This window comes from Rhinolophus ferrumequinum, chromosome 8 (genome assembly GCF_004115265.2).
Source record: "Rhinolophus ferrumequinum isolate MPI-CBG mRhiFer1 chromosome 8, mRhiFer1_v1.p, whole genome shotgun sequence".
Taxonomy (NCBI): domain Eukaryota; kingdom Metazoa; phylum Chordata; class Mammalia; order Chiroptera; family Rhinolophidae; genus Rhinolophus; species Rhinolophus ferrumequinum.
The window spans coordinates 39,166,167-39,218,318 of record NC_046291.1 but is presented as its reverse complement, the minus strand read 5'-3'; the positions used below and the strand labels follow the sequence as shown (position 1 = coordinate 39,218,318).

General features: G+C 37.7%; 1 protein-coding gene across 1 annotated transcript; it reads right to left on the bottom strand.

Moving 5' to 3' along the window:
- Nucleotides 1–29,324: 29,324 nt before the first annotated feature.
- On the bottom strand, nucleotides 29,325–51,588 carry SLC40A1 (solute carrier family 40 member 1). The gene is made up of 9 exons (XM_033112000.1): nucleotides 51,475–51,588; nucleotides 49,992–50,131; nucleotides 49,459–49,526; nucleotides 44,314–44,473; nucleotides 42,000–42,115; nucleotides 40,922–41,048; nucleotides 34,115–34,360; nucleotides 32,658–33,320; nucleotides 29,325–30,911 (listed from the first exon to the last, which is right to left on the bottom strand). The coding sequence occupies exons 2-9, from the start codon at nucleotides 50,032–50,034 to the stop codon at nucleotides 30,598–30,600; spliced, it is 1,737 nt and encodes a 578-aa protein (XP_032967891.1). The 5' UTR covers nucleotides 50,035–50,131; nucleotides 51,475–51,588; the 3' UTR covers nucleotides 29,325–30,597.
- Nucleotides 51,589–52,152: the final 564 nt, after the last annotated feature.

The window sequence follows — 52,152 nt, the reverse complement described above, 5'->3', positions numbered from 1 at the left end:
GCATTGTGTTTAGAAACACAGAGTTTGCCAAGAAAAAAAGAAGGGATTTGAACTTTGCCTTAGATTTCAGTCGAAGAATTTACAGTACTTTAACACTACATATTTGTTTAACCTACAAAAACCCACAATATTTATGGAACTCCAAGAGAGTCAACTTCTTCAACAATAAATATGCTTAGTACAATAGAACATTAACACTCTGCTAAAATGACAAGTTTTCATATATTCAGGGGCAAATCATGCTGATTTCCTGGGTATAAAAGATTTAGTAATTACCTTAAATAAAATTATGGGTAAACATGTGGCCCTACATGTTTGTTTCACACCTCCCCTTGTACTGTCATTCACTAGCTCCCCTTGTACTAATTTGGGTGCCAGTGTATTGGGATTTCTCTCTGGGGAGAAATAATCAAATCCTATGAATTTCTGACAGTTCTAACATTTAGGACATATAAACATTTTTTGTTAAATATGTGCGTCTTGATTTTCTCTTACCTATGATATCACCCTGGCCATTCACTAACTTTCAGTAGTGCAATGGTGCACACTTACTGAAAATGCTGAATCACAATGATAAGAGGTATTCATTCAGTCTCCTGTTTAGGATTACCTAATGAAGAAAGCTCAATAATGTTTAGCTAAATAATGACCAATGTGGAATTTAGTTCACTATAACACTGGCTACCTTTCACTCCATTCTTGACCTGAGTTCTATAAGACTACATTGCCTCAGGCGTGAGGGAAAAATTGGCCTCACGAAAAATACAAGCTCAGATTTCTTACAATATTAAAGGAGGCCTCACAGCAGTAAAAAAGCTTGTAGGAAACAGCCAAGATACCCAAACTGAAGACAATAACCAACATGATAACACTTTCCTAAGAGTGTTGGACTAGCTTCTTAGAGTTATCACAATAAAAATGGACTAACATTCAGCAGTCATCAATGCCACTTAGGGCATAAGCAGACCAAAAAAGCATCGTAGCCCAACCATTTTGGAACATACAGCAGAAAAAGTTGGGCAGACTCAGCTCCTTCATAGCAGTAGCCACAGTAATTATCTTTCAAATCTCAGAGACATATCCCAGCACACTCATACTCAAATTAGTAAATATTTGTTCTAAGCATTAAAAAAACTTTACATATCCTTATAGATCTTTGTTGCTCACTGTACCTTGCTGTTCTTTTACTTTTGTTATCTGTGTTTAATACATAGTTGAATTTTATGCATGAATAAAGGATAGAAAGAAAGGTGAACAATTTTGTATGCAATATGCCTGGATTTAATTCTTAAAAATAAAATTCTTAAGGTACTTGAATTGGGAGAACTTCCCAGAGGGAGAGACCTACAGGATGACCTATTTTTATGCGCTAAAAAGAACTTCTCATTAATTAATTGATTCATTCATTTATTCAACAAATATTTATTGACTGTCTCTTGCACACCAGGCATTGTGCTGGGGTTTCTGTGATTCAGTGATCAACAAAATGGACTTGGATGTTGACATCATAGACTTTTCATTCAGGTGGGGGGAAGACATTTTAAAAAGCAACTTGAAAAAGAGCACATAAATAATGATATAGTTATGATTGTGATTAGAGTCAAAAGGGGAAGAGTTTGGAGAAATGGAAAGGTGAGAGCTGATCGTGCAGAGCCTTGTAAGCCACGTTAGGATTCTCTGTTTTATCCTGAGACATGGGAAACATGTTAAGGTTTAAAGCAGGCATATAACAAGACTAAAATTTATTTTGAAAAGAACACTCTAGTGATCTATAAGTAGAAAGGTTTGGAAGAGATGACCAAAACAAGATGATGGCAGGATAGGTGAAAGTAAAGGTCCATCCAATGGGAGGCTACTGCTGTAGTTCAGCCAAGAGACGGGGACAGTTGAGCCAGAAGAGTGGCAGTAGATATATGGAGAGGAGGACAGATCAAGACTCATTTACAAGGTATCATTCACAGATGCTTTAAAAAACAGACAAGAGTCGAGGGTATCAGCAACATTTCTGTCATGAATAATTGGCAGGATGTGGAGGGCATGGGGAGACTGAAAACACTAGAGGAAAAGTACTAGGCTTGAGGGATAAGAAAATGAGTTCAGATTCAGATATGTTTAATTGAGATGCATGAGAAGCAACCAAATAAATGTTATATGTATGAGTTTGTAACTCAGAAGGGAGATCTCTGTTAGAGAAACCAATCTCTACGTCATGAATGTACACATAGTGTTTTTATATAAGATGTGGGAGTGGATGAGACATCATAGGAAAAGAATGTATGGTATAAAAAAGAAATAAAGGCTCAAGACTGATCTTTGAAGAACTCCAATTACTAAGTAGAGCAGGAGGTACTACCGAAGGAGAATGGAAGGTTTGGCCAGGTGGGTTAGAAAGAACATTAGGTGGTATGTTACAGTGTAACATACTTCTGTAAGGTGTGTATTACAGAAGCCAAGGAAAGAGAGAATTTCAAATGGAGAGAGTAATTACTCAGGGAAATAAAGTAAGAGAAGGAATGAAGATGTATGTTGGATTTTGCACTGTGGCCACCACTGAGATCTTAGCCAGAACAGATTCAGTGGAATGATGGATTGGAGAACCCAGCTGTGAAAGGGAAGTGAAGGCACGAGGAAAATGGTCATAGATTACTCTTTCCAGAAGCCTGCTCATGACAGAATTTTGAGGTTCTATCTTTGGTTATTTAGCCTGTATTTCTCCATATATGAAATAGGGATGTGACTATAATAATATTCAGAAAATAACTTGAGAAATGCAAGTGTAAAGTCCTGTGTTTGGCATCATTCCATTCAGTTAAGTTTAAATAATACTTAGTGAGCACATGCTACATCCTGGTACACAAAGATGATTAGGGCATGATGCATTCCTGCCAAGAGCTTATGATTTAATGGAGGAGGCAGAATAAAAGACATAAATTTTTTAAAAAATGCAGTACATATGAAGATGAAAATAAGCATGATGTGCTGGGAGAGCAAGAAGGAGGAATATTTACCCCAACTGGGGAATCTGAGAAACTTTCTGGAAATGAAGACATATGAACTACACTGTGAAGGAACAAACAGAAATTAGCCAGGTGGTGAGAGGAAGTAAAAATATACCACAGAGGGAACTTATGAACATAAAGATGCAGAGACATAGACCACAACTAAAATCCTGGGTATATCTGCCCATGATTTGCTCGGAGAATCTACAAACACATCAGCTACTAGAACATAAAGTTGGGGTGTGAGAGTTAAGTCTGGAGACACAGACAGGCCCAGCTCATGGAGACTTTGTGCCATGTTAGGAAGATTTAACTTTATACTCTACTAACTGTCTGGGTTTAAATCTAAGATCAACCATCTGTTAGTTCTGTGACTTTGAGCAAGTTACTTAAACTCCCAGAGACTTAGTTTTCTCAAGGAGAGTTTTTATTTTCAGTTTCCTTGAATGAGAGCTTAAATAATACTATATCCTAATATGAAAATATCATGAGCTCTCAAAGTTAAAAATGATTATCAGAGCAGAAAGCAACCTTAGACAATCTTATCCACTCTGCTCATTGTACATGTAAGGAAACGGAGTCCCAAGAAAATCGATAACTTATCCAAGTTCATGCCTTGAAGAAGCAGCAGAACCTAGAGTAAATCTAAGTTCTAGTATCTGCTACTATGACGCCACTGAATATTCCTTTCTTCCAGGAGTTAAAGAAAAGGCTGATGCAGCCAAAGACGGGAAGGGCAGGCAGAGAACAGGTTGTGAAATGCCAAAGTGTCAGTAGAAATGCCATTTTTTGACCGTGGGCCACGAACTGAAGGTTGAAAATGAAGACAGAGACAAGTGATGGGATGTGGCAGCTCCAGCTCCCGACAGGTTTTCCCTCCTGGTGCAAACTACCATGAACTCCTAGCTTGGCACAAACTATATTGCAAGAGGCATGGGTTTTGACAAAAGCCAGGCCCGGTTGCCACCCCTGTTCTGCCATTTACTAGTTGTATGATTTGAGTCAACTCTTTTCTGTGTCTGTAAAATCTAAATAGAATGCTTTACTGACTTGGAAAGTGCTACTCAATTAACATATATGGACATGCTTAACATATTGCCAGCCACACCAGAGGCACCTAAATATTTGTTTTCTTTATTCCTTCTAACAAGAATACAGGCTAAGCCACCACAGACACAAGTTGAGTGTATTTAATAACATATACCCACACCATTTATTTTCAAGACACCCTAGAGAATCTGGAAGTGGACAATAGACTATTCTCTATTTTACCGTATTTCATACTGACCTGCTAATTTCTGGACAGCTCATGACAGACTAGTCAACAGCTCAGAGACCAAAGATCAGAATCTGATTTGACTTGGTGGAACATTTAGCTAACAAGAAAGGGAGATGTGATGGGTTAGTGCCGCAGGTGTGGCATTAGTCATAGAAATAAATGCATGAAGAAAATTAAAACAGGTGAAGTAGAGAAAGAAGCTATCAACCAAAGCATTATTGTCTCAACTACAAAAAATGCTCTGACTAGGAAGCCATAAAGTGCTTTCTCTGTAATTATTAACAGCTGTTGTCTGAAAATAATTTTTGAGCTCATTCCAATAGAAATAGTAACACAGGAAGAGTAAGCACTTTTCTTTAATTGCACGGCATTTAAGGAAGAAAGCATAAAGATTTTCTTGAAGTAGTCACAGAACTCAGTTCTGTAAACCTTCACATGACTTCATGCACTCCAGCTCCCTGATGAAGAAAGCAGACATTCTGACAGAACAAGCCATAGGCAGGGTGTACATGAGGAATCTGAACTGTTTCATTACTGCTTCTCTCCTTCCCTGAAATTTGCTAACTTCTCTATTTGGGACATTTGGTAACATATGTGTTTCCTGTTGAAACAGTCAGTCAAAACAAAGGCAGACCAAGCTCTCCACATACATTTAATGTTAAATATTACAAATATTTGCATTGGCCAAAGTCACACCACATACTACCTCTTTTCACATTTCCCATTCTACAGTCTTCTAAACCCTGACATCACAAGCAAAGTGAGGGCAAAAATGAATCCCCCTGTAACCGCTTCTCCCATTTCTCTGTTTAAGAAAATCTGATATGAAGAAATTAGGAAATACAGATGAGTTTTATTCACTTTCCAATCGTTTGTTGAGTACCTGTAATGCATCAGGTGTTCCGCTACATTATATAGGAGTGAGGAGCTGGTCCAGAGCAACTCATGCTCCCCGTGAGACTGCCTTCACTTGTCCTCCACTCTTCCATTGGCAGGAAAAAAGAGGGAGCTCCAGAGCTCCCTCCCAGGAGAGGTTCATAGTCTTTCTACCACCACCAACACCTCATCCCTATTTACTTCAGGCAGCACAAAAGGCCCAGATCCCTCAGGAGATCCCACAAACCTAAACCCTAATCTCCTTACATGGGGGACTTCAGCCTCCACTGGCACCTCCAACTCCTCAGACCCTTCAGTTGTCCCCTCAAGAGTGCCAAGATCCTCAAAATTTCTACAAACGTTTCTGTCAGCTTTGTGTTCCATCTGAAAGCTGCCTCTCTTGAGGATTCCACTTTCCCTCCAGCCCTCTCAGGTGGTGGCTCTTCTATTTCTCTGGGCCTGGAGATGGAAAATATGCCCTCCTTGCTCAGACTATCCTATACATTAGCTTATGGGATCATCTGCTCACCTTCCCGCCCCCACCCCTTAATCTTCTTCTAACACCTTCACCCCATACCACCTCTGCCACCTGGCTAATGACTTAACTGCCCTTTCCAATGAAAAGATGGGAGCAATCAGAAGAGAACTTAAACAAGCTCTTGGCGCTTACCTGCCTAATTACATCTGAACCATCTATTCTGTCTTTTATCACTATTAATGAACTTATCTTATCTAAAGCTACTAAGTAGCTCCAGCAATTCTCCCATTTCTTTCCTAAAGCATTTATTTTGAGGGTATTTCCAGGCAGCCTATACCATGCTATGGTTTTTCTCATCTTAATACCTCCCTCTTGACCTTACTTCCCCATGTAGCTATTTCCCCACCTCTCCATCCTCCTTTGCACTGCATGCTTCTATACTGTGTTTCTCATTGCTGTCTTCCTTGAACCCATTCCAATCAAGTTTTTGCCCCCTACTCTTCCATGGTAACAGTCCTATTCAGATCACCAGTGATGGCCACAAATACAAATCCATTGGTCAGTTCTTAGTCTTCATTTTATTTTACTGATTACCAATATTTGGCACAGGTAACCACTACTTCCTACCTGAAACATTTTTTTTTTCTCTTGACTTTCAGAACATCACACTGCTCTGGTTTTTCTTCTATTTCAATGGACTGTCCTTATTATCTTCTGATAATTCTTTCTCAACTTCCTCACTCTAAATGCTTGAGTCACCTTGGACCAATTATCTTCTCTAATTCGCTTCTCTCTGGAGGATCTCATTTAATTTTTTGAATTTAAATTGCATTTATATGTCAAAGATTTATTCACGTTTATATATCCCAGACTTAGGATAACCAATTCATCCCTGTTTGCCTGGGACTTTCTTGGTTTTATCTCCAAAAGTCCCATGTCCCAGGAACTTCTTGAGTCCCTTGCAAACCAGGATGGTTATCACCCTACCCAGACTTCTCCTCCCCCAATTCTAGAGTCAGAAATCCAACTACGTACTTTCTAACTCCACTTGGATATTCACTAGGCATCTTGAAGTTATCATGTCCAGACTGACCCTGATCTTTCCCCTTAAATCTGTTTCTTTCATGGACTTGCCCAGCTCAGTAAAGGGTGATTCCATTCTTCTAGTTACTTATGCCATAAACCTTAATGTAATCTTTGATATTCTTCTTTATCCTGTAATACATATCCAATCTGTCAACATATTCTTCTGGCTTTTCTTCAAAAATGTCCAGAATTTGAGCACTTCCTCCACTTCTACTATTACCACCTTGATTAAGCATCATCATGTCTTGCCTGGATTAGTGAAGACAAGTCCCTTACTGACATACCCGCTTTCAACCTCCCCACCCCTCCATCCACACACACAGTTCATTTCCCACACAGTAGCCAGTGCAATCATTTGAAAACATGTCAGATCACATTCTTTGCTTAAATTGCATAATTATTTCCCACCCACTCAGACTGAAAGCCAAAGCTCTTTCGTTGACCATCTAGGTCCTACCCCAGCTGACTCCTCTCTCTGTCCTCATCTCCTGCTATTCTCATTCCCATTTACTGTGTTCCAAACAGGCTGGCCATGCTGTTGCTTTTTAAAAATGGGGAATATACTTCTATCTCAGGGCTTTTGCTCTCACTCTTCCCTCTATCTGGAGCAGTCTTAATTTCAGGTATATACAAGGTTCACCCTCTCATCTAGTTCAGATATTACCTCATCACTTCTTTCCTGACTATTTAAAATAGCATGTATCTGTGTACACACAGGCACTTCCTATCCTCTTTCTATGATATTTTTTCTTCATAGTACTTATCACCAGTGGACGTACTTTATATTTTATTTGTTGATTTTAGTATTATCTGTCTCCCCCATCACTAAATGAAGGTCCTTAGGAGGGAACTGTGTTATTTACTAGTATATCCTTAGCACTTAGCACAGAGCCTGGCACATAAGAAATAATCAACAAGTATGTGTTATGTAAACCAATGAATCAATTATAAATTGAAATAAGAGCTACAAAGGCAGGAATACGTAACTATATGGAATGGGACATGTAACTATAAGACCATGAAACACAAGAAATCATGTGTGTACAAAATTGGTCATGATGAACCAAAAGAGTTGTGCAGTGATAAACTACAGTTGAGGAATATTTTTAAATACAGCAAAGGGAATAGGAAGGACATTATAAGTTGAGAGTGAAATAAAACCTTACAAGGTTTCTTTTTGTTCAAGTGTTAGGGAACTAATAGACCTGTACCTTTATTATCAATTTGATGCTGAAATATTTACTACACTAGGTAAATGTCTTACGTACCTAGAAAAACAGGACACATACAGAAATTTACATCATAGAAAATACTGACTTAAAACGGAGCATATAACTTATAATGGAATTTTACTGAAATCTGACCTTTTTCTCAGAAAGTATGCACTGGGAAAACCAAAGGTCAAGGAAGAAAGAGCACAGCTCTTGAGTCAGAGAGACCTAGTTTGGAAATCTAGTTCTCCACCTTCATGCTAGACTGCCATTAGCAAGTTTCCTCGTGTTTCTCATCTTCACTTTCCTCATCTACCAAATGTGAAAATTAATGCCAATATAATAAGGTTGTTGAATATGTTAAGTGATTAACCATATGCAAAATGCTTTGTACAAAATAAGCACTCAAAAATGTTAGTTTCACTTTCCTAAATACTGCTGGCTAAGCACAAGTAAACAATGGGGAAATAGAAGCATCATTTTGTTCAAATGAACTGCACCCAAGCTGTTCTAATAATACACTCTACAAACGTCTTGCTATCCTTTATTTCTAGCACTTACCTTCCCAAACCTATTCTTGGAAGGCAGCTATGCTCACCACTCTACCACCAACGCCACAAACCTATTCTTTAGACTCCACCATTCTTTACAACCAAGAGAAGACAATGAAATGATATCTATTTTTAAATACTTACCTTACAATGTGAAAATGTAAGGTACAGAAGTAATAAAGGTACAGGTCTGTTTGAACAAAGATGCAGAAAGGAAAATCCATTTCTAATGATTCTGTGCGTAATCCCATGACACTTAGTAGATGAAAAATGAGTCTCATTCTTTGATTGTAACAGTTCTTAGAAGTCACTTAATTAAAAATATATACATTAATCAATGTAATACATGCACATGATAACAAAGCAAACAGGACTTATGATGAAAACAAAAATAATATTCTTATCCTTCTCTTCTCACCCTCAATGTCACACCCCAGAGGCAAACTCTTTCAGTTGTTTCGTTTTTAGTTTTGGTGGTTGTCTTCTTAATTCTAGATACGATTTTATCTCTGTTTTGATTTATCCACTTTAGACAATATCTAATACATCCCATATATGAGAGCTTAAGATTCAGGTCGCTTATCTCGACTCTTCTCAACGTATGTTATTATTTATAGTTTTTCAATTAGTTACCTTTATATCTTTGAATAATACTATATTTAAACCTCTATTTCTTATTCCTTCGGCTTCTGTAGTATCACCTGCAACTTTGCTTAGCAGTGGCATAATGTCATGTAAGAGCCATGAAGATAAGTAAGGAGTTCTGTCTGATTTTTTCCTTTCTCTGTATCCTGTGTCTAGAAGAGCCGTGAACGAATGAATGACTACACTAATGGTATCAGTATGTTAGCATCCTTAACCTTTCCTTCTGCATGTCCATTTCTCCCTCCTATCAGCTACACTTTTACTTTTTCACATTGTAAGGTTATTAATGTTTATATATTGTCCTGAAAGCACAGCATAGCCTTCTATATATTGTCCATAGGTGACCTAATGTTAAACCTCTTTGCTTTCCCCAAACATTGTTATTTTAAGAGAGGAGCCCCCTGGTGTTTTGCCTGGATGTTAATGCCATCTGCTTACATGTTGGATTGGGGAAGAGGGACTGAGGTACCCACTGATGGCAGCAACTTTGTCAGACCTCAGGCGAATCTCCTAAGCTCAACTCCAGTTCTTACTTGCTTGCTGCTGACTTTGAGGCCAGAGACTTTCTGGAATTCTGCATAGCAGATTGGCTCTTGTCTCCTTGTAGCGTCTTATCATCTATAAAACTATGGTTTTTCCAGTCTGTTTCATTCCTCAAGCCATTCCCGTTCATTTTCAATCTCCCAGAAATTTGTTAAAATTGTTTGTTTGTTGGTTCATCCCCAATTTCATTTTCTTTAATGTTATTAATTTCTCTTTTGCTTCTCTACTTTCATTTCAGATGGTAAAATGAAAAGTTGTACCTTATTTGCCATCTTAAATTAAAAATGTTAGAAGCGATTTTTAAAATGTTATGTTTAATTTGTGTTATGTGAAAGGAATTATGGGATACGCGTGATTTGTTATAGACAACTTCTTTTTGCCTTTCCTGCTCTGTGCCTGACTTCCCACATGAACCAGAACATAGTCAATATGTGATTATTGATTCTCATAACTTTTCTTTCTTCAACTTAATACTGAGACTTATGTTAACTCTTTAATGTATCTTTTAAGACACATTAAAATATTTTGTACCAAAATAAACTTAAAAATAAGAAAATACATTTTAAAAATAACACCCCCTCCCTCCTGCCTCACACATACTGTGGATGAGCACAATTCTACCTCAAAGAAAATGGTGACGGAGAGGAGGAAGGAGGGGTGAACAAGTAACTGTGACCTGACTTCTTTCCTTTATGGCCACAGAGAGGATACATTGACCCAGCCAATCTTTTCCAAAATGGGATGAGTGTAAATTTTTGAAAAATTTATTATAATCATGAGATAAAGTCATGTGATAATATTTGCCCAGGAAAAAATGGCAAACAGGGATTCAAGAGCATTTTTCTGAACTTGAAAATTCTAGGAAAAAAAAAGTCCAATCTTATCACACTTCCATCAAAGAGAAACAATTCTCTTAACAAATGCATTTACTCATCTAACAAACACTATTTTGGAAGGAAGGCGTCTCACATTTATGCCATGTTCTAAGTCTTTCCCCCATGTTACATTTTTTTCATGGTTACAACAAACCTAAGAAGTCGATCTCACAGTAAGCTCTTGTCGTTTGAAGGTTTAACAAAGAAGGTTTTGACTATTTGCCAGTAACCCCAGAAGTACAGGATTTGTAATTTTTCTAAAGCATTTCCTTGAAGCTGATGCTCACTGGGAGGCTGAAGAAGCGGAAAAGTGAGTAACCAATGAGAAACGTCTCGATCTCAACTGGAAACATCTCTATTTCAACTGGAGTTGGCTTTCTTCACCCCTCTCTCCCATCTATTGTAGCTCTCCAGAAGTGCTCCAGTAGGATTCTTGCATTTAAGGATCCCATGTCTCAAGATGATCCCCTTGAGAATTTCAAGGGTCTATGATAATCAGGAGATAAAGTAATGGGACAATATTCCCCCAGAAAAAAATGGCAAACAGGGATTCAAGAGCATTTTTCTGAACTCAAAAATTCATGCTCTTCCTTAACTCTCCCGCTGAGCTTCCTCTAATGTTGGGGACAGAACTCCAGCATTAACTGTTGGCCCACCAAGCCTGAGGCCCCATAAGGAAGGGTGCACCTCTCCCAGCAGTCCACTGTGCTTCAGGGAGTTTAAGGTCAGCCAGTCAATAGAAGGCTTATCTCGTCTTTGTTCCCAGGAGGGTACAAAGTTAACTCCCTCCTGACAATCAACAGAATAAGATGAGTAAAACCAAATCACTCAATTGAATCAGTCAAATGACCAATTTAATAATAGGTAGAGATGCACGACCTAAAGAGAATATGAATTGTGAAAAAATTGACAACAACCCAAAACTGAGTGAACAAACAAATGGTCTATATTCTGCTGAACTCAGAGAGTCCATGACACAGGCAACACATGTGGTTCACCAGCTTTGTAACCAGTTAGAGGAGTTTCTACAACTCCACTGTTCTAGTTCATAATAAGGTAAAATTGGAGTGTTTCAGTTGTTTTCAGCAACCAGTAAAGCAGTGCCTTTGTGCATGGGAAATATTTTGTCAACGATTGAACCTGCTTCTCCCTCCAAAATATCTCATCAGCCTGTTTCCTTCAAACCAATTATTAACTCTGTTTAGCAAGGGAATGTTTGCCCAAATTTTTTTTAATGAGATTAATAAGATCAACGCTTCCATGTACAAAAGGACCCCAAAACCCCTTGCTTTGACCGAGACTCCAGCTGATATTTATGAGCTGGTCCTACAATGTGTCTATACTCTATTTGATATGGATGCAGACTTAGTTCTGGCTTTTTTTTACCCAAAGAAAAAAAATTCAAAAACAATTTGCTTAAACTAACAGCATCTGAGCCCCAAGAACTTATTATAGTTAGCTGAGATGCCCTTAAATAAGGACAATACTCGATTAGAAGGTACCTAGACCAGATAATCAGTGAGGTTGCTAGTGTTTTTTTCCCTAAAGGACACTGTACACAGAAAAGTTAAAATCTAATTCAAATTGCACAAATAGTAACTCAATGCATTTATGTGACACTTTGGAATTACAGAGTACCTTCATTACTCCATTTAGTCCATATAAGATTCTTGAGAGATAGATGTTATTCTCTTATTTAACAAGATGAGTACCTTACCAGACGTGACACAGGTGCTACGTGACCAAAGCCAAGTCCATTTGTATACCAGGTCAGACTATTGAGTTTGCAAATTTGTTGCAACATGTTGCTAAACTTTTTTGATACCAGAGCGATTATTCATTATGAATTTGTACCAACTGGACAAACAGTTAACCAAGTTTACTGTTTGGAAAAGGCTACATGAAAAAGTTAGATGACCTGAACTTTTCACCAACAATTCATGGCTCTTGCATCACGACAATGCATCAGCTCACACAGTGTTGTCTGTGAGGGAGATTTTAGCCAGTAAACAAATAACTGTATTGGAACAACCTCCCTTCTCATCTGATCTGGCCCCCAATGACTTCTTTCTTTACCCAAAGATAAAGGAAATATTGAAAGGAAAACATTTTGATGACATTCAGGACATCAAGGGTAATACGACAACAGCTCTGAAGGCCATTCCAGAAAAAGAATTCCAAAATTGCTTTGAAGGTGGACTAGGCTCTGGTGTTGGTACATAGCTTCCCAAGGAGACTACTTCGAAGGAGACTGTAGTGATATTCAGCAATGAGGTATGTAACACTTTGTCTAGGATGAGTTCGCAAATTTAATTGTCAGACCTCATATTATTCCTTCACTGAGAAGAAACCTGGTTCCCATACTGAGAGGTGTTTGGGTTACAACAAGTAAGATAGTCTTTCTTCAGATGTGCTTGCAGTGTGTGTACACATGTTCTCAGTAAATTGTCTAATACTTGCTGGAATGAGATAGTGAGCAGTGTTTTTGCCAGCAGACAAGAAAACTTCAGCCAGATATAATTCCAGTTCAGCCTCCCTGCCCTGCTTCAGCTTTGACCTGGACAGATCACAATCATGGTGAAAAGATTGCTGAGTCATTGTCTCTGCCAGATCCATACAAGTTGCCAACAAAGCTGAAAAACAACCCGACTAATCACATGTAGTTATGAGGGTGGTTAACATTATAGTCATTGTGCCAGGGTGTATCTGTGCCCAAGCTCCTCCCTAGGAAAAGGTAGGGACAACTCTGGAAGCTGGGGGAACTCAGAGGACACCAGGCCCTGAAAGAGGTCATATAAGACCATAGCTCAGGTGTAAATGAAAAATTATTCTGGTCAAATGGAATACAGTGACATGAACTAGTATTCATTCTGCTATTCCCTAAATTCCACTGAAATACTATCAGGAAACCAATATGTAAAACTTTCTAATTGTTGGCCAAAGGGAAAGCTTAATGGTCTGATCAGTGAAGAGTATCCCCATAGGCATGTAAAATGTGACAAATGACTGTAACTTGTGTCAGCGTCACTCCTCCACCTGCCTAATTCTCTCACTGAGACGCTCTCTTTGGTGGATTCTGGAATGGGCTGAAAAGCCTATAGCCTTCCTGAAGTACATACTTTTTCCTGTATAGCTTTCTTCCCCACTCCTTTGAGTTCTGGCATCCAGTATGGCTCATTTTGCATCTGAGAATCATGGAGACCTTGCAATCATACACCTTTCAAAAAGGCTGCTATTCACATGGGACTGGCAGACAAGACATTTGTTTCCACAGTATCACCCCACAAAGCTGCATGATGTACCAGTCTTCACTAAATCACCCAGGTAACCAAAATAACTGGCCCAAGAAAGAGTCATATAGTTCAAGAGAAATAGTCTAGGGGCAAAGCACTTAGTAAGCTTAAGCTTGAGTTTGAGAGAAGAGGAGCCTAAAGTAGATTTCAGCAATATTTGGCCAGTGACGGATTTGTATCATGTTTTAAAAAATATGTTTTAAATCCAGTGGATATTAGCTAGAATCTGGGTTGTTTTATCTGGGAAGAAAAGCTTTGGCCACAGAACAACTTCTAAAGGTTTTGTAAATAGAAATGCATAATGCTGAATGTACATAAAAACGCACCCAAAGTAAGTACAGTATCTCCACCATGGAAGCTACCCAGTCAGCAACTTCACTACCAAAAAAGTTTCCACTGTATAGGGAAAATCTTTTGCCAAACCAGGTGCAACCATGATGAGCTGTAAATGTCTAAAGTTATATAAAAGGTTACTTTATAAAATGGTGGTTGGTATGTTTTTCCCCTATAACACTGAATATCAAAAGACAGCACCAGTGGTACATTTCCAGAAATCAAAATCATTTCCTCCGTTAAAAACACCTATTCAGAGCCTTCCCTTGTTAACAGGCAACTCCATCTGGCTTTATTTTTATAAAACCTCTGATGGCTCAACTGTGCAATGGCCAATCCCTGTGAGCAGGCCAGTTCTATTATTAGATTGGTTTAGAAGAGTCCACAGTCCCCAATCGTGGAAGAGATTTATGCTCCAAAACTGGCTGTTCCCTCTCAGTGTAAACTCTTGTAAAAGAATTGCTGTCTCTGGGGAATGAAGTGGATTTAGAAAATGAAGTAACTTTAAATGGCTATGTGAATATATTTTTTTCAGAGTGAACTAAGTCATTCTACTCTGTTTTCTCTGTTGGTACATGAGATTTCCATGTGTACCACCTAGGGAAATGCATTGTTAACTTAGTTGTTTTATTTTTAACACTTTTAAAACATTTTTCAATTACAGTTGACATGCAATATTATATTAAGTTCAGGTGTACAACATAGTGATTAGTTTTTACTTCTTCTTCCCTTCCAGTTGTTTGCACTTGAAACTCAATAAAGCTAAAATGGAAAGCATCCTATCATTCTCCTTCCTGAGCCATTTTCTATTGCATTATTTCTGTTAATTTATTGCTGCTGCACTTAACCAGGCTTGGAGCCTTGCTATCATCATACTTGTCTTTTCCCTTGTTCTCTATATCTAGCTTTTTCTAGAAAGCCTCTTGTCTCTACCTCTGATATGTAAATGGTCTTTCTCTGATTTGTATTAGTCCAAAGTCCTCATTATTTTTCACCTGAGGGGTTTAAGGTGCTTCCTGTTATCGCGGCCTTTTTTTGCTCCATTCTAAATTATACCCTGCTTCTTCCACTTCCAAAAGTTCAGATGAAAAATTTATTTGATTCTCCCATTCTCTACAAATTTTAAACTGAGACATAAGTATTAAACTGGCATTTGTGACCTCTATACTATGGCTATACTCTTCTGGTGTCCCTTATCTCCTGCCAGTGTTGTAAAGGTGGCTGCTACTTTGGCCAAATTAGACTACTTGCTTTTTTTTAAAAAAATGGATTTGACAGAAATGGATTCTCCCAAACAGTGCATTCTATACGGCCAAAGACATTTCTTCCATGTTCTCCATGAAGCCATTTTCTGATAAGTCAATGGGATCTCTGATGCTTAGCATTTTATTTGAAACCTTTTTTATTCCACGTAACACAAGACTTAATGGAATGAGGGGTTCCTGGTACACACTCAACATATGTTTTAATTGACGGCCCTTGCAAATATGCCTTGCTTTAGCTATTGGCATGCTTGTCTTATCCTATCTACTGGGTTCAAAGTTCCTAAAAAGAGAGGATTCTATTTTATACCTCTCCATGTGTCTTATATGCCTTTACAAAGGTTTGCTCTGGGCCGTGAATTAAAGCCTATTACTTTAAACTAAAAATTATACTAGAAAATCAACTTGCCACACCAAGAAATTGTGCTATATACTTCCCAGCCAATAGATGAGCAGAAGATTGAAATTATTATTTGATCTACATATCTACTTTGTTAAATTTGCAATAAGAACTAGATTATGCAGCCTTCTCTTTGAAACATCACAGCAACTCTCTTATGAACGTTCCACGGGCTGCTAAGGGCTGGGGACTTGGAGGAGAGGGATCAAGAACAGCAGAAAGACATTCCATGCACCCATGAGCACTGTTGAAAGTAAAGGGGAAGAAATAATCCCAAATCTTAATCTTAAGAATGTCCCCATGTCAAAATTTTCATGTGTTGTTGTTCCTATTGCTCTTTAGTGTAAGATTTCCTGCAAGAGACAAAGGTTTGGTTTTGCCTAGTAAAATACTGAAATTGAACATTCAATAATAATAAAGTTATTCTTCCTTGTACTTCCTCACAAGCTAACAGTAAATCACCAACGTCTATATTTTACTTGTCTTGGAGGCTGAACGCAACTACCGAGAAACGAGACACTGAGTTCTCCTCCGACATGATAACCTCGGTTTCCCCTGAGCCAGTGGGATGCATGGGTATTGACAATCATATTGGAGTTCCTAAAAATGCAGACAAATTTGACACCATGGCAGCTTTCAGAGTACCTTGCTTGAAACAAATATGAGTTTACAGATATAGAAAACTTTTGCTATTTTTGTTTATTTATATAGGAGACATAGGGATCCCTTTCCTCAGCAAGCTACTCTAGCCCTGGGTACTTCAAAATATAATGCAAATTGTGAAATCTGATAGACTTTTTTTCCCCTCAGAAAATGTCTATTAAATTAGATAAAGATTATTGAGAATTCATTATATGTAAATAACTGTTTTATATATCCTATTGCAAAAAAAAAAGAAAGAAAGAACAAACGAACGAACGAAAGAAAGAAGGAAGGAAAAAAAGAAAGGAAGGAAGAAAGAAAAAGAAAAAATCAAGCTACAACTAAATCCAGTTAGATGAAAGAACTTGTTTAGGTTTTCTGGAGATGACATTAACATTCACGATGATTGCTGTTTACAGCAAAGGACAGTCAAAAGCAAGCCAGTCCTGGGTGCTTGGATTAGCTCAATGTGTCAGAGTTGAGCTCTGGAGACATATGCCTGTGCTCGGATCCCAACTTCATCCCTACCACTACATAGCTTTAGCCAAGGTATTTAACCTCTTTAAACATTAAATTCTCATGTGTGAAATAAGAATGATAACAGTGTTGTCTTCCTCATAAGTTTATTGTGAACATTAAATGAGACTTAAACTGCCCACTCCAAGGAAACCACTCCAGCAACTTTAGCTATTAATATTTATAGCAGTCGGTTACTGTCAAATTAGGATAACTGATAACTATATTTCTTTTTTCTTTTCTTTTTGGCTCTAAGGTATCTGGATTTCTATAGCTTTTTAAAAATGGCTTTATTGAGACATAATTCACATACCATACATTTCATGTATTTAAAGTGTCTAATAAACTGGTTTTTAGTATATCCATAGAATTATGTAACCATCACTACGATCTAATTTGGGAACATTTTGATCTCTGTTTTTTGCACAATAAATTAGCTAATCTTTTTTCCAGTTATCGTACTCTAATTGGCTTTATGCAATTCTTCCTACAGTCCCTGTAAGGCTATGTTGAATAACAGAGGAAACCACTTTATTAATGTAACTGCCAATATTTTTTAATTTGGAGAGGTGTACAAATTTTAATTAATGTGAGGACAATACTGGATGAACTCTATCTTCTTAGACATAGGAGGTCTAAGATCAATTAAGCTGGTAAGACAAAGAAAAGCAATGGCCTAATTATGACTTTTCTCAGCAGTTGGGTTACAGGTTGGCATGTGGGTTGGACTCATGCCCTGAGACTCCTGACCTGGACTCATGCCCTGGACTCACGCCCTTACGCAAATACACATGGTACTTTTGAAGGGCTTGGGGAAGGGGAGAATCCAACCCTATAGTCCTAAGTGGTGTAGAGACCAGTAATAAAATGTCACAGAATGGGTAACCATAAATCTGGTTAAAATTCTGAGATCTGAAGGACAACTCTGGGTAAAAAGTTCTTTGAGGTATATTCTGTAGGAGGAAATAAGCACATCGTTGTTTATTTCATGACTTGGTGAAGCACAGATTGACGACACCAGGTATTCATGACTAGGAATTTGAGGGAGAGGTTTCTGCTTAGCATTATCTTGAAGAGGGCACAGAATGAGAGTACCTGGACAGGAAATTAAAACCTAGTGATGGTGTTCCAAAGCCATGGTTCTGAAGTTGAGGTGGAATTGGCTGAAAGTGAGATCAGACGACAAATGAAGGGAAACTGGAACCACTTCAAAAACTACCTAGGTCCTGCTCTGCTCAAAACAACCACAAACACACATCAATCCATACTCAAAATCTTTGGTTTACACTCATAGTTGAAAGCATATTAGACTTTGGACTTTTTAAAATAAGTCAGTAAGTTCAGAAGAAGCTGAAAATGTATATTGTTGCCAGTCCCAGAAGTTTCTTGGACTAGTTTAGGCAACAGCTGCATAAATATTTCTTACATTGGCTGCTTGCCTCACTCCACTTCTTTGCAGGAAAGAACATATTTTTTTTCCAGTTCAGTTTACTGCTTGTATCTCCTGTGGATTGACTAAAGAACATTATTTGTCGAACTAGGAGTGTTCCAAGCATAGCTATGACTTCTGGTACCTAACAAGACACTACCAAACAATTTTTCCCCTTCTCTGTCTTGCTTACTCCTGTTCATTCTTCAAGACTTAGCTCAGAATATTTAGTATCAAGAAATGAGAAGGACCTGTGTTAATAAAACTATAAACCTTTGTTAAGTAACACAAAGAAACACTCAAATAAGTAGGGAAAATGTACCTATTTACTGAAAAGGATAATTCAAAATTAATAAGAAATCAATTTTTCCTAATAGGATCTATTCTCTATAATGCCAGTCAGAATCTCAATAAGCTTATTAGGAGTTGACAAAATGACCCTAAACCTCACCTGCAAAAATAAAAATGCTAGAAGAATCAGGAAAAGTCTGAAAAAGAATGAGAGTACTTGTCCACACACGTTATAAAACTAGAATTGGTACTGACCCATGAATTTCTAGACTCCAGTGAGTGTTAACAGAATAGAGTTTAGAGATAATCCCACATAACATGTGAATTTGGTACCCAATAATGTCTACTATTTAGAGAGCATTTATTATGTGCCATGTATTCTTCTAAGCCTTTTATAAACACTGATCTAAGCAGTCCTGATAACTCCAAGAGAAAGGTACTATTATTACCCCATTTTGGATATGAGAAATCAGGTTCACCCAGTAAGTAAGCAATGGAGCCAGAATGTGGCCTCACTATGAGACCTAGTCTCTTAATCTCTATATTACTATGCGGTATTTTAAATCAACAAAGGAAAAAGATCATTCAACATAAGTGACTAACAGAAATTCTACCTCACTTTTCATATCATAGCTGATTCTAGATGGCTTATAAATATTTAAATATAAAAACAAAACTATAAAAGTAATAGAGGAAAATATGGCTTTTAATAATCTTGATGTGCCTTTTCACAGCCCCCACAAAAGTCAAAATCAAAATAGAAAAGACTAATAGAACTGACTCAAATATTTTTAAATTATAGTTAAAGCCAAACAAAGAAGTGAAATAATTATAGTATATATGACAGACAAACATGAACAATCCCAGCATACTAAGTAAGATCTTTTATAAATCAACCTGATGGTGATAAACATGCCAATAAAAAAACAGCTAATGCACAAAAACAAGGAAAGTAGGCCAAAAACATGGGAAAATAGGTTTAAACTTACTAATGATTAATGAAATGCACATTAGAATAAATAGACAATTTTTCATTTATCAGATTGGCAAAGACATAATAGATAAAATTCAGTGTTGACAAAGGCATAGGAAACATGGCATTTGAATTGGTAAACTTTTCTGGAGAGCTGCCTGGCATTTGTGAAATCAAAGTTTTAAGTGTGTATAACATGATCTAACAGCTCTTTCAGAGAATTATCTGTGGAAATCATTGCCCAAGGAGACAAAGCTATATATACAATGATATTAAGTACAACATTATTTAAAACAAAAACAAAACAAAACAAAAAAATGGAAAAAGCTTAATTGTACTTTGATAAAGGGCTAGCTAAACAAATCGAGGCACAAAATATACTGTAATACTAAATAGCCATGAAAAAGGTGATTTAATTTTTAAATTGATCTGGAAAGTTGTCTGGGATATATTATTGAATGAAAAACAAATCAAGATATTGAATAACACATGGAATATGGCCATATTTATATAAAATTATGTCTACACACACACACACACACGGAAGGATAGTCACCAAAATGTCAATGTCAATTGTGGTTATCTTAAAAGATTTGGGGTGAGTTTTACTCTGTTTATATTTTTATATATTATTTGGAATTTTGTAATGAGCAAATAAATACCACTAAACAAACAAACAAAAGAGACAATGAAGCATTGCCTTTTTCAGGAAGTTCCCTCCTCTAGGTTGGTCTAAGTGCTGACCTCCGACCTCCCATAGCACCCAATGCACACCTCAACCACAGCAAATCCTTATGACAATGTGAAGATATTTATTAGCATGTGTCACCTCATCCCACTAAATCACCAGCTCTTGAGAATCCTTGATAGCTTTTTTTTTCCCCTGCACCAAGCTCAGATACTTGCACCTAGTAAGCACCCAAAGACTCAGACTATGTATTTGTGAACTCAAACAAACATCTTGTAGAGTGATATATAGTACAGGACAATAGGTAGAAGTTTTACAAGATAAAGATATGATTATTTTCAATGGTTTTAATGAGATAAATTGTAGAGAAATGAAAAACCATGGCCTCCTTTTTTGTTGATCTATCTACCGTCAAGCAAGATACAAAGTCTCAATAAATTAACATCCTTCAGAATCCTTCTTGTGAGGACTGCTGTGGAAGTCTTGACAATGACACTGATTTGTTACTGAAAACATGACTTCTTTTCTGGAACTCTCAATTTCTGCCTCTGCAAACTGGAAATGAGAATTCACCCAGCAACAGGCACCTACCTGCAGTGACTATGGTGATGAAAAATAGCTAACAGTGTTTGGTCAGGGTACTCTGCCTTAGGCATGCTTTATTTCAGCTCCACAATTTTCAGGGAACGCTGTCTCTATTTTGACATTGAAAAACAACGTTTTGGCACTGAGCGTCACTCAAAAATGTTTCACAATAAGCTCCTGTTATCAGTTTGTTCACTTCATCATGTGAGTTTTTCCTTTAGCCAGATTACAAATTATATTCCGGGGTTATTACTTTTGATCTCTAGTAACAGATGTGAATTTCAGGTAGAAAGTGGTCTCTTATTAGTAACTGTTATTAGATATTAACATGAACTATAAAATATGTGAAAAGGGGAGTAGGTAACATATCAGATACCCCCAAAGTAAAAAGGAACCCTCTAATTGAAATGAGTTAAAAACTAAAAGCCCTAAATTCCACATCCAAACTGCTAATGTATTCATAAAAATATGCTAGAGAACAGTGATGATTTTGTAGTATTGATGGCATTATTGCTGCTTATAAAAATTCAAACAGGACAGAATTGTAGCAAACGAAAAGTTACAGTTACACTACTTGTTACACCAACTAGAGATAAGCACTTCACATTATTCTGCGAGCTTTAGGTAGTAACCTCTTCATTAGGCTGTTTCCCTCTGTTTAGGCGGATGTGATCTTTACACTCTTCCTCCAGCCACTGAAAACACCAGCTCTATTTCACTCATGTGAAAGCTGTGACTCTTTTTTTATAAATATTGACACTGAAAGGTCAATGTCTTTCTGAGTGTTTATTTACTTAACGTTTGGAAATAACACTTAGAATTTCTACAACGTGTTACGTTAAACACGTGTCATCCTTTTGAACTTAACATAAAACTGTTAATTAGACCTGTATGCATTGCTAAGCATTTATTTACTTAAAATCAATGATCCATAAGTTTTAAGAAATGTAAAACATGGAGAATATAAACAAAATACTTCAGAAAAAGAGTGAAAATTAAAGGAAGTATGATTAGAAATGAGAAGAGTAAAAAAGAAGTACCAGACGAAAATAATCTAAAAGCTATAATCAACACAATTGCATATGAAAATAATATTAATAATTTAAAACACATTAGGACATATATTTACATTATAAATACTGCAAGTAACTTAGCTACACGTCCAAAATCAGTCTTTTCCTTCCAGTTCACACAAATCTACTTTTCACTTTCAAAAGAAGGCAATTAACTCCATATTTAGTCAAGTCAATGACTATTAACATCATAATAATAGACTTTTGAAAAAGTCTGCTCCCACCTTCCCAAACTTGTATTTCCAAATGAACAGTATAAGTTGTTCTCTCAATAATTGAATCATTGGGTTTATTAAGAATTTTATTTGAGAATAATGAGCTTGTTAATAAATGTATAGATAAAAGACTTAGGTAACTATTAGGGTCTGCTAGAGTGGCTGATGTTAAGCCAGCTACCTCTAATTCTCAGTACTACTGATCTCTGTTTCTTGATTTAACAACCTAAGACAATAACTCTCAATGACCCACTGTGACAGGTAATTCATTTTACATCCTGCTTTTTTCCTAATCCTTCTCCCAGGTTTTGTTGATTACTCTATACTTTTTAGCTTTTTTATTGGTTACATAATTAATATCATATGAACTATTTCATAATTTCATATATTTTCAAATATAATTCATATAATTTCGAAAAGTATGTTTACTATCCCTTAATTATTTCATTACTTTTAGACAGTGTCTCAATTTGTTCTATAAAATGAGGAAATAAGAATCATACACTATCCTTCGTCTCTTCACTACCCCCAACTCCCAGCTGTCGTCAACTACACCAGAACTTTCCAGTTATCAGCATTTATAGCATTTACATTTACAGCTCCCCTTGTCTTTATTGTATAACTTTATTAAAAAGATTCTGAGCTTTGTTTAGAGATTAATTCTAAAAAATAAACAACAAACAGCACATAGAACATTATTATTATGTTCATATTATTCATCGCAGAATCAAATATTTTGATTGGACCTTGGGAGAAAAAAATGTAATCCTATGTAAAGGAAACTTTGCGACTCAAAGAAAATGACTTAAGAGTCAAAGTAAAATTAATTCCCTTTTCTTTTAGTCCAACAATTCCTCAGTATCATGTCATAGTTTATTTTGTTTCGTATATGGAAATGACAATTTTCTCAACTAGAAACTGTTTCTAGTTGCTTTTTTTTCTAGCAGACAAGAAACATATGAACTATTCATTATTATTATTATGAAAGTAATCCAGTTCCTTTTTCTCCTTCCTTCTCCCCTCCCATTCATCTCCTCCATTTTTCTGCTACCTCTTACTTGAATTACTCAATAGAAACATATTTGACATCCTGGATTAATCTTCAAGGTCACTTATTTTTCTCTCATACTTTATTTTTGTCTCTTTGTTCTACTTTTAAATTGATCTTTTTATCAAATTTTGTGGGGCAATCATATTTTTAATGTCCAGTAAGTTCCTTATGTTCTCTTTTTGTACTTACTTTATAGATACCATTCCTTTGGAATCTCTCTGAGGATATTAACTAGAATTGAAAAAACAAAAACAAAAACGTTTTCTTACCTGAATTATCTGGATTCTTTTTGGTCCATTACTTTCTTTATTCATCTTAGTCCTATTCTTTTGTTCTGTTTTCCCTTCATATCTAGCCATTATTATTTATCTGTTAATGAAAGAAAGACTAGTTTGATGAATTCAAGTAGCTTATGTGGATTTCCTCTTCTGGTGAGTAGATTGTTTTTTCTCAAAAGATATCATTCTGACTGAGAGGATTTCTGGGTAAGTGGGTAAGTTATATCGATGGCTTTAGTCATCTTTAAGACTCACGGGCAGAGAACACAAAGTAATCAGGGTTTCTCACCCAGTATGGAAATAGGAGGGCTTTTTAGGGGGAATAGGAGGGAATAGGAGACCCCACACCCTCACTTGAAGCATTAGCCTTCTCTGTGGCTAATTAGCACTGAATACCTGCTCTGTCTATGTGGGAAGGAGCAGCTGTTTCACATACAATCCTGCCCACTTTGCTCCCTGGTTCTCCACACCTGTCAACACAAGCTATGTCAGGAAAGGTGGCTCACACCTATGCTGCAGCCTTTTGTGCTAAGGGCTCATATGTCAGTATGTTCTCATTTGTTTTCTTTATGCCAGAAATTTATCTTTGATCTGCTAATGATTCTACCTTAGCCTGTTCTCAAAAGAATAAGCCAAAGGTTTTTGGTACTCTTTGCCTGTCATTTCATTGGCATTTGAGAAGGAAGAGTGGATAAATGTATGTACTCTGTTGACTATCCTCAATTAAACACTTGTGAATTCACTCCCCACTCTCCCCAATACCCTTTCTTCCTTCCTTTCTCCTTTTCTCCCTCTGTTCCTTTCTCCTTTTCATTTAAGGATCTAGAAATCTAGGAAATATTAGAATTAAAAACAGTGATGAAAATTTTCCTCTTATTCTTTTCATAGAGGTTCTTTATAATGCCCACAATGGAAATCTCAGCTATTTGTGTTCCAAAGAACTGAAACTAAGCTTAATTCAGGGTCTTTTTTTTCTAGATAAGTCTCTTTGTTGACTTCCACTATCAAAGTGAATATGTCACATTTGAAAAAAAAATGAGCAGGTGAAATTAATTGGTAAATTTAACTGACTAGTTCATCCAACATGATACATTTGGATAAGAATAATTCAGGTAACAATAAACTATGTTGAAACAAACAATATCCTCAATTCTTCCTCATATGAATTTAAGAAACACTTTATTGGAGGCTCCATATCAGATACCGGGTAAGTGTGCTAATCCCCTATGAGACAGGTATTAATATTTCCATTGGACAAATGAAGAACAGAAGTTCAGGGAAATCAAACAATTTGCCTAAGGGCACAGAAGCTAGTAATTGGCAAGACCAACATTTGAACCCTGGTCCCTCTGCCATTCCTCACCATTTCCCTATTCCATCTCATGTAGGTATTATGGAAGCCCCAAAGTATTGTTAAGTACTGCACAAGGACCAACCAAGACATTTAAAACATGTGACATCTTTAAATATTGGAAAAACTTTAGCTCCCTGGCAATACATTAGAAATTCTCATGTTCAATGAGTCAGTTAATAGAGTTATACCCATTTCACTGTTTAAGTTAAAATGTTTGCCATAAACAAATAGACCCCTTAAGGATAGTAGGGATTTTCTGAACTGCCCATTAGGAAAAGCTCATGCTACGGTTGTGTGATATGGAGAAAAGAGGATAGCCTTTGGAGATAGAAATGGTTTTAGATTCTGTCTGCCACTCACTAGTGTCATGTGTAAGCACATGACTCTTATTCTAAGCCTCAGTCTCCACATCTGTAAAGCACATACATCTTTTTCACTGAGTTATGGTGAGGATTAAATAATAAAGTGCTGAGAAATAATAGATATTTAAGTGTTAGTTCCTTTCCACTCTAGTGTCTTTTACTTAAATACCTTAAAATTAATAGATAAGAAGATATGTATCCATTTGATCAATAGATTGTACTAAATAAAAATTAAATCTATCATTGGACCACTATTCTTTCTAGAATATGTATACATATATACATTAAGCTCAAATATTACTTTAGGTATGATTTACGATGTGACTGTGTCCTGCTGATTAGGGATTATTTATTGTAAGGTTTGTGAAAAATGAGTTCTTCAAAACATATATTTCTCCTAAGGTCTTTTAGTTACTATAAAACATACCTATCTGCCTACATCTTTAATCTGTTTAATTAGACTAACTTTTGTATTATCATCACTACAGCTGCATACATGAGTTAAGCACACCCACTCTCTAAGACAATTTTGAACAGAACTATTTCAGAAACTTTGCAGTGCACTTTTCTCCCAGTAAAATGCAATAAAGAAAACGTTCAAATAGAAAAATATACACTAACTCACACAGAGGTCAGGGTGAAGAACATGGGAAAAAAGCACTTATACTTTGAGCTCCCCTTTGCTCATTCTTTAGATAAAATATTTGCTCCCTTTTGGACTTGGAAAATGTAAACAAGTTTCCATATAAGGAAAACGTCATTTAACTTTTATTTTTATTTGTTTTTAAATTTATTGGGGTGACAATTGTTAGTGAAATTACATAGATTTCAGGTGTACAATTCTGTATTACATCATCTATAAATCCCATTGTGTGTTCACCACCCAGAGACAGTTCTCCTGTCATTTAACTTTTGAAGTGTGACTACATGTAGCCCGTTCAGACTTGTTTGTGATAAATGTGCACGTGTTGTCACAACATTTTTCTAATATTTGGATTCTATTCTTAAATTGCTATCTTGTAAAACAAAAATGTTCTGATAGCAAAGATTTTTCTGAAAGGTGGATCAGGGGAAAAAAAGGAGACATTCTAAAAGAAGAAGCAATGTTTAACTGAAGTAATAAAGAGTTTCAAGTGTCATTTGAGAGAAAAAAGGTAAACTCAGTTGCCTTTTGTCTTGGCTGAAAGCAATCTCAGACTAAATTTATTTCTCAATCATAATAAATTAGACTAGGTAATTTATATACCTACTTCTATGTTTTTAAAAATTTTAATTACTCTGTTCTATGTTTTTAAATTTTAAATTACTATCTCAAAAGTCTTAAGGCAAATATGACTTTAACCCTCAGAATGTTGGGAAAAGCTATCCATTGATTATAGTCTTGAAGAACAAACCAAATGAGGATGTAAAATTATTTTTTAAAACTTCATTTGAAAGAAATTATTTATAAAGATACACTAAACTGTTCACAGTGGGTACTTCTGAGGATTCAGGGAGTGGGACAGGAAGAGGCAACTTGCACAATTTAAAATTCTGTGCTTTTTTTAAAAAACAGGAGAACACTATATTAATAATTCAGACAAACTTTAAAAGTTATTCTTTAAATAATCATTATTCTTTAACCCATCAGTGCAAACAAAACATGGAATAAGGAACTACCTCCATTTGAGACAACATGGATATATGTTGAGATTATGATGCTAAATGAAATAAGCCAGACAGAAAAAGTTGAGAAGCATATTTCTTTCATATGTGAGATATAAAACTGAAAACAACAAATGAAGAAGCCATACAAATAAACAAAAACTCATAGACACAGACAATAGTTTAGTGGTTACCAGAGGGTAAGAGGGAAGTGGTAGATGAGGATAAATGGGATCAAATATATGGTGATGGAAGGAGAACTGACTCTGACTAGTGAGCACACAATGTGATACATAGATGATGTTTTACAGCATTGTACACTTGAAACCTATGTAATTTTACTAGCCAATGTCACCTGAATAAATTAAATAAAAATTTTAAAAATTAAAATTAAAAAAGAGCTACGGGGCAGAATTCTCACTGACATCAATATTGCAAGTAATAAATGTGTAGATTGTTTGATCTTAAATGATCTCCAATAAAGGATACCTGATAACTTAACATTTTTTCACCGTAAATATGAGTTTGTCCGATTCGTTCTTTTTCTCTGTGCTCCACAATTTTCTTATAAATATACCTCATGTCCTCCTACACTTTATTCAAATACCATTCTCTTGTTCACAAATCCTCCTCTTAGAGTAAAGCTCAAAAAATGACAGCCCATGCATGAGTGACTGACAGGTAGCCCACAATGTATTTTTATTTGGCTAGAAAAGCATTTTCAAATTAGTTGCAAGTATTTAAGAATTTGGAGATTTTAACACAAAACTCCAGATTCCCAGCTTCTCTTGAGAGATAAAATATATGACAACACAGGGCCCACATCCCTTCATGGCAACCGGGATTGCTGGCAGCTGTCCCTGGAGCCTGGTGCCTGCTCTCCTGCTCCCCACTGCCGTAACCACACTCTGTTTACCTCCCCCACAGCTCTTCTAGCGCCACGCTCTATTTAGTACATATCTGGCATTGCTTTTCGTCTTGTGGTAAATAGGGAAGTAATTTCTTACTTGTACCCTTATCTTTTTTTTTTTTAAAGGGTGGGGGGCAGTAATGAAAGGAATATCAAGCAAGCCAAATGTTTCAAGGAAAAAAAAAAAGGAATTGGCATATTTCTTTATGGAAATGAACATGGCTTTCCTGTGTTTCATATGCAAACAAAGGATGTCTATGTTGAAAGAGCTTAACCACAGCAAGAAGCCTGCATGGAATAGAGAAAAGCATGAAAAAAATGTAGTGAATGTTTTTAAGTGGAAACATACTTAACTGTGGTACTTTTGTGAAGTGCAATTACATGTTAAATGAAAGACTATATTTTCCTATATCTAACCTATTTTGACCCTGTAGGTATTTGAGTTTGTCATCCCGCTTCTCCACTTAGAAACACACCCAGACGCTGACACCCCCGTCATGATCTACCCCTGCCCTACTTCTATGCCCTCGGGCAGTAAATAGCAAAGGTTGTCCAGCCAGCAGATTCTCTTCCACTTCCCTCTTCTTCCTGCTCTGAACAGTACTCTGCAAAGATAAGGAGGCAGCTGTAAAAATTCCTATTCACTCTCCAACTTCATGCTCCTTCCTCCCACACCCGGCCTCTCTAAGTTCAACAGTCTGGCAAAATGTCCATATTAAGAGCTGAGACCTTTGCTAATATGGTTCTATTCATTTTACAAGGTCATAAGCCCTCGGTTACAGCTGCAAACACTCAGGGCACATCTCCAACCCCAGCTCAACCCTTGTGGGAGAGTGAGTGACCTGTTCCAGACAGCAGCCAAACCTAACACAGGCATCCACTGTCTGTTCAAAAGTCATGGGCAGATCAGTAGTTACAGGGTGATGCCAAAAGTCCTCAAGCTCACAATTTTAGGGGAAAGAAAAGGAACCTCTGATCCTTTGTCTGAGTCATACCTGCGTTCCACGACCCGTCATTTTGTGACACAGATCAGCAAATGTTTGCTTAACATAGAATGTGGCTCTACTCTCTCTGAACTATCAGCAGGAATCTATCTTTAACTGTCATTAGTTAGGTCCAGCTTCTAGTAATATAATAGTACCTCACCGGCCAGTCCAGGAACTGCTTCCACATGATTAATTTGACTCAATCAGTAAAGATATTAGGTAGGTAGGATTGGTTTTATACTATCATCTCCAATTTACAGAAGAGAAAATAGAACTGGGGGAGTTTAATGTGACTTCTTCAAGGTCAAAGAAAGAGTACTGCGCCTCACGTTTACTATAGCTTTACCCAAGGCACCATAAACTAGATCTATGAACAGGGAGGTAACACTCAACATTATGAGTCATTATGAAACTGTAGCTCATTATAGAGAAAAAATACATTATCTAAAACAGATGATCTGTAACAAAAGCAACTTTAAATAATTGGAGAATGCAATTCAGGAAGATTTTCAAAATATTTTTATATAGAAATATTTTACAAAGATTTTACAGTGTAGCAAATCATTATGTCATACCATAGAAAGAAGAAAAAAAAGATTAAATCTCCAGGATAAAGAAAGTGCTCATAGCAACATACTGCAGTCTCCATGAAAGTGCATAAACGGTTAAGGCAAAGTACCATGTTGGTACTGGCATGTTGCAAAATGACTTGTAAAACAGTTTTTAAAAATATATACAAAAGTTTTCTTTCCTCCATTCTTCTCAAAGACATTTAAAAGGGATACATTTAAAAATAACTCTTGGGTACAAAACAGTAAAAGTAAAAATGCTCTACCCCAGCGTGTTCAAAGTAAATCAAATGATTGACAAAACAAAACCTTTCCAAGTGTGGGCTTGCTTTCTACATTTAACCTACCAGGCAGAAAGCTGACTCCCTCATGTTCCAAGATGGAGATCATTAAGGAGAATTAACTTCAGATCTTGCCCTTCCGTGTGACTTTTAGCTTCTAGTTTCTATAACCAAACTACTTGCGAATATGAAGTCATTATGCATTCACTGTGTTATAAATCTACTTTTATAGTTCTGCTTATACCTGCAGCTTACATGATAGCCATTTTACAAAGTGCTACATATGCTTAACACAATATTTTGCCCTATCTGATAATAAAAACATGAAGGTGCTCTCTCAAGTTAAACCATAGACCCAATTAGAGAATTCTAGTGAAATTTTTTGGTTTTCTACATATATGTAAATCCCTTAAGATCAATAAGGATAATACTGGTTATCAAACTTTAATCTTAGTACGTGGAGTAGAACTTATTTGTTTTTATAATAAAACATAATAAAATACCAAAGAAGTAAATGAGCTAGACTTGAATAATAGTGAGTTTTAGGGAAAACTGACATATCTGAATTCTAGTACAGATAATATCTGCCAAAGAATAACTTAATTCACATGGCTAACCACTCTTTTAGGTAAAAGTTTACCTACTCATGAGAAATAGGGAAAATCAGTGTCATCATTTTAGTATCCATATTTAAACTGGGTTGTCCTTTTCCTGTATTTTTTTCCATCTTTAAATGTAAGGAAAATTAACCAACTTATTTCTGCTGACTAAGGTTTCCTAAATAGCTTTTAGCCGTCAAGGTATCGTTGTGGTAAAACCAGAGAGAGACACCCAGCCATTTATTGGAATTCTGAAGTAAAAAATAGGTACACGTGCTCTGTGTAATCTAGTAACAGGGATAGCAACAGTTAAAACTGTGTTACACAACAGATGAATTAGTTTGATTGTCATTTGTAACCTCTTTTTCATCAAGACCGCAGATAAAAAGCTTGTTGCCCAGAGTTTTCTGAGCAAATCGGAAATACATGATGTGGCCCATTGCCACAAAGGAGACTGAAATCAACACGAGTAAGCCAAAAGCTTCAGGATTTGGAGCCAGGATGACCATGATAAAATGCAGAAGATCAAGAAGGTAGTTCATGGAGTTCTGTACACCATTTATAATGCCTCTTTCAGATTCAATTACATTTTCTTGCAGCAACTGTGTCACAGTTAAATCAAAGGACCAAAGACCTACAATAAAAGATATTTTTTTTAGAGATATTCAAACTCTAAAATTTATAGCCATATATTTCAGATTTATAACTTACAAATCTTTTGACATGTGCAAAATACACGTTTTAGCACTATTACTTTAAAGTCACCATATATGTATTTAACATAGCCTTGCCTTAGAGGATTATTTTTCATTAATAAATACTGGGTTATTAGTGGCTCTAAGAAATGATTTCTAAAGCCACTAGTCAAAAATAAGTCTCATCTAAAAACTTCTTAATTCTGTTTTTTCTGTGATTATTCATACTATGAAAGCAAAACTCTGAAATTAGAGATATTATAAGTACAGTCATATGCCACATAACAATGTTTTAGTCAGTGATGAATTTCATGTATAATAGTGGTCCAGTAAGATTATAATGGAGCTATACAGTGACATCACAGCCATGGTGGTGACATGGTAGCACAATGCGTTACATGTAGTAATGCTGGCGTAAAAAAACCAGCTGTGCTGCCAGTTGTATGAAGTACAGCATATACAATTATGTCCAGCATATATTATACTTGATAATAACAAATGACTGTAACTGGTTTGCGTGTTTACTGTGTTAGGATCATTGTCATTATTTTAGAGTGTACTCTTCCTACTTATAAAAAAAAAAGTTTGCTGTAAAGCAGTGTGCTGTGTTATGCCAGCCGCAGCCTCATATATCTCCTGTTTACTGTGATTGAATCATTTTCTCCTGTGCTTGATTTAATCTTATATTGTTTTTCACAGTGACACGCTGTATTGGCTTGTGGCCTCGGAGCAATAGACGACACCATATAGCATGGGTGTGTAGTAGGCTATGCTATCTAAGTTTGTGTTCACACAATAAAATCACCTAATGACACAGTTCTCAGAACATACCCCATCATTAAGCGGCGCATGATTGCACTAGTATTTTTAAAGTTTAAAACGAAAGGACCTAATATATTGTTATGGTTAAAGTGTAAGGAAACTTTAAACCATTGTTACATTTACAGCTTGGGTTCTAAAGCCCCTACAATAAAGCTGTCTTACTTGAATATTAATGTCTTTGATAAATTAATAAACCGCTTTGTATCACAAGATAAATAATGGTTTCATTTCAAGAATGAATTCAGGAGGAGACAATTCATCAATACTCTATTAATGATTACTTCAATTTTGCTTTGTAAGAAGTCTGTATATTGTTTCCTTCCAGTGCTATAAAATCCATTTGTTTGGCAAAGTATACATACATATCAGCTAGAGAAGACCTTTGAAAGATTTGGTTTTCTAACTACCATATCTTTTTTTTAAAAAAATTAAACCAGAAACACTATCTTTTTTACCTTGTCCCGTACAAATATTCTCTAAATTATAGTCCTTTTGGTAGAGTTATTGCAATATAAAGACTGTAAATTACTAATATATAACATATAATTATTATAGCTAATATCCATTAAAGAATTAAATAACATTGAAAGAGTGATATTTAAGATACTCATTTTGAATTTTTTTCAAGCCCTAATCATGTTTTATCAAAGTATATGTAGATATATACATACACGAATATAGTTTTTTTAAACTATAAAATAAAAATTTCATAATGAATGACTGGATTATGCACAAGGATCAATAGTGGATTTTGCTTAAATTAACTTTCAAGGAGTATTTCAGATCATTTATTATTGAATTCTCTGAACCCACAATGCAATTAGACACTTTAATTCATTAATATACAAAAAGAGATGTCTTACCAATTCTAGCAGCAATGACGCCTGCAAACAGCAGACTGACAGAGATTATGGACTCAGATTTAGGACCCATGTATATGTCCAGGGAAGTATTAGTGGAATCAGACCCGTTTGACATGTGCATTTCAGTTGTAAAGATGATTTCAGGAATTTCTGTAGGTAAATTTGTGGACAGTGGCTCTGCTTGAATGAACCTAGAACGGATATCTTGAAAAGGAGAAACAGACAAGTCCAAAGGGCTTCCAGGCATGAACACGGAGATCACACACAAGATCAAACAAGAAACCTGTGCAAATCCTGAGATCAAACCAGTCCGAACCAGGCCACATTTTCGACGCAGCCAAGTAAAAGCCACAGTTCCCATTATTCCAGTTATGGCTGATGCTCCCATCAAAATACTAAGGATGGACCCACTCAGCCCCTGAGTGTAGGCGTACCCTGTGGTGATGCAATCAAAGCCCAGGACAGTCATATAGAGGAAAGCAAGACCCATGCCTGCCAGAAACACCGGCTGGTTATAATAGGAGATCCATCCATCGCGGAAGGTGCGGAAGGGCTCAGCCATCTGGGAGGCACAGGTTGGCTCTTGCTCATGTTCAAGCTCATGGATGTGAGGGTCTTTCTCACCCATTAGATGAGTTCCCTCCAGGGATTTTGGCTCAGTTTCTGTTAACAAAAGACATCATTATTTAGGGGAGAGGGCTTGGGGAAAAAAGCCAATTATTTTACTCCGTATTTTTTCTTCTCTTCTTTCGCTCCCCCAGGGGTACCCTTTGCTATTAGAATGTAGTATGTATTTTCTTTTTTCCAATCTAAGTATTCCAGCCTTGGAACAATCTCCAAGTAGCAATTATGTTAAATAAAATACTATTGATCTCAATTGCTCATGTTCTCTCTCTCTCTCTTTCTCTCTCAGAAATTATACTCCCACTAAAGTAATACTCATCAGATAAAAATACAATTACTGTCTGGAAAAACGAAGCATCGTATTTTCTGGGGCGCTGTTAAGATTCCATTCGCCCAGAAGTCCATCTTCCTCTTCCTGGGAAACGCCCACTTTCATGTCCTTACTCCCTCCCACCGTCCTACAAATCACCTACAAATGGCACGTCACTCCCCTCTTCATAGTCTCCTAGGAATTCTCTTGTTCTCATTTTTATTCCCATTCCTATGGCTTACCTTTTCCCAGCCATCCCTCAAGTAACTGCCCCTCTGTGTCTACGGCTCACCTTAAGGAAAAGGGCCATGGGTTCCATTCCAACCCCCGGGGTTTCACCTAGCATCCTTTCTCAGCCCTCAAAAGCCTGGGTTTTGACTCATCTACCAAAGTGATATATTTAACCTCCTGCGGGCCGTCCGTGGTACTAAAATCCGATATAAATTCAAAATAGTTTTGGTACTCACTAATATCAAAGGTCTGAATATCAGAATAAAAGGATTGACCCCTGTGTTGAGTTTACCTTTGTGTAAATTCAGTTGTTTCAACTCAGCTTCCTCTACTTTAAGAACAGCTTTCACAGCTAGAGCAGGGGTTTTCTGATAAACCTTCCAGAGCAGAAAGTACTCCACACACATGGACACCAAATTCCATCCCGAAATGAAACCACAGCCAATGACTGCAGAGCCAAATGTCATGATCTGGCCGACAGCCATGGGGGCCAAGATGTTGGTCAACTGGTCAATCCTTCGTATTGTAGCATTCATATCTACAGTGGAGAGGAAAGATGCAGATAAGTGTGCAAACCTGTCAAAGAAAGGCTGCCCACTTGTATAATACAAGCTCAGAGACCAAGCATGTATGTTCCTAAAATGTAAATTTCTAAAAGCACTCTATGACCAAACCACAACCATTTTCTTAGAAAATTCCTTCTTGTGTGGATCAATTCATATTAAATTTGCCTCAAAAATTTGATTCCCTTGGGATTTTATTAGTCTAACATCGGCTTTTAAAATGAATACAATTGTGGAACTAAATTCTTTTTTTTTTTTTCCCAACAAAAATTTATTAAACGCCTATTATGAGCTAAGCACCATTCTGGCACTATAATGAAAATGAAGAATATCTTTTCCTGTCTTCATTGAGTTTACATTTCCATGGGAAAAGAAAGACAATAAATCAACAAGCATATAAATATACAGCATGTCAGATGTTCGTGAAATATTATGGTGAAAAGTAAAGCGGCAAAAGGGCATAGAGAGTGCTCAGAGGAAAAGGGAAATTGCAGTTTTAAATATGGTGAGGCCAAGGAAGAATGATCTGTAAAAAGATAGCATCACAGCAAAGACATGAAGTGGTAGGAGGCAAAAGAGTGAGTCATGTGGATATCAGTGAAAAGAAAATTCCCAACCAAGGGAAGTGCCAAAGTCCTGCGGCAGGAGGATCATGCCCAGCGTGTCAGAGGAACAGCAAGGAGGCCAGTAGGACTGAGGCAGAGCGAGGAAGGAAAGAGATAGGAAGAGATGAGGTCAGAGAGGGAGGGTAGACTGGTCCAGTCAGTTAAGGCCTTGTGAACATTAGATGGACTTAACTAAATGAGTCAGAAAACCTTTGGAAGCTTACGAACTGAGAAATGGCACAGTGTGACATATTTTCAAAGGTTCATTTTGGCTGCTGTGTTGAGGAAAGACTGTAGAGAGAGGGTGGGGGGAGGTGGTAGACAAGAGGAAAGACACAGAGAGAAGTGGAAGATGACAGCAGCACGGACGAGGCTACAACAACGGACATGGAGAAATACACACCGGGATATACTTTAAAGGTAAAACCCAAGACTTGCAAACCGATTAGATACGGTATACGAGAGAAAGAGAGGAATTAGGGGTGACTCTAAAACTTTTTTCCTGAGCAGCTATTGGAAGGATAGAGTTGCCCCTCACTGAAAAAGAGAAGGCGTCAGAAGAATCAGGTTTGGGGCAAAAGAACGAGTGTTTGCTTCTAGAGATTTTGATTTTGATAGGCCAACTGTCATGCAAGAGGCCAACATCAAGCAGGCAGCAGTTAAATAAATCGGTCTGAAGTTTAAGGAAGAAGTATGCCCCAGATTTGGGAGTCATCAGCTGGTTGATTTTTAAAGCAACATGGCTGGATGAGATCACCAAGGGAGTGAGTGGAGACTGAGAAGAGACAAGGTCTGAGGACGGAGACTTGAGCATGCCAGGGTTTGTAAACCCTGGTCAGGAAGATGAGAGGAAAAGAACCAGGAGAGTTTGATGTCCTAGAAGCTAAAAGGTGACAATGTTTTAAAGAAGGGGGAGTAATCAACTGGCAAGTGCTGCTAATGAGTCAAGAAAGGTGAACACTGAGAAGAAGCTCTAGATTGGCCACAGGAAAGGTATTGGGGGGGCCTCATAAAGAGTAGTTTGGGTAGAGCAAAAAGGGCAAATGCCTGACTGAAGACGATTTAAGAGACTGGTGCCCACTCCAAGGGACACTGTTTATATTACATTTTAAGTAACTGGCGCACTCTGGCTTCACAATGTGACTGTTGCCCGCCCCCCCTCGCCTCCCCAGGCATTATGGAAAGTGAGGCCCTGACCAAGGAAAGGGATTAGAAAGAGTGAGCATAGAGATATCTCTTTTTGTTAACTTCCACTGAAAAGGAGAAGAAAGAAATGGAGTGGGCAGGGGTAAAGACAGGGATATTTATACAGCATGTTACATGCTGCTGAGAAAGATACAATAGATGAGAAGGGATGGCATCTCAGTCTATTGCAAAAGTGGACGAGTTGTTCTTAGATAGGAACACAAGTAATTCGACAGCAGCAAGAGTATAGGCCACGTGTATGGCTTCCAGTCCAAGCAGAAAGAGCGATGTGATGGTGGGAGCACATGGCAGTTCTCATTTCTTCCTTTTTTTCTCAGTGGAACACAAAGCAAGTTCCTCAGTGAAAGTGAGGATGGGAGAGGAGGTACTAAATGTGCGCAGAGAAAAGTACGAAATAGTCCTTTCGGAAAGTGAGAAAAGGAAAGGACCAGAGAAAATAGTGTCATCATCTGGCAGCATGAAAGAGCCAACTTGGACCCAGTAATCATGAACTCTAAGTGAGAACAGTGAGCAAGGGAGTGTGTTTTTCTCCAGCCATGTTCTACTGTGGAGAGTGCATTTATCCAGAGTCTCAGGAAAGCGACGGAAGGAGTGAGGGGCAAGTAAGCTGAGGGTGTATGCTATGAGGCGATCATGTGGTCAGAACAACTGACCTTGGAATTTAAGCTGGGTAAGGAAGCGAGACAAGAGAGGTCATGAACAGTGGAAAGGTAGTGGAATTAAGGACTTGTCGGCAACAACCAGGTTGGGGGTGGGGTACCAGGAGTGAGTTGGAAAGATAGGAGGTGGGAGTTCAAGACATGGATGTCTAAGGTGGAGAAAATGGAAGGGGAGGATTTAGTGATACGACCATGGGAATATATAGCTGAGTCAGAGTGGAGAACAAGATAACTAAAGGAGAGGGAGTCAAGAAAATTAGCAAGTGTCTCATTCTCTATCTCACAGAGTGGAAAAATTAATGAGACCAGTCCTGCTCAATCATGTGGGGCACCAGACGGAAAAAGCAATACGTGACTAAAAGTACATTAACTGAAAATTACCTTTATTCCTCCTGTAGTTCTTCCTGGTCCTAAATTACCTTCCAATTAGTCCTATGAGTATATAATACTTATATGATAACAGGAGAACTTTGACACAGTTCACCTTTCACTTGAGAGGCAAAGGCAGTCTTCATCCAACTTATACGTGACCGTTTCTGCAGAGGCTCCACTAAATTCCTTTGGCCTCCCACTAATAAGTTTCCAACTTGTATGCTAACAGAAATGTAGAATTGATCCAAATAACTCAATAATTTGAATCCAAAAGTCAAGTACTAATGAAAATATACACTTGGATCTGGAAGCCCCAGACAACAAAATTAATTTATTTACAGTGGTTTGTTATTCTTTTACTACCTCAATTTTCAAGTGCTCATGAAGCTTCCTAATGCCACCAATTTCTATCTTTTATATTATACTTAGGAATTTAATATTTAGGTGTAATGTTGTGTCAGAAGGCAGCTTTTATTTTTCTGCAGCAGAATGAATTGAATAATAATTTTTGAAAAAGACCCAGTCATTTTACCTGTAAAAGGCTAGACAAGAAACAGTCCTCTGAAGATGCAAACATACCCTCTTTACAAACTTATATTTATTCTTCTGTAAACAGGCAAATGTGTGCTCATTTATAACTAATTTAACTGTTTTCAGCTACAGCTGTGGCACAGAATATGACATTAAATAACTACATGCTATTATAAAGGGTATAGTACATCTCATAGAATAGTAATTTTTAAAAGCGGATTTGCTGAGCAAATAGCAACCAGCAGGTTTGTGCACTTCAAATATGAAATCAATTTTTAGACAATAGAGTTCAAACAAGAAATGTATCAACCTTACCTGATCAAGCTAACCAGCAGGTGTTTTCATTAAAATGGTGGACAAGAAAAACCTCAGAAGCTATTAACAAAGATTGATTAACAAAGGAAATAGGAAAGGAAATAAAACAACAGATGGAGTAAAATATCTGGGAATAGGAAGTAAATCAAACAGGTTTGACCGGCTAAATGTCATGGCACAAAAGAATGTTTCAATAAAACACTATATCAAGTGCCTAGACAAGATAGTTAACAGATTAACTAGATGTGAAAAACAATAGCTTTTCTGGAGCTGTAAAAACTAGATCGTTAACAGCTATATTTTAGCCTGACACCCCTGAACTCCTAGAACTTTGTAACCTTTAGAGAAATTTTCTCTTGTTCTTTATCCTCAGGGATACAACTCCTAACTTTAAAACCTACCCTGAAATCAAGAAACACTGGGATAAGGGAATGGGAGCACTTAGCATCCAGCTCACCTTTCCTCTTTATGTGCACACCCCTCCCCTTCACACACACACACACACAGACACACACCACAAAGCACCCACAACCCACACACAGGTTCAGCCGTCTCTGCCCTGACCCCTGCTTGGGTTCCTTCTTTGCTGGCAACCTCAAAAATCAGTCTGAGGAACATACATGATTCCTGCCTGGAGCTGGTGCCCCTGTGTATAGACACAACCTCAGAGGTACCTGGAATTCTCCTCTCTGTGTACTTCCCGCCACACCCCCCCCCCCATTCTCTCTTCTATTTTTCCTTTTTCTTTGTTCTTCAACTCTGCCTCAGAGCAGAAATGGAACCCAAAAGCCATGGTGAGACCCTTGTGGACCCTCAGAACTAAAGAAATGTTTGGATCCTGTTTTGAAAGACGGTTGCTAATTAACACAAATACAAATAGTGGGGCAAAAACTTGACGGAAGACAACATGGGAGTTTGTTCTTCACCAGGCTACTCATCTGCACTGCTGGCTGGATGTGTAAAAGCACCACTTGCGAACAGCTAACGTACAGAGGACAAGAGGTCAACAGGCTGCTTACTTCCTCTCTTAAACTTGAGAAACTCCAGAAGGTTAGAAAATAGAAGAGTTAGCCTTTCACTCTGCAATAATTCCTAATACAAAGAAAGAGAGCTGAGAAATGGGCAGTCATGTGTTTGTTGTTCTGGGACATCACCTCATAGTCAAAAAGACCCACAAAGTTTTGTGGAATCTTTGGTTTTTTTGTTTTATTTATTTATAAAAACAACTAAGATTCTGAGTAACTTTATCATTACTCAGCATATATATATATATATATATATATATATATATATATATATAATTTTTTTTTTTTTTAACAGATTGTTCAGACTTCACAGAGTATAAATGAGTTAAGAAATTCAGATCAGGGAAAGAAAATCATTTCCAAAGCCAACTTCCCCCCAAAAATATATTCTAACAGATACGTGCTCTACGTTAAAAATATATCCTTTTAGACCCTTTGAATTTTAAAATGTGGACATGTACATACCTAAAAGAGTACATTAAAAAGAGAAAGTAAGCAAACAAACAAAAAACACAAAAAAGGACAAAACCTTATCTTACAGTTCAATGTGACAAAAAGAGATATGCAATTATTTCCTAGTACTAAATGATCACAAGAAGACAAATCAATGAGAATCACCACTTTAGCTCCAGAGAGAATTTCTTGCAGTACAGATTCACACGTGCACAATTCATCCTGGGCACACATCATCCTCTAAAACCATTGTGGTATTACTACCTACGTATAATACTGCTACCACAAAGTGATGATTTAAGCGAATTCTTTTTCTTCTTCTAGACCCTCCACAGATTTTGTTTCTTCTCTTACCACCTCCTTTCTATCTTATTTTCTTCATAAAACACATGGTCCGGTCAAACAAAGTTGCTTGCTAACCCCCTCACCTAATCTTGCCTTTTGTGTCCTGGAAGCTATTTAAGTCATCAGGAATGCTTTTCTTGCCTGTTAGGATAGTTGGGCAATGTGTTTGTGATGCCCATTATCTCAATGACCAGCAGAGTTGATTCAGCTGATCTGATCAGTAAATAGTTGTACCCCTCCTCCTTTACCCTGTGTAATTATCAGTCCACTCTGTGTCTGTGTGCTGGATGAGGGGCAGGTAGGGAGTACTGAGGGAGGGAGGTTATTCTGAGCCCAAGTAATATTGCTGTAATAGAACATGATGTTTTGTAAGCATTCTCCCATCTGTCTTTGGCCACTTGTATATGTGTCCAATAACAAGTAAGAGTGTAAGCTTCTTAAAAACTGTATTCTGTCCTCTAATTCTTTAATATATGTAACTGCAATTATATTACATCATACATAATATAAGTTATACTTTATAACTTTAAAGTAGAAGGAATTAACTTATAGAATCTCTCCTAGAATTAGTTGTTTCCATTTGGTTTGGAGAAACATAATATCCACAGTATGACTGGTTAGTACTGCTAATAACATCCATAGTATGACTGATAAAAATCTCATGTCAAATTTTTGCTGTTCTAAATATTAAGTGAACATTTAGAGACAGCTAACAAAATTTTTTAAAAAGAAAAAAAAATTTTTTTAAAAAAGAAAGAGCTCAAAAGAAATGTCCTTCATCAACAAATTTGCCAGGTTTGCATAGAGTAATAGAGAAGTTATTGTAACTTAACTTCCTATAAATTAACTTCAGAGTAGTGAGATAAATCTTTGCACTGAAACTGATAATGTGGTAAAAAAAAAAAAAAGACTATGATTTCAATTTATTGCTCTTAACAAATACCCAGAAATAGTCTCACTTATTACCTCTGATTTAAAGTGAATTCTGACATAACCCATTTAGTTGAAAGAGAAAACCAAATTACCTGCCAATTTGCTTCTGTCTTCTCCTGCAACAACAACAATCCAGTCCCTTTGGATTGTGATTGCAGTAGCAGTACTGGCCAAATTTGCAATATTTGCAATAGTGATGATCAAGATATAGCAGAAAGTCTGAGGAATTACAGGGAAAAATTGAGTTAAAATGTCAGTTTTACCATACTGTACTTAACACCTCACTGTGCAATGTATTTTAAAATGGTCTTTGGTGGCATGATAATCAAACTTTGACTTCAATTTTATTTATAAACAATCATTTTACATATGAAACAATAAATACCAGTGGTCAAGTTAAAGGGCATAATATCTTCCTGATTCCTATCATCTATAGTTCATATAATATAAAAATTATAATAGTCATATGCATATTTATGTGCCAGGTATCATAAAGTGTCACCATAGGGGTAGTTTTTCATATTTACCCCACAAATATCTCCTTTGGAAAAAACATTAAAGGGGAAGTGAGAAGACCCGTATTTTTAAGTGACAGTTCTGACACTTTCTAGTTGCATGACAATGGACTAACAGCACTTTGTCTCAGTTTTTTTCCATCAACAAAATGAAGGGAATAAACTAGAAGATGTCTACTGTCCTAATGGGCTTTGAAACTACAATACCAATCCAAATATACATAAGACTCAATAGTGACATCAAATCCATTGCTTTCTACTACACCCCATCTCTCTCTTGTCCATCATACTCTCATGAAATCATTGTGTGAGACGCTATCCAGTCCATGTCCACAAAAAGAAATACCAATTATTACTGGAAACATACAATCATGACTGATTTAAATATAATAAACTCTTAGACGTGCCACTCAAAACAAATAGGGAAAAAATCTAATAGGACAAAATTTAAATTCAAACAATATTAATGAGTATCTATTATGGGAGAATCAAAACAAAACAGAACATTTAAGGGATATTAAAGTAGACATAGAGATCAATATTAAAAGGTTCCATTTGCAAAACGATACTCCCTAGCCTCAAAAGATTTTCTGTCATCTTTTACCACGATCAGATGTTCAATTTTCTGCCGTTTAGAATCTCACTGAGAACTTACAAGAACCCATCCATGGTACATGGTCAGAAGCTCGTTCTTATGTAAGAAAACCATCATCAGGATGATTCCACACAGGATGACCGAAACATTCTGTATCACCAGCGAAGTCTGGGCCACTGTACAGAGGGAGAAACAGTGTTCACTACACACTACACCAAAGTGTCCCAATGGGGCTGTTTTTATCCACATATCACTGTTCTACTACATTAATGTATATTCAAGTTACTACAAAAAAAAAAAAAAATTCCTGAAGTAAATCCTGCCTCAGCTATTTCTAGGACCCAGCATATGACACCTGACCAGTAAAATCTGCAGACAGAACGATGAAGTGCTCATCTTTTTCTTTCTCTGTTAACTGAAGCCATTCATAATGAGCATATTTTCATTTAGTTTATTCTCATGAAAGTTTACTATTATAAACAGAACTATATTACATAGACAAGATCCATCTCTCAGCTCTTTGTTGCTTAAGCTAGAATAAGAACACGTAGGAGATGATGGAGAAGGTTAAGGAGGAGATCATGGAATCCACAGCCCCCTACATGGCAGGCTGAATCTGGTAAGATAAGATGGTATGAATACATAGGAAAGACACGTAAAAATTTGTCAAGAATAAAGCAGCAGTGTTTTGTTGTTGTTGTTGTTGTTGTTTTGGCACACTATTTGCCATTGTTATGAAATTCTAAGCTATACCTTTCCTCACAGAAAGTGCCAATTTTCTTGCAGTGAGGCACCCATGTAGATAAAGTGCTAGAATAAGAACAGGTAAGTATACAGGTAAGACACCTTCTAGTCTTTTCTCTGCCACTTACTAAGGTAGACGATCTAGGACAGGATGCCTAATATTTCTTATGCCCATGTCTATAAGGTGAGGATACCAGTATATACCTGCCTTCCTTACTTTACAGAGTTATCATATGCTCAAATACTTATTAAGGTACTCTGAAAAACATAGAGTTGTGTATGTAAGGTATAATTACAGCATTTGTCTTCAAGGGCAGTAAAGCTCTTTCTGGCTTGGAAGGTCATATCAAAGCTTCAACATGAAACAAACTGCTTTCTGAAATTAGTTTGAAATAAAATCCCAACATATAACTCATTCATTGATGTATTCATGCATTGCACAAAGAGTAAATATCAACTGAATGAGGTTCTCAGCTTTCAGGTCCCCACAGACCAGAGGAAATTATCTGTGAACAGATAATTATAAGTACAATAGCATAGGGATTAACAAAGCCTGATGAGAAGAAGAAGTGGTTAACTTGGCCTAGAGACACGAGAGAAGGTTCTCATGGAGGGTGACATATGAGTTGATTATATGGAGATTGCTAGCCCACCACACTTTCCTTTATCCAACTCAATATTTTTCCTAACCTATAATTTCAGTGCTCAACAATCATAAAGTTCAAGGACTCTACAAATAATATTTCCATTTTCCTATTTATAATTATGTACATACATAGGAATTTTTTCTAGGGTACAAAACTTTTTTGCATCTGCATTTTGAACTGCTCATTCTCAAAACAAAAAATGTCCATCTTGACCATTTTGCTAATAACATCAAGTCCTAGAATTTGATAATCCAAGTGCTCTCCATGCACGAGCAGTCATCCTACACTGAAAGAAACTAATGATATCTCAGCCTTTCTCCAGCACCTAAGACAAACACAGCCAGGTCTTGGCATTGTCAGGAGAGCAATTCAGGAAAATTTTGCCCTGAATGATGGTCCACATTGCCCTATTAGTCTGAATAACTGAATCGTTCAATCACTGTCTCTCTTTCCTATATAAAACTGAAAGATCTCAGTATTAGTGCTCTAGAATAAATATTAATATTAATACATTATTATTTCTTTTCCCTCAAAAATGTATAATTCAGCTTTCCATGATCCAGACTCAGATATTCTCTCATGAATCTATAGTTCTCAATGCCCCTCCACACATCTCTATATGAAACCAGTAACCACAGGACAGATGTACACACTGTCCCAGGAACCTCACACTAAAAATCTCCAGTGTAATTCCAGTGTAAGAAAGGATGCCAGAGTTAAGCAAACTTTCAATGTTTAACATGGTTCTCAGAAAAGTGCTATGGTGTTAATCATTAACATTTGGAATGTATGAATAGCCAAAGACACCAAAAGAAAAACCTATAAGCTCCATATCCTGGCATCCTAACCTTGTGCATGAGCCCCAGGACCCTCCCTGCAAGGGTGCTGCCACCAAGTTCCCCATCACTCAAGTGTGGCATGCAGGCCTGCACAGCGTGCCAGTGGTCCCATGAATACAAAGGCACCGCTGTAACAATACTCACCTTTAAGTCTGGCGTTCTTATCCACCCAGTCACCAATGATGGCTCCTAGGACCAGAACCGACCCTGCCACCACCAGTCCATAGACTGCAGTCAAGAGGAGGCTGTTTCCATAGAGCTCAACCAGAAACACAGACACTGCAAAGTGCCACATCCGATCTCCCTTGAATAAGGAAAGAAGAGAAAATGTTGTGCTGAGACAGTTTTAGTTTCTCACCAGTTGTACTCAGGAAGTTGCTTCCTTATCAAAAGGGCACTTTCTGGCTACAGCATGAGCTTTTTCAAAGTCAACAATTCCTCTATGGATTGAATACTGGTTGGGTGTTAAAACAGTTCATCCTGGCACAATGGAAAATGTTCTTGCCCAATTACTAAGTAAACCCGAAAAAGCATATTAATGAAACGTGCATAGTCTTTTTCATTCTATAAAAACCATGTAGTTTCCAGACCCAAGAAGGTATTTGAAGACAAAACCTGTTCCTGTGTGTGGCAGGTTTCCACCCAGGCCTCGCATTCACCTCTCCTCATAAAGTAGTTTGCTGCTAAATCAGAATGCAACTACAGTATACTTCAGAAACATCAGTATGCCTAGAATGTCAAAAAAATAAAAAACTAGTTTCCCAAATTATAAAATGATAAGAATGGACTATATGACTTATAAAGCTTCTTTTACTTCTAATATTCTAAAATCTATGCTTTCTCACAAGTAAATTTCAAACGCATAAAACAGCAGGGCAATCAGAAAGATGAAATTAATATGGGAAATTCTGGCACCACGTGAATGAAGATATCAAAAACCAATGCATTAAGCAAGTAGTTATTTTAACATTTTAATACAGGTAGGTTTTGAAAGGGGCCAAAACTTATTTCTTCATTCCAGAGCATATAGGGAATTTAGAATTCTTTACTGCAAAATATGGAATGACAAATTTTTAAATTAATATATATTTATTATATATATATTAATATATAAGGTAAATTATATTAGTCAGGTAAATTAATATATAAGAAATCTATAATGGACCTTATTATGAGATTTTTAGGCTCTTTCCATGACTTCTAACATAAAATACGCTAACATAAAATAGGACAACAATCATATTCTATGCCTGGAAATTAGTACAGGAAACTACATTCCCAGGAAAGATTCCTTATGGATTTGACCCTACGTGGAAGTACTTACACTCCTCATTCTTTCCGAAGTCTGTTAACATCTTCCTGATACATTTAATGTATCAGGAGCAAAATATTATCCTGGTATGTGAAAGGATTTTAAAATTTTAATAATGCCAAGACAATCATATTTTGCATTCGAAACTTAAATTGATGCACATGCACAGTAGCGATCATTTACAATGAATTTCATGCACACCGGTATTTCTCAAGTGGGGCAGGGAGTGATTTTACCCTCCAGGGGCCACTTGGCAATGTCTGGAGCTGTCCTGGGTTGTCACAACTGGGAGAAGGAGGCCTACAAGCATCTCCCATGCATAGGACAGTCCCCCACAGCAAAGAATTACCCAGCCCAAAATGTCAATAGTGTCAAGGTAGAAAATCCTTGGTATAGAAGGTTAGGAACATAATTTAGAACCACATTTTCAAATTAGCATAAGATTAGGGCCTTGGAGGGTAGGGTGGACATAATCAAATAAATGTTAAAACAAACACTGGAAGCCAATGGCAGCACCATGTTTGAAAAAAATGATTCTCACTGAACAGTCTGAAATGTGAGCTCTAGAACTATCTGCACTCTCAACCCTCAGCACAGCGCATGGCCCAGAGTAGGCACATAACAAACAACTGTGGAATCAACACAAGGGTGGATATGCAGTGGATCCCAGTTGTGAACGAGTAAATACAGAATTGGTGGCAAAAACCTAGACTGATGTATCAACTATATTTTTAATATATGTTTTCTGTAAATGTTCAAGTATATTTGTTCTGTGAATGTTAATATGTACCATGATTAATATTTCTGAGAGAGCAATTTTTCAAAATTTGCTTTGATCATAAAAAGAAATATTTCCACCTGAGTAGGAATTGTTAGTTTCAAATACAACTGTACTGAACACTTAAAAACATATGATACATATACAATCTGCTTGAAACCAATAAAAATACAAGTCTATATATTAAGATAAAGATGTCAATATGAATAGAAAATAAAGCTGTTTTCTTAATCTTAACATGAGGAGCAAATTTAGATTTGATTAGAATAAAATGTGATGGGAAGAAGGGAGATACTTTATCCTAATCTCCTTTCCTCTGAAGAGCTCCCAAGGAAAAGACAAAAACACATAAATGTCCCAAATGATAGGTTTCTTCCATGAGCGAATTTCCGCTTTCTTAACCTAAAGAGTAAGAAATATTTCTACAATTGCCTCTTTCTTTTGTGTTGTTTTGTTTTCTCCTATTCTTTTCCCAAAATAATTAGTTTAGTTTTCTCTAGAGCAGGCCATCAAAACAAACACTATTAAATGAAAATTTTCTCTCTTGCTTATCCCCGTATGGCACGTCACCTTCTTGATGGAAAGGAGTAAAATTGTTCCAGTTATCCCAACTTCCAAAGGCTTTAGGTTTTAAGAAGCAACAGATTGTACGCTCACAAAGCCCAAGAATCAGGTAAACTCTAAGCAAATGTTGACCAAGTGTAATCTCAAATCCACCCATTCCTTCCTTATGTCCATTTCCTGCCTTCCCATAAGTTCTCAGCATACTTTGATGATTTGCTTACACGTCCATCTAGACCCAGTGGACTGAGAGCTGAAAATCAGCTGAACATCTGTGAATGAGCAATCACAGTCACTTAATATTTATTGAGAGGCTACTCTGTAGGCACTAGAAATTCAGCAGTACACAAAAATCAAGGTCCATATTTTCACGCAGCTTGCATCCCAGTGAGCAAAGACCAAAAACAAATCTAGAATAAGTCAAGTGGTGTAAATGCTATGAGAAAAAATAAAATCGGATGGGGCTGGAAGGTGGCATTTTGCCTGAAGTAGTTACAGAAACCTCTTTGAGCCAGGAGCTGAGGGAAGTAAGGGATGGCGCCATACAGACATCTGGGGTATAAATGGAGACAGTCCATAGGACAATGACATAAGATGTAAACAACAGGCCACCCTTTTTCACTGCCTTACATTATTAGTTATTTTTTTGTTATTAGATATATTTTTTAAAGTCCACACTGAACTATAAGCTCCTTGATGACAGAATTCACTTCTTACAGAACTTTGTGTTCTGATAGTATAGAATAAAATGTATTTATTGATCCACTGGTAGAAAGAAAAGAAATAGGAAGTGAAAAACATTCAATCCTACACAAATCTAACCGCATATAACCTCCTACTCCAACACCTCTACATTCGGTATATAGGAAACTATGGTTTGGCAGAGTTGGTGGGGAGATAGATAGATGTATATACATAAGCACACATATTTTATTGTAATAAAATCAGGCAGAGTGTCAAGTGGCAGACAAAACTCAAAAGGTAGAATTATTTAGAGTTAGAGAGCATTCCTCTTTTGTAATCCTTTGCAATAAAAAGAAGTAAAAATCCTCTAAACTTCATATGGTTGTGGTTGCTGGCTTGTTTTGTTTTGCTTTGTGTTGTTTTGTTTTTTATTCAATTTTCCCACAAGAACTCCCTTTGCTCCATTTACTGTAAGATTGGGGTAAGTAAGCATCTGTCACTTTTCTTGTGGACCTTTTAATTAACATGACAAAAAACCCTCCTGGAACAACCACAGATCCACTCCTTTGGCAAATCTGCCCTCCCAAGGAAAGGTCACATAAACCCTAAACTTACCTGTATTTGGAAACGAGATACATGGTTCTCCTAATATATAGGTTCAGACCATATATAGGTTCAGAATTTCAGATCCTATCCATCACTTATTATTGGTTTTTTTCTATACTTAGTAGTTACTAAATTAAATTAGAAGAACAAACTATTGGTTTAAATTATTAAGGATAGTTTCACTAGGTTTCTCCTTAGAATCATCAGCTATTGGAAATGAACCAAACCCACACCAATGCTACTTTGTTTACACATATTTGCAGTCATCCCTGCCTAAGCCTCTGGGAAGACAAGAGCTTGCCTTCCTAAAAAGGCCATCTTTGAACGGCTATTTCTTTGAGCTGATAACCTAGCTTAATAATTTCCTAAAGGAATGGGGTACAGATTTACTCATAGGATAGTATACATTCATGTGTTAAGGATGATACAATAAATGTTTCCAATTTAAAAACAAAACAACATTCACAAAATTTACTCTCAAAATTCTTTGTCCTTACTCATGTATCTTTTTAATTAAATGTCATATATACGAGGCACAAATAGAATATATTCAGGCTTATTGCTTTTAAACAATAAGAACAATTGTTTAATTTTAAAGATTCTAATCATCATTAATTAAATACACATCCAACATCCTTTTGGGATTATTCTTTTTTGAGGGGTTCATGAAAAGAACCCAGGCCCACAGAAACACTGGAACTCTTCCAAGACCAAAGAGCAAGTCAACGTAAGAGTTATGAGTCAGTTGCTGATTTTCACTGGATGATGATTTTTAAGATAGCTTGAAATACCCCACACATATCTACCTACAGATAACATTTATAAAGACCAAAATTTTCATCACTCAGATACTTATTGCTGGGGTCAATTGTATTTAAATTAATCTTAGAATGTTATTTTTAGCCTGAGTCAGTCACTTCACTATTCTGCTGTATTTTCATAGTGCAGTATGCTGGAATTTATAAATTTAACAAAAGAAGAAAACAGAGAAATATCTTAAAATGTGAAAGAACATTCTTGGTAGCAGATATCACCATTTACTAAGCCTACTAATGCAAAACACAATGTACAAACAATGCAAATATCCCTGTCCTACTGAATCCTGTCTTTGGATAGTTGACAATCTACAGTAAGTGGTATCACCCAATAATTAAATAGCATTTCCAAACACCTATGAGAAAATACCTTTGGTGAAAATAATTTTTTCATTAAAGCATGTGTGTTTGGATGATTTCTGTCTTCAGCTGCATGACACAACTGGAAGACGGTTTAAAATAAGTGGCCCAAATGAAAGGAAACAAGAAATTGTGTAAGTATGTTGTAAGAATTACTGTACACTCTCACTTACCCAAGTAGATAAAGAATGACCAAGGTAGAGAAGGAATTTTGCAGAGGTCAGGTAGTTTGCTAAGGATCCTGCAAAGACACACGGCGGAAGACAAAAAGGATAGTTAATCACTTGAGTGATCTGAGGTTGGAATGTGTATACATTTGCTCTTGTTAAACATGACTATTTAAAAACGTCTGTGAGTGACAAACCATGCACATTTTATCAAGTCAACACTGAAATTCAGCATGACCCATTTATTGGCCAGTCACTGCATAATTTCACACACAGTGAGGAAAGCTCTTGTTTCAACATTCCTTAATTCCATTTTTTTTTAAAAAAAAAACAAGGCAATCCCAGTGTCCCAGTCTACTCCATCCTTGCCTGCGTACAAGCCCCTCTTCCCACACCCTGAAATTCATTTCCTCCTCGACTCCCACCAAAACACGAGTCAGGTGAGCTACAAAGCACTCTAGTTAACAGCTGAGCCTCAGGAAGCCGCTGGTCTCCACCGCCCCACCTGGGTTTCCACCACTAGCATTCGGTCAGCTTACCACAGCATCCTCCCTGGCGGTTTTGCTCCCTTGCCTTGGTCATGACACCAGGCGTCCCGCGCTTGCTCTTCCGCTGCTACTGCTGCTGCTCTTGCTGAGGTGCGTGTTAACAGGAGTGCAAGGAACTGAAGAGAGCACCGCTAAAAACACAACAGCCTTGTGCAAAAAGACCCCAACGACTACTATGACAAATAAAAGAAAAACGGCCCGAGGGTCTTTTTCGTTTTGTTTTTTTTTCTGTCTTCTTTCCAAACTTAGCTAACACTGTAGCTGAAGTTGGAAAGGCAAAGCCTTATGGAAGCAGGTGGGGGGCTCAACAAGGCCGTCCAAGCCGTGTCGGAGCCCCTGTGCCTCCGCTGGCGCCGCGGCGGCCTCCGGCAGAGCCCAGCCCTTATACCCGGTCGGGGCGGAGCTCCCTCCGGCCGCCGGCTCTGTTCCGCCCCCTGCATTTCAGGGCCACCCGGGCGTCCCCGCGGCGCGAGGCCAGGCGTCTGTCGACCCCCGCGCAGAGCCGCCTCCACGCCCTTCCCAGGAGTTGCCCGCTCGGGGTCCCCGCGGCCCACTGGCCACAAAGCACCTGCGCGGCCTGCGGGGACTTTCTCCCGCTCACTCCACTCGCCGCGTTTTACCGCTCGCGAGGGTCTGGGAGGCCGGGGGTCTGGGCAGGGAAGGCCGGCGCAGGGGCCCGGCGGGGCGGCGGGGAGAGGAGCGCAAAGCCCCGCGGCGAGCGTCGGAGGAAAGTGCTTCGCACCTGCCACCTGGCCGTTCTGGGGAGAGGGCGGCCTCCGGCCGGTCACTGTGCCAAGCTGCGGCCTGGGCTTGGGGGATGCGGGATCTCTTTTTGTTTTTGCTTTTAACGAAAATCATTTTTAATATAGGTATTTACATGAATATAATCCGTGTCACAGAGGCCGTTTTCCTGGCCTTCCCATTCCGGCCCGCCTGTGTGCACAGAATATCTTTTCTTCCCAGGACTGCATAGCGGGGCTTCTCTCAAAGAGCCGGAATCAAAGGGCAGGAAGGGGCGCAAAGATCAGAGTCCAGCCCTCTTCAGAGGAGTAAATGTTGGCTTGGAAAGGTCAAATCCAGCAGCGGGTTAGAGACCCACCCCAGCCCCGAATTCAGGTCTCGAAACGCTTCCTGGAGATGCAGCGAGGAGGAAGCAGCCCCAGCATTTCCCTTCACCATCCTTCCTGCTCCCTCAGCACCTCTCGCCCCCGCCCCCACCTGCGCGTCCTTTCCCCTCCTCTCCTCCAAATGCCCCAGTATCTGACAGGCTGTTACCAGGAATACCGGTTATCCCAGTTGTGTCCCTGAGTGTGTCCCTGTCCAGATAAAGCCATTCAGCGGCCTCATGAAGGGGCAGGTGAATGACTAAAGAATACCAGACTTAGGCCTTCCTTGAGTTTTGCAACCCCCACCCCCACCCCCACTCCCCGCCGCGTGCCAGAGGCCCGGAGCACAGCAGCCCCTGTTACCTTACCCTTCTCAATCTCGCCAAAAACCGGGGAGTGGATCCTACACATTGAAACTCCAACCAATTTCCAACCTCGGAGCACAAGCAGGACTGACACCCAGTAGTGAAGGGAGACACGCATGAATATATGTCCTGTATCTGCCCTCTCAATCAGGAGCCCCACAAGTCAACGGGCGGGGTGCAGCTGGATTCGGTTGGGACGTGGTCTGGAGGGCAGAGATAGGGGATTTACAGTTTAGCTACTACTGTTAACTGCCTTTCCCTTTTCAAGCCCTCTTTTTCCCTTTCTTTACACAACACTTGCAAGTCCTTTCTCTCCACTCCTACGGAGATTTTGGGTTGACTTCAGAAGTTGGAGAATAGCGTCACATCTTTAAGGAAACCAAGGCACGTTCACATGAGGGAACTGCAGAGGGAGGGAACTGACGGATTAAACCCTCTACTTCGTGGGGATCTCTTAACTGCAGATGAGCTTTGTTGATAGGTCCTCAAACGAAGCGCAAAGGATAATGATATTTGCACATATGCCACAGCGTCTCTCAGCAACACGGTGCTTTACATTGATTTTTACATGCCACCAGAGGATTATTGCGAGGTCCCCAACTTCCAGATGCCTTAAAGGAGGTGCTGGTTTTAGAAATTTACATTGGTGCACACGGCCTGAGAAGTGTTTGCAGGAACAGG

Coding starts and splice junctions, on each gene's coding strand:
- SLC40A1 (XM_033112000.1), bottom strand. CDS start 50,034: ATGACCAAGGCAAGGGAGCAAAACCGCCAGGGAGGATGCTGTG. Junction 42,116..44,313: donor TAAGAACGCCAGACTTAAAG/GTGAGTATTGTT, acceptor CCCTCTGTACAG/TGGCCCAGACTTCGCTGGTG. Junction 33,321..34,114: donor ACAACTGAATTTACACAAAG/GTAAACTCAACA, acceptor TTTTGTTAACAG/AAACTGAGCCAAAATCCCTG.